The 62877-nt window shown below is 40.8% G+C and overlaps 1 protein-coding gene across 2 annotated transcripts; it reads left to right on the top strand.

The window, feature by feature from the left end:
- The first annotated feature begins 10051 nt into the window (after positions 1–10051).
- On the top strand, positions 10052–42367 carry PDCD6IP (programmed cell death 6 interacting protein). Of its 2 annotated transcripts, none has more exons than XM_073003836.2 (18): positions 10052–10385; positions 12479–12533; positions 13059–13128; positions 16938–17065; positions 18866–19019; positions 20146–20246; positions 22337–22453; positions 23346–23568; positions 24964–25087; positions 26035–26212; positions 26795–26906; positions 32303–32472; positions 34151–34399; positions 35861–35995; positions 37110–37204; positions 39830–39965; positions 40266–40444; positions 41377–42367. In XM_073003836.2, the coding sequence occupies exons 1-18, from the start codon at positions 10171–10173 to the stop codon at positions 41546–41548; spliced, it is 2613 nt and encodes an 870-aa protein (XP_072859937.2). In that variant the 5' UTR covers positions 10052–10170; the 3' UTR covers positions 41549–42367. The 2 variants fall into 2 exon arrangements, with proteins under 2 accessions (XP_072859937.2, XP_072859936.2); XM_073003835.2 differs by having other exon boundaries at positions 22322–22453.
- The last annotated feature ends 20510 nt before the right edge of the window (positions 42368–62877 follow it).

The following is a 62877-nucleotide window of genomic DNA, read 5'->3' as shown; positions in this document are numbered from 1 at the left end:
CTGGATGATATCTCCTCATTCTCTGACTTCTTATATGCTTTGCTGTTGCAAGCAATAGTAAAACTGCAAAACCTTGTGGTTACTGCATTCACTTGCCAAATGAAGGCGAGCCTGTACATTATCTTCATGACATCATTCTGGTTCTTTAAAAAGTCCTGTACTTTGAATACATTAATCATCTAAATCGTCTCAGCAATGTAGAGCTGGAAGGGACCCTATGGATCATCAAGTCCAACCCCTGATGAACGGTAATAAATTAAGAGGCATAATTCTTTAGGAAAGAAAATGCTCCCAAGTACCCGGGCCAAGGATATATAATTCGAAATGCTCAACAGTTGTTAATTCTACTATACCTATTGGACATATACTATATGATGACTGAAAGCCATTACTGTATGTCCCTTGTTGCTTCACAGGATCTGTTATGTCACTCATGGAGACAAAGATGTGCTGTGCAGGGAGCAAGGGAAGACAATAGCAACTGCAGTGACTTGCAGGGGACCTGCCATTGCTTGTTATCTTTATATAATGGCACACTACTACTACTACTAATGAGATCGCAAAGTCTCCGTTTCTGAATTTAGGGAATGCCCCCCCCCAAAAAAACCAGACAACTCCATTAATGGACCAACATGATCAGGCTAAAGAACTTGATGAGAAGAAAATAACCACCAACAACATCTGGAGAACACACACATATTTTGCCTTGACTTTCATTTGGTGTCATCTAGCACTTTGCCAAGGTTAGAAACCTTGTACTGTAACTTTAAGAATATATGCCTGAGTTTCCTTATTTTTGTTTCCCCTCATCATTACTCTCATAATTTCCTGTTTTTTTCCCATCTTTTTTTTTAAAAAAAGATTGTAATCCTGAAGGCAGGATCTTTATCCTCTTTTTTAAAAATATTAAAATTTGGGATTTTGGGAATGAGATGTGGCATAGTATTGTCTTAATAAATAAATAAATAAATAAATAAATAAATAAAGAAAGAAAGAAAGAAAGAAAGAATGAATGAATGAATGAATGAATAAATAAATAAATAAATAAATAAATAAATAAATAAATAAATAAATAAATAAATAAATAAATAAATAAATAAATATTGCTCTATAAACCCCTTTGATAGACCTTCCAGTTGAAGCTTGGAAGATTGGAGTTGCAGGGGTGGCGTTGGGAATAGGGTAAGAAAGGCCTCTGTGTTACACAAAGTCAGAAACATTCAGGTCAGTATCATTTCTATAATGAATGTTCCTTCTTTCTAGGACTTCAGATAGGTTTCTTTCACATCCCTACCTGGGCATTTTGCTTGCAAAGCACAGGATCTACCTCTAAGCTCCATGACATACATCTCAGTAGGTCCAATATTCTCACACCTCCCATCAGCCAGTACTTCCATTCAAGGGACGTGAGGCAATTCTGTCTCCTCCTCAAGTTGATTTCCTCAACTTCCATTGAGATTCTTCACAATAACCCTGGTGATCATTTTGTCACAGTATGTTCAGGAAGGTGACAGTACAATTCCCTATACTGAACAATATGATCATAAGACCAGAATGGCAGAGTGGCGAGAGGAGAGGGTTGAAAGAATTATACGTGATTTCTTGTGAAAGTAGCAGGGAGAAGTGGAAGGTGAATGCAGTGGGCAAAAGAAAAATGAAACTAGCCCGGTTACAAGGAGTTAAAGAAGTACTTTTTTATTACATAATCCATCCTGATATGTAAAGTGAATGATACTGTAAAGACATTTTCTATACCAGTGGTTCGCAACTTTTAGATCCCCAGATGTTGTTAGATTATAATTCCTAGAATCCTCCATCATTGGCAGTTCTGGCTGGGTCTTCTGGGGGTTGCAATTCAGCACATTCCGAAGAGTCCAGGTTGAAGTACAAGCAGGTTATAGATATTTCATACACCTTTGTGCCCAATTGGCTGAACCAAGCCAAATAGCAGTAAGTGCCCATCTCTAATAGGCTGTAACACTATACTGAAATATCTGGGAGTAATCCCAATACAATTTCACAGGACTTGATTCTGAATAGAAATGTCTAGTATTGCACTATGACCCAGAATCCAGATCAGTGATTTTTTTTATTCATACACTCTGTGCATAGAAGCACTACAGGGCCTGAAACTACCCACTAACATGATGAAGTGTTTCAAGTGTTGAATGAGGACTGGAGAGACTGCAATTCAGATCCCCGTTTGGCCATGAAGGACACTAGGTGGCTTGGGTTGGTCCCCTTAAATGTAACCTACCACACAGAATTGTTCTGAAGACTAAAATGGGGAGGTGGGCCATGCACACTGTGGGTTCCTGGAAGAAAAAGGGAACAGACAAGCAACAATGATAAAGAATAAAAAGTAAGCATCCTTTGAACAGGACTCCTGTATGAAACAGTGCTACATATTACTGAGCAAAAACCCGTGACACTAAACTACTGTTAGCCTTTTGCTTAAGTAGTAAATATCTGAATGGGATGTATAAAATGCTTCATTAGAAGAAATTATTAGGTAATAAGCATAAGCATGTATACAATTAGAATGGAAAAGATGGCTCACATTCATGAGGTAATGTTATTTGTGTAGGTCATGATTTATTTGCACAGATGGTAAACAAAGAGCACTAAATACAGAAAACTGAGCAACACAGCTTTTTTATTTTAAGGAAGCAATATAGCTATTTTAATAGAATAAGCACTTTTTCAGTTGACTCCCTGCTGTAGATTGTTTCATTATTACTAATCAACATGCTGATAATATCATAACAAATGGACAAGACAGCCAAGAAGGATCCAACTTGGAACAGGAAAATGAATTGCTTCATTATGATGAGTCATGAGCACCCTGATGCCAAAACACACCCTGTTGCTATGAGAAAAAATATGCTCTGGAAGGGTGTGTGCCTCTGAAGAAAACAATGAAAGGTTGTCTGGATTTACTGTACTGCATCGTACTACCAAGACTGTTGAAAATAATATTGCCCTGTAAACCAGCCATTCTTAACAGGGGCCATATGGTCCCCTGGGAATCCCTGGCATGTTTGAAGGGGGTCCCAGATTCATCTGTTCATGTTGTATTCTTGTTTTCACACAAAGGCTTTCTTTGACAGGGAGCCCTGGAACCTGAGATCTCCTAAAAGGGCCCTGGCCAAAAAAGAGGAGAGAATGGCTACTCTAAATTCCCCTTCTGAAAGTAAAACTTTGTCTCTTTTCCCGCCTATTTTACATGTGACTCAATTGCCACCTTATGTGACACCTTCATTTCTTCTTCTACTATGTTAGCAGCCTCAAAGAATTCTGGCATACATGTAATTTAGCAACATTAGGAAAGTATGAGGTAGAATGATAATCAAAGCTTGCATCAAAAAGTTAAGAAACTAAACAACTGATATGCAGTCTTTTGATCCTGCCATGCTATAGTGTTGCCATATAAATCAATTTACTTCTTTTAAACATTTACGTTCAATACAAATATTGAGCCTAATTCATTGGGATCCCTCCATTTTCCTCTTTACCTATTCTTCTGATTTAAGTGCTTGCAGGTATTCTCTTGTCTCTCAGTCATGGCTCACCTCAGCTGTTTTGATACTGAGCTTCATGCCATGGGGAAGTGTTATCTCCCCCTTCAATCCAGTGAGCAATCTGCTGAGGCAGGTCTGGTTGCCTTGGAAAGCATTAGAATCATAGAATCATCGTAGGATTAGAACAGAACTTGGAGGTTGTTGCGAGCGCGCTGAAGCCTCTATTATCTCAGGCCTTCAGGAGGTGCTCACTCTTCTTCTTTAGTTGCTGCCACCAATACAAATTCAGTACCAATTATTTACTGAGACATGTGTTGCTTTGAAACTTAAACTTGTTTATTTGATCAGTAATATATAATAGGTAAATCACAAGTTGCTAATCAATTTCTCTCACTCACTGAACTCACTGACACACAGAACCCTACTCTCACTGACTTTCTGGCTCACTCTCTCACAGACTCACAGATCTCTCAAAAACTCCCTCTCACACTCAGTATACTCCCCTTTATATCCCAGCCCCTCCCCCTTTAGCACCACCTTTCGTTCACTCATTGGCTCCTTTTCCACTGCTCAGCTGTGACAGACAGGTGAGGGCAGGGCTGAACGCTACAGAGGTCTTCTGCTCCAACCCCCTGCCTAAGGCAGGAAACCTCATGCCATCCCAGACCTCATACCATCCTGCTGCAAAGGAAAATACTGCAAAGGAACCTGGATTCATGGATTGCTGCCTTGTCGTGGCGAAGGGGCTTGAGTAACTCAGAGAAACTATGGGCTATGCCGTGCAGGGACACCCAAGACGGACAGGACATAGTGGAGAGTTCCGACTAAACGCAATCCACCTGGAGTAGGAAATGGCAAGCCACTCCAGTATCTTTGCCAAGAACGCCCCATGATCAGAAACAAAAGGCTAAAAGATATGACGCTGGAAGATGGGCCCCTCAGGTCGGAAGGCGTCCAACATGCTACTGAGGAAGAGCGGAGGACAAGTACAAGTAGCTCCAGAGCTAATGAAGTGGTTGGGCCAAAGCCGAAAGGACGCTCAGCTGTGGACGTGCCTGGAAGTGAAAGGAAAATCCAATGCTGCAAAGAAAAATACTGCATAGGAACCTGGAATGTAAGATCTATGAACATTGGGAAGCTGGAGGTGGTCAAACAGGAGATGGCAAGAATAAACATCGACATCCTGGGCATCAGTGAACTAAAATGGACAGGAATGGGCGAATTCAGCTCAGATGATTATCATATCTACTATTGTGGACAAGAATCCCGTAGAAGGAATGGAGTAGCCGTCATAGTCAACAAAAGAGTGGGAAAAGCTGTAATGGGATACAATCTCAAAAATGATAGAATGATGTCAATACGAATCCAAGGCAGACCATTCAACATCACATTAATCCAAGTTTATGCACCAACCAGCATTGCTGAGGAGACTGAAATTGAACAATTCTATGAAGATTTACAACACCTTCTAGAACTGACACCAAAGAAAGATGTTCTTCTCATTCTAGGGGACTGGAATGCTAAAGTAGGGAGCCAAGAGAGAAAAGGAACAACAGGGAAGTTTGGCCTTGGAGTTCAGAACGAAGCAGGACAAAGGCTAATAGAGTTTTGTCAAGAGAATAAGCTGGTCATCACAAACACTCTTTTCCAACAACACAAGAGGCGACTCTATACATGGAAATCACCAGATGGGCAATATCGAAATCAGATTGATTATATTCTCTGCAGCCAAAGATGGAGAAGCTCTATACAGTCAGCAAAAACAAGACCTGGAGCTGACTGCGGTTCTGATCATCAGCTTCTCATAGCAAAATTCAAGCTTAGACTGAAGAGATTAGGAAAAACCACTGGGCCACTCAGGTATAATCTAAACCAAATCCCTTATGAATACACAGTGGAAGTAAAGAACAGATTTAAGGAACTAGATTTGGTGGACAGAGTGCCTGAAGAACTTTGGATAGAGGCTCGTAACATTGTCCAGGAGGCAGCAACGAAAACCATCCCAAAGAAAAGGAAATGCAAGAAAGCAAAGTGGCTGTCCAATGAGGCCTTAGAAATAGCAGAGAGGAGAAGGGAAGCAAAATGCAAGGGAGATAGGGAAAGTTACAGAAACTTGAATTCAGACTTCCAAAGAATAGCAAGGAGAGACAAGAGGGCCTTCTTAAATGAACAATGCAAAGAAATAGAGGAAGATAACAGAAAAGGAAAGACCAGAGATCTGTTCAGGAAAATTGGACATATTAGAGGAACATTTTGCGCAAAGATGAACATGATAAAAGACAAAAATGGGAGGGACCTAACAGAAGCAGAAGACGTCAAGAAGAGGTGGCAAGAATACACGGAGGAATTATATCAGAAAGATGTGGATATCCCGGACAACCCAGACAATGTAGTTGCTGACCTTGAGCCAGACATCCTGGAGAGCGAAGTCAAGTGGGCCTTAGAAAGCCTGGCTAACAACAAGGCCAGTGGAGGTGATGGCATTCCAGTTGAACTATTTAAAATCTTGAAAGATGATGCTGTTAAGGTGCTACATTCAATATGCCAGCAAGTTTGGAAAACTCAACAGTGGCCAGAGGATTGGAAAAGATCAGTCTACATCCCAATCCCAAAGAAAGGCAGTGCCAAAGAATGCTCCAACTACCGTACAATTGCACTCATTTCACACGCTAGCAAGGTTATGCTCAAAATCCTACAAGGTAGGCTTCAGCAGTATGTGGACCGAGAACTCCCAGAAGTACAAGCTGGATTCCAAAGAGGCAGAGGAACTAGAGACCAAATTGCTAACTTGCGCTGGATTATGGAGAAAGCCAGAGAGTTCCAGAAAAATATCTACTTCTGCTTCATTGACTATGCGAAAGCCTTTGACTGTGTGGACCACAGCAAACTATGGCAAGTTCTTAAAGAAATGGGAGTGCCTGACCACTTTATCTGTCTCCTGAGAAACCTATATGTGGGACAGGAAGCAACAGTTAGAACTGGTCATGGAACAACTGAGTGGTTCAAAATTGGGAAAGGAGTACGACAAGGCTGTATATTGTCCCCCAGCTTATTTAACTTATATGCAGAATACATCATGCGGACGGCTGGACTGGAAGAAACCCAAGCCGGAATTAAGATTGCCGGAAGAAATATCAACAACCTCCGATATGCAGATGATACCACTCTGATGGCAGAAAGTGAGGAGGAATTAAAGAACCTTGTAATGAGAGTGAAAGAGGAGAGTGCAAAAAACGGTCTGAAACTCAACATCAAAAAAACTAAGATCATGGCCACTGGTCCCATCACCTCCTGGGAAATAGAAGGGGAAGATATGGAGGCAGTGTCAAATTTTATCTTCCTGGGCTCCATGATTACTGCAGATGGAGACAGCAGCCCTGAAATTAAAAGGCGCCTTCTTCTTGGGAGGAAAGCGATGACTAATCTGGACAGCATCTTGAAAAGCAGAGACATCACCTTGCCAACAAAAGTCCGAATAGTCAAAGCTATGGTTTTTCCTGTCGTGATGTATGGAAGTGAGAGCTGGACCATAAAGAAAGCAGACCGCCGAAGAATTGATGCCTTTGAATTGTGGTGCTGGAGGAGGCTCTTGAGAATCCCCTGGACTGCAAGGAGAACAAACCTATCAGTTCTAAAGGAAATCAACCCTGAGTGCTCACTGGAAGGACAGATCCTGAAGCTGAGGCTCCAGTACTTTGGCCATCTAATGAGAAGAAAAGACTCCCTGGAAAAGACCCTGATGTTGGGAAAGTGTGATGGCAAGAGGAGAAGGGGACGACCGAGGATGAGATGGCTGGACAGTGTCTGCGAAGCAACCAACATGAACCTGACACAACTCCGGGAGGCAGTAGAAGACAGGAGGGCCTGGCGTGCTCTGGTCCATGGGGTCACGAAGAGTCGGACACGACTAAACGACTAAACACACAGTCAGGTATAATCTAAACCAAATCCCTCATGAATACACAGTGGAAGTGAAGAACAGATTTAAGGAGCTAGATTTGGTGGACTGAGTGCCTGAAGAACTTTGGATAGAGACTCGTAACATTGTACAGGAGGCAGCAACAAAACCCATCCAAAAGAAAAGGAAATGCAAGAAAGCAAATTGGCTGTCCATCGGGGGGCTTACAAATAGCAGAGAAGAGAAGGGAAACAAAAGCAAGGGAGATAGGGAGAGTTACAGAAAACTGAACACAGACTTCCAAAGAATAGCAAGGAGAGACAAGAGGGCATTCTTAAATGAACAGTGCAAAGAAATCGAGGAAAAGAATAGAAAGGGAAAAACCAGAGATCTGTTCAAGAAAATTGGAGATATTAAAGGAATGTTTTGTGCAAAGATGGACATGATAAAGGAAAAAAATGGTAGGGACCTAACAGAAGCAGAAGACATCAAGAAGAGATGGCAAGAATACACAGGGGAATTATGCCAGAAAGATTTGGCTATCCCGGACAACCCAGATAGTGTGGTTGCTGACCTTGAGCCAGACATCCTGAAGAGTGAAGTCAAATGGGCCTTGGAAACAACAAAGCAAGTGGAGGTTTCCATGCCCTGGCCCATGACTTGTGTTTTCTTCAGGCTGATTGTTAATCCAAAATCTTGAAGAGGAAGTACTCTCAATTAATAATGTATAGTGTAAATACTAGTCTTTAGGGGAGCTTTCGTGAGCTCATCAGGATCCCAAAGGAGATATGCCTTAGAACTGGTGCCTTAATCTTTTAGACTTCTAAAAATAAACTTGATTTTGCACAAATGGGACTACTGCTGTGGATTTCAGTCTACTCTTTGGCAGATAGCTTACTATTTTTCTTGACATATCCTTGTCAAATTCTGGTACCAGGTGTTAGCAGACTCCATAGCCTGGCATGCTGCCTAATTACAGTACTTCTGTGCTACTATTTGTTAGTCAAATTTTCCATTCACTGTGGAGTTCAAAACATACCATAAGTATGGCTTTGGAATTCAAACAAAAACATTTATTCCTTCTACATCAGTTGCACACAACTATTTAGTAGATGTTTTTCTGGAACTCTCTGGCTCTCTCCATAATCTAGTGCATGTTAGCAATTTGGTCTCTAGTTTCTCTGCCCCTTCGAAATCCAGCTTGTACTTCTGGGAGTTCTTGGTCCACATACTGAAGCCTACCTTGTAGGATTTTGAGCATAACCTTGCTAGTGTAGGAAATCAGCGCAATTGTATGGTAGTTGGAGCATTCTTTGCCACTGCCCTTCTTTTGGGATTGGGATGTAGACTGATCTGTTCCAATCCTGTTCCAACAGCATCATCTTTTAAGATTTTAAATAGTTCCACTCGAATGCCATCACCTCCACTGGCCTTGTTGTTAGCCATGCTTTCTAAGGCCCACTTGACTTCACTTTCCAGGATGTCTGACTCAAGGTCAGCAGCCACACTAACTGGGTTGTCTGGGTGCTGCATGTGTTGCTCTCAAACTAAGAGCATATGGGCCATGGTTTGACAAATTATCGGCATGCATACAACATAAAAAAATCACGTTGTGCAAAAGCATGCCAAGTTGAGTATCCCTTATCAAAAATACATGCATATAATTATTTTAAAACTTTGTATAAATTTCCTTGCTTGTATTACTTTAATATTTCTTTCCATTTACTAGAATTAGTGACTATTTTTCAATAAAAAGTGTTTGTATAATTGAAAGTTCGTTATGTTTTGAAAACAAAAGGTGATGATTCAGACAACTGTATCACTTGTTTTTTCTAAACTAAAACATAAGTATTCAGATTTAATTGCAGTGTTCGCACTTTGAAAGAAATAATTTGGTTTTGTGTTGCCATTTGGGCACTCGGGCTCAAAAAGTTTGGCCATCACTGCCATAGTCTCTAGAGACTAAAGGATGCCTAATCTGACTGTTCCATTACAAGCATGAAGCCATATTTACTGTACTCTAAAAACATGCTCCTTTAGAAACAGGACTACAGTAGTTTGGACACACATCCAGTGAATGCATATACTTAGCAGTTAAGTGTTACTGATTCCAAACAAGGCTTACTTCCAGGTAAGTGTGCATGGGACTACAGCACAGTAGGTTTACTATAGGGGCTACTGTAAAGCTTTGATAGTGACCACGCTATGGGAGGCATACATTGGATCAAATGAGCATTATTCCTTCTTGAAAGCCTGTGGCTTGCGTGCCTATTCAGAAGTAATTATCTCTAAGTTCAGTGGGGTTAGCAAAGACAGCAACACCTTCCCTCCCCAGAGGAAAGTTTACGAATGGGCCTTCCCCCGCCCTTCAGCAAAATTGCCCCTTATGCCACGCCTCCTTGCACTTATACGGGGAATGACGGAGTACGGAAGTAGGCTCAAAATGCGAGCTGCGGACTAAGGGGCGGAGCCACGGAAATAATCAAAAGGCGATGGGGCGGAGCGAAGCGGAGAGGCGCCGGCAAGGAGGGCGGGGGCGGGTTCCTAAGGCGTCAGGCGCGTGATCATGACGCCGCTGGTTTGAGGAAACCGGAGAGACCCAGAACTTTTACGTAGATCCCGGAAGTGAGTTGGGGGAGCGGTTGGACGTCGCCTGGCGCTGCGTCGAGGCGCCGAGTCGGAGGAAAATAGTTGGGGGCTGGGTGGGAGGGAAAGGCGAACGAGCCGGGAGTTGCCGAGCAGGCGGAGAAGATGGCGTCGTCGTCGTCGTTCATTACGGTGCAGCTGAAGAAGGCCTCGGAGGTGGACTTGGCCAAGCCCCTGTGCAAGTTCATCCAGCAGACGTACCCGGGCGGCGAGTCTCAGGCCGAGCACTGCCGCGCCGCTGAGGAGCTCAACAAGCTGCGCAAGAGCGCGCTCGGGCGCTCCTTGGACAAGCACGAGAGTTCGCTCGAGACCCTCCTGAGGTGCGGAGCCGAGCGGGCGGGGGTGGGGAGGGGGGAGAGGGAGAGGGAGAGAGGAAGGGAAAGGTGAGCAGAATAGGGCGAGGCTGTGCTCGGGCCGCACCTCTGCCCGGTGATGGTGGTGGTGATGGACGGACGACGGCACGGGAGTCGTTGAGCTTCGGCTCTGGGCGGCCCCCTCGTGGCGGAGACCGACAAAAGTTCTCCGCGAGGGATTGCGACCCGGTCGCCTCGTCCTTTTTTTTCGTCTCTTTTCGTTGGGTTTAGAGAGTCGTCCAAGACACACACACACAGAGACACACACACGCTCTGCCATCGTCGATCCTTAGGTTTTTAAAATGCCAGTGATCCCCCGAGATTAATCCGGAGCAGACCCTGTTCTTCGAACCTGCGCTGGGAATCACTACAATTGCCTTGAATGACTGGGGACAGACCAGTTCCTGCATCTTTCTCTAATTTTAATCTTAACAATTTTAGAACTGCATAGCTGGAAGGGATCTTACAGATCACTTGAGTCCAGGCCCCTGTCATGGAGGCACTGTGGGGAATTGAACTCCCAATCTCTGGCTCAGCAGCCAGATGCATAAACCATTTGCCCCCCCTCTCAAGAGTGATCAGATAGCTAAGTGTTGCGGAGCGTTTTTCTTCCACTGGCACGCGGAAGTCCGGTACTACTAAAAATGTCTGAGGACATACCTTGTAAGCGAAGAAAACTCGTGTTAATATAAACTTAAAAGACCCCAAAGCCTCCCCCACTATTGTTACATGGAAACCAACTAACATAGGTAACAAGTGTAAATAATTTATATTTTCTTTAATATGTCAAGTGTTCTAACACAAAACCCTATATGGCTGTAGTTTCTAATTAGTAGTAATTAGAAGGTGAGAGAAACAAGATGGTGGGAAGGAACACTGAATATGATGGGAAGGAGGGTCCAGAATCTGTATAGAAGCTTGTTGTGGTGAAATTGGTCAGGAAGGGTCATGGATCAGCCAGTCTGTGTCTGCTTTCCCGACTTCTTGATGTAGAGTGACTCAGCTTGTCCTGTGAAACACTTAAAACTCCTTAGTTGTTTCATAACCTTGCCGTGTTTGAAAATACTTCTATAAAGCTATAGTTACATATTTCCTGATCTTTCTGTACCTGAAAGGCAACATGACTTAATAGTGCCAGTGGTCATTTCTGGTAATTGCATTGTGGAAATATATATTTCTGCATATTCCCATGTAATATTTATTTATTTATTTTATATCCCGCCTATCTAGTCGGTTAAGACCACTCTAGGCGGCTTACAAGAAACATACAGCAATATATATAAAAACAATACTACATAAAGAAAAAACTTTCAACAAGATAGGACAAAGAGTAGAGAGAGGAGAGGGAGGGGAGGTCAGGAATTGATTGAGGGGAAGGCCTGCCGGAACATCAATGTTTTTAGTTGCTTTTTAAAAATACCCAGCGAGGGAGCCGCACAGATATCAGGAGGTAGATTATTCCAGAGGCGAGGAGCCACCGCCGAGAAGGCCCGATTTCTTGTCTTTTCCTTCCGGGCCTCCCTCGGCGTTAGGCTCCTCAGCCTCACCGCGAGTGACATGGGTAGATCTTGGTGGGAGTAGGCGTTCTGCCAAGTATCGAGGCCCTAAACCGTTTAGGGCTTTATACGTAAGCATCAAGACTTTGAAGTCAATGCGGAAGCGTATGGGCAGCCAATGCAATGTGGCCAGAGTGGGTGAGATGTGTTGGTATTTTCTCACACCACTGAGAAGTCTGGCCGCTGCATTCTGCACCACCTGGAGTTTCTGCAGCAGCCTCAAAGGCAGCCCCACGTAGAGCGCATTGCAGTGGTCTAATCTAGAGATTACGAGCGCATGCACCAAGGTAGTGAGCGCCCCCACATCGAGATAGGGCCGCAGCTGGGCTATCTGCCTAAGATGGTAAAAGGCGGTTCGGACCACCGACGCCACCTGGGTTTCCATAGTATTCCATAATATTTTCAGATGGTGGATAAGTGAAACTGGATACTGATCCCACAGGTACAGGGGTTCTATTGTATAGCATAGACACTTATGCTGTTCTTTTTGTTTATTAATTTCAGATACTATGACCAGCTGTGCTCCATAGAGCCAAAGTTTCCATTTTCTGAAAATCAGGTAATATATTTTACCTCTTAAAAGTTGCTTTGCTATGTGTTAAGTCTTTGAATACAAATCTGGTCCTCTTTGGATGTCAGTTTGGATCATTCATTTAATTATATAGATTGGAGTTGTAAGCCATTATAGCTTGATTTCTTGAACAGCACTAATGATTTATAGCTACAAAAACTTACACTTGAAAAGAATGAGTATAACTCAGCCAAGGCTCTTGAACTCATTAGTCTTACTGATGGTTGTAACTATATTCTTAAATACTCTCCACTAAAATCTGGGATGACAGACGCCTTAACTTTGCTTAAACAACCCTGTTATTATTAGCTTGTTGTGAAATCTGTACACTAAAATGTCTTGTGCTGACAGGATCAATTGATGTTCTCTTGTTAGTATTCATAGTGTTCTCTTACCTAACTGGCTTTTCATGTATAGGTAAGATGGAGATGTTTGTTTATACTTGATATTGCATGTTTCTTTTTAGAAAAACTTTACAGAACATACATTAATGTATTTTTCCTATACTTTCAGATTTGTGTAACTTTTACATGGAAAGATGCTTTTGACAAAGGGTCACTCTTTGGAGGATCTGTTAAACTTGGTAAGAGGGTGACCATGGGAACAGAAACAGAACAGGCTTTTGCTCTGTTCAGTATCTAGCTTATTCAGTGTACTTAAAGGGGAGCACCTAGCCACTTGTGCACTTCTGCTTTCTTTTTGGGATAACTGACAAGTCCAGTAATAAATGCCTGCTTGTGTGTAGACTCTCTTCAAACATGAGGAAGCCACAGTGGAGGTGGCAGGGCTAGGCAGTCCTTTCCTTGCATAAACCAAATATTTTAATAGTTTTTTATAGAGCTGCGAAATGGAAAACTAGGGTAAATCAAAGTAATATTTGAATTATATCATCAGCAATAATTTTGAAAGTTGCATTTGAAAATCATCGTCTGCTTTTATTGATTGCTCAGATTATTTGAGTACCAGAAAGAGGACTGGTTCTTTGCTTTTTAGAAGGCAGAAAATGTGGCCTAAAAAAGAGAGGTCCAAATTGGTGTTCTCTATTGTGAAAGTTTGCAACATTACCTGAAGGAGTAAAGTTTGAAAAAAATGAGGTGTAGTTGGAAGGAAAATTTGTTTTAGGATAGATAAAGATCAATGATGCTTTTAAAAATCAGATTTATTTAAATTATGATTTAAATTGTCAAAAAAATCCTAATTTTTTTTTATTTAAAGCAGTTCGATTTAAATCAAATCCAACCTGATTTGTTCCATGTTAGACATTGCTTTGTTCCATCCTATTTAACCAGGAAACATTAATGTTGCTATATGAGAACTGTTTGCTACCTGTGATAGTTTTGTTGATAAAATAGAATTACAGTTAATATGAATACTGTTTAGTTATTGTTTTCCCCTTAAACTCAAATAGGCTAAACATTTTTAAAGGAGTTCCGTGTGTCTTCTGACACCTTCCTAATGATTGTGCTGAATAAAAAGAGTGCACACCAACAGCCACCAGTGCCTAGGTATTAGGAAATGACTGTAGTGGGCATACTGTTGAGCCTTGAACTGTGGCAATGCCAGCAGCATTGGGGAAGAAGAAAACAGGTTGCAGTAGGCAAATATGCTAGGCAGCACTGGCAGACAGATTGGAGCAGCAGCTAGCCTATGGTGAGCAGGAATTTTGCCAGCAACATGAAGCACATCACAGTTGAGTGAGTGAGCATAATTTTGGAGTAGCAGTTGAAAGAATAAAAGGGGCAGAAGGATGGGTCAGCAGACTGAGCAGAGAGTGCCATTCTCTCTCACTTAAAGGGGACTTCAGGTAGGTCAACCTTAAGGAAAGCAAGTTTTTCTATAGATGAAGGTTCTAGGCCTGAGTGCTGTGGACCGACAATGTCCCTTGCCTGAGAGAACACACTCTCTGAGCACACTAATTGGTGGTCAAGACAATAGTTCCACTGCCACTCTGTGGCTAAGAATAATTCAGGATGGCAGTTGGTAATAGAGTGCCAGTTCTACCACAAACCTATGGAAACTAGTGTCCTCCATCAGAGATAGTGGTTGGTCATCTAGGTCTATAATCTCCCCTAGGTGATGCACCCCTCCAAGGTCCTCCAGAATAGCCTGGAACTTATACATGTGATATGGGTTTGGCATTTGCTGCCTCCCACCTCATGCTACTTGCCTCTCCACTTCCCTGGGTTGGTGGCTCAACCCCTGCCCTTCGATGATTCTTACCATTTACAGTAAGAAAGCCACTTGTCCCCATAGCACCCACTTTATTTGTTAGCTGTAATGCCCTGTGCTTGAGTCATCAGCTAGCTGGGCATGCTACTATTGGTGAAGAGGTGCAAATCTTGCCTATGCTTGAGCACATTCCTGCAGTGCAACTTGAAATGTTGGCCATGGGAGCATCTGTTATGCACTGTTGAAAATGCTTCCATATTATTGACTTCTTGGGAGCTGAACAATGCTCCCAACACTGATTGCTAACATCATCATTACTAGTTCCAGCAGCATGTGGGGCAAGTGCAGCTGGAGGGGCTGGGGTGATTTCAGTGTCACATTCTTCTGAAATAGTGCCCACCTTGTCCCTCACCTCAGATGTGTTTTTACTTGAAGTGGAGGCTATGCGGGGTGGGAGGGAGATCTGTCTCCACTGCGCAAGCCATGGACCGGGGGTTGGGGACCCCTGCTATAAAGCATCATTGCTACAGCTGGCCCAACTGATAGTGTCAGTATGCGTGCTGATGCCATCCTTGTCTTCACTGGCACATCAGGTGTCAGAGAAAAGTGCTTTGTCACCATCTTTTTTGTCCCCTGCTATGGCTGGATTGCACAGTGACATCATTGGAACATGTCTGAGATTCATTCACATCTTTCATGCTTTGAACGAGAGGCCTCTCTGCCACTTTCTTGGTAGAGAGGCATCACCCCCTGTTACTGCTGCCTGTTGCAACTTCATAGTGTTACTACTGAACAAGGTGGCTGGGTGACTGATTCTGTTTGGGGGGCTCATAATAGCAGCTGTATGCTGTCCTTTGCCTTTTCCCTCTCCTCCTCCTCTCGGTAGAATCTGCTTCAGTAGGTGCAAACAGTATTCTTGCAGTTTTCCCTAGGTATCAACTTTTTTCCACATATCATATTGCCTGCAAACTATCCAAATAAGAACAGTATCTGTTTCTGCCACAGCAGAACGCAACCCCTTCCAGTGAAAATCAGGAACACAATAATTAGGCTCCTTTGAAGTATATTGGGCAGAGGAATGTGGTTAGAATGTTTTGGTCACTTATACTGGTAGCGTAGATTGCAGCAACCAGCTGTTGCTGGTTAATAAATTTTCACTTGAAACATTTGTAGTGTGCCAGTCATACGAGAATTAGTGTGCAGTGAGAGATATATGGAACAGTAAAATCATTAACATTGGAAATTCAACTACTTAAGGGAGTTTGGGGGCCATTCAGGGGAAAGTTTTATCATGCATGCCTAGCAAGAAGGCTGCTGCAACTTGCTATTCATAAAAGGAACTTCTTAGGGGCCTGAACATCCTGCCAGCTGTACAATGAGACAGATGCTACTTTCAGTATACAGTCCCCAGCCCCATGGTACTCAGTGCTTTGAGGCTTAATGCTGTACCTTGTTTGGGCCCAGTAAACAATTTGCATCAACTGAAGACTGCAGATCCTCTTGAAATGTTGACCAACCTATGGTACATTCCTGTAGATAAGGCATGACGTATCTAAGACATGGATTACTTTTAGCAAGTTTAGTTGATTCATGAAAGCTTTTAGTTGATGAACTAAGCTGAGTTGTTCAAAACCATTCCTTGTCATGGTTCCCACCTGAGAATACAGGACCATGCGAATCAGGCAGTTGTTGTTGTAATGTCATGTCCGACTCTTTGTGAGCCCATGGACCAGAGCACACCAGGCCCTCCTGTCTTCCACTGTCTCCTAGAGTTGGATCAAATTCATGTTGGTAGCTTCGATGACACGGTCCAACCATCTCATCCTCTGTTGTCCCCTTCTCCTCTTGCCTTCACATTTTTCCAACATCAGGGTCTTTTCCAGGGAGTCTTCTCTTCTCATGAGATGGCCAAAGTATTGGAGCCTCAGCTTCAGGATCTGTCCTTCCAGTGAGCACTCAGGGTTGATTTCCTTCAGAACGGATAGGTTTGATCTCCTTGCAGTCCAGGGAACTCTCAAGAATCTCCTCCAGTGCCACAATTAAAAAGCATCAATTCTTCGTCGGTCAGCCTTCTTTATGGTCCAGCTCTCACTTCCATACATCACTACTGGATGTATCAGGCAGTACTGCCATACTAACATCTAAGATTTTCAAAATTCTAATAGATAAATCACGACTGTTTGATTTGTGGTTATGAAAGCTATTGTATGTACCTTCTTCCAGCACTGGCAAGTTTGGGCTATGAGAAGACCTGTGTATTGTTCAATTGTGCAGCATTGGCTAGCCAGATAGCTTCAGAACAGAATCTTGACAGTGATGAAGGATTAAAAGCTGCTGCTAAGCATTACCAGGTATGATATTTTTCTATGTTTAATACAGAATTGAAATTATAGCTGTGTATCGTAAGATTGTTCCTGCTCCCAGAATTTTAGATTGTTTGGGAAGTAATTTGGGATGAACATTTATATTAGTCAGGTTAGTGATTATTATGTCAGCCTACATATCAAATTTTTCTAATTTTAAAATGAAGTAACCTTATAAAGAGACTGTCATGTACACATTTTCAAGCATCTGAGCTAAGGAACACACAGATTGTTCAGGTACATCTTATATTTTTAAAGTGTCTTATGGAATAGTAAGACATTGTACTGATTTGGTATAATACTAAATAGTTTCTTTAATCATTCACACAGACATCACGGCAATATTAAATATATACTAAACAGCAAAAAGTATTATTTTAGTTGAAGACCGGTATGAAATGAAATGAAGTGCAGAAATGAAAATCAGGTTAGAATCTTCTGTTAAGGACCACTGTTTTCTTGACCCTTTGGAGAAGTTCTTGGGTTCTATGTGTAGTGACCAAATGCAGTTACATAGATGGACTGATTTTTAAAAAAAGTTTTGAAAATATTAGAGTAGACCTTTGGTCTAGATGAGCGGGATAGAAATCCAATAAATAAATACCAATTGCTTATTTCCTTAGCATATGATTATTTTCTCCATAATAGTGTAACTCAAAGCACAGTGTTACCAAGTTCTCATCACAGTGTCAGGCAGTGAAGTCTGTTCTGTCTGAAAAATTTGGTAGCAATCTTGCAGAAGCTGAGAAATCTATTTCTCTGTAGATTTGTGTTTATTTACAGTGGTGCCCCGCATGACGATGATAATCCGTTCTGTCAAATTCGCTGTACAGCAAAATCGTTGTCATGTGAAAAAAACACATTGGAATGCATTGAAAACCGGTTAATGCATTCCAGTGGGGAAATACCTCATCGTCCAGCGAAGATCGCCCATAGAGAACTGCCGATCAGCTGTGTAAAATCGCTGTCTTCAGAAGCAGGGGTCCGGAAAACAGCCGTTTTGCAAAGGGAAGCCATTTTGCGGAGCCGGAAAAAACATTGTTTTGCGAACAAGCGTTTTCTCGAAGCAGGGACCTAATCAACATAAAGTGAAAAAACCTCACAGGAACCATTGTTTTGCGATTGCAATAGTGATCGCAAAAAAGTCATCGTCAAGCGATTTTGTCATAATGCGGGGTCGTCGTAATGCAGGGCACCACTGTGATTTGTTAATTTGTTTATTTAAAATATTTTTATCCCACTTTTCTCATTAAAAAGGACCCATGTATGCCATGGTTTCTCTTAAGATACAACATTTTTGTTGGAAAATCGTATGTAATTCTAAGGAATTGGATAGTTCTAAGGCTGCCATCCACTTGGAACATTGATGACTTAAATGGCATTGGTATAAATATAATGATCTTCTAGTAACACATTTGGAACTTGCCCTGATCCCTTTTGTGCTTCCGAGAAACTAGCTCTGGGGGTTTCTGAGCCCCTGCCCCTGAAAACCAGATTTGGAATCACAGAGGAACTGGAGTGGGAAATCACCCACCTACCAGTTCTTTTAAATTCCTGAGCCCCATCAATAGAAGTCCATTAGCGGACCCTGCCCATGAAATTAGATTGTATAAAGAGGGTTAATATATAAAATCAGAGCTTTGTTTGCTTCACACTATTTAGCATTGCTCATATTTTTCTCTTTTGCTAAATGAAATATTAGGAGAGCCTTAAACATGCTACATAGGTGCTGATGCTGTGTTTGATGGTGGTGTAGTATATTCATCTATAATATATTTTTCTATCAAGTTTGCTAGTGGTGCCTTCCAGCACATTAAAGATACAGTCCTCTCCTCGCTAAACCGAGAACCTACAGTGGACATCGCTCCAGATACAGTTGGCACTCTCAGCCTTATCATGCTGGCTCAAGCTCAAGAAGTCTTTTTCCTAAAAGCTACCAGAGGTGTGTCATATAGTACCTGGATTTTGGAGATTTAAAAACTTTTTGTTAGCTGTGGAATTATCTGTTACGTTCTTTGTTTCTAATGTTAATGATTTGTATAGATCATTGATTGTACAGAAGAAACAGAGCTTGTGAAAAGCAATGTGCACATTTTTTCATAAGCAGAGCTACAAATCTAGTACAGCCCCAAGATGTTTTTAGAGGTAGAGTTAGTAGAGCTATCCTATGGTTTTTATTTAAAATAGGGTAAAATTGCCCCTACACAGAAATGGTCGGAACAGCTACTTTTAAAGAATATTTAAAATATTAAACATGTGCCCATGAAATAATAGAAACAACATAGATGGGATTTATATTTTACAAATACATTTTCAGAAATGTTTTTACAGAATATTGGTGATTAGTAAACATGAAAAGCAATAACATATGAAGCATACATTTGTGTAGGTAGAAAGGAAGGAAGAACACTGATCGGCATTAGCCTTACACACTGATGTCTCTTGGGATATTTGCCATACAGTCTTCAGACTTCTGTACTGTAGTGCAGCGTTAACAGCTTAATGAACACGTTAATTTAAGCTTGTGTTTCAAAACTGACACAATTAGAACTTGCAGATCCTTTTATATTCACTATCTGCATGCAAGGCAATCACTGCTAACTAGATTCTCATGTCAGAGTGTGTTACATGAAGGAGACAGTGGCCAAAGTCCTATTTTGTAAGCTATACCTGCAGAAGGCAGATGGGGTAACTTGTACTGACTTCTTGCTGGCAATTAATAGGTCCCCTCATTAATTGTCAGAGGGAAGCCTATGTGAGTAAAGCTATTTGCTTTCCACAGGAATGACTGTAACAGGGTTTGGCCGTTAAAATAAAATTACGTTTTATGCATTTTCTTGAAATCTGGTTCTCTAGGACTTGAGATTTGAATGTGCTACTCTAAGATATGTTACATAAATTTAGAAAACCTAATATTGTGGTTGTTTTAGTATATGGAAAAATATTGAGAAGTTTACATTCTCAGGATATTGGGGTCTGAATTGTATTTCTGGTTATTTTGTTTGCTTGTTTATGATTTTTCTCCCGAAACTGACACCAGTTCAATAGATGTTCATATTTTGTTTTAGATAAAATGAAAGATGCCATTATAGCTAAACTGGCAAATCAAGCTGCTGATTATTATGGTGATGCATTCAAACAGTGTCAATACAAAGATACCTTGCCCAAGGTTAGTAGCTTCACAGTAAAGACTGGGTCAAAGTGGTTGTAATTTGCTTTGAGTTGAGAGGAATATGTATTTGAAGCTGTCAGTTATATTCTCAAATACATGGTCATCCTTGCTAGATGGTTAGAAGATGCGGTGGGGTGAGGTGATATATTTAGATCTCAAGTGACAACACATTAATTTGAATTAGGAAGTGCTTCCTAATTTTTTTAAAAATAAAAAACTAGGAATGCATGGATTCATTCCAGTCTTGTTGCTTTGATATTTAAATTATATTATTCAATAGAGTATCTGATTTTATTCAGTTCTAACATAGGATGTGTCTGCCTGTCTGTTCAGGGATGTGGACTTACTGATTCTTTTACTAAAATGATTTGAAATTAACATGCTTCCTGATGGATTACGTTTGTCTTTACTAAACCACTCTCTAACCTAACCAAAGAAACATATTTCAGTTAGGTTTGATGATAGTATGGATGTGCTGCTCTTTAACTTCAGGGAATGAAATCGGAACTACAGATAAACCATATTTAAAATTAAAAATGGTTGTATTTACATTGTGGATGATTATTTAAGTAAAATTCTAACTCTATAGTCCATATAAAAGTGGAAATGTTAGGATGTGTGAATATTCTAATTCCTAAACATTGATGCTCTGTGGTTTTGGTTGGTTGGTGCAGATTCCTTTGGTGGAGAAGTATATACTTTTGTGATGCTTTGGTTAGCATTTGCTGCTAAGATATTAGTACGTAATTTCAGAAGGGTTCTGTTTATCTTTTCCCAGCATGGTTGTTGCTTCAGTTCACTTGAACAGAACTTTACATTCTTAACTTAATAAAACAATAAGATACTGATTTTTCTTTAAATTTGCATGTGTATTTTTTAGTGGAGGGAAATGAGTATAGAGGAGTTGGGTATGCTGGATCTGGGAAGGTGACGCTTGGAGGCTTACCTGCCCCTGTTTAAATTGTCTGATTACTCATAACACGTTTGCTTGGAAGTTCTTCTAAGATTATTGCTCAGAATCATGCCTGTTATTTACACCAGCATAAGGATTGTGACATAAATTACAGCAGTTTGTATTCCTCATTGTGCACTAAGTTGTGTGCATAGTGAGCAGCTAGGAATAGAAGAGTCAGCTTGTCACCTATTTGTAATTTTAGTTTACTCCATTGCACTTATCACAATGTAACTGATTGCTGGCATTATTTTATGGATTTCGTTGAATATTTTCTCAACTATGAGTGATAGTGTATGGGACTTGTTTTTTAGGTAGGTCTTAAGCATAAACTGGTTTTCTGAATTTAACATAAGCATACCTTATTCTCATGTGCAGCAAAATTATCCAGAGCAGCCTTGTGACTTCAGTTTGCAGGTGGGCGTTGCTGTGTTGAAGATTTGAAAGAGGGATAACTGGCAGATTTGAGAAAGGTTCTAGAATGACTGACTCTCTGCTGTTCTGCCTTTCCATTTGCAGCTATTCGTATAGGTGGGGAAGTGAGTGGAAAGTGTCATCTTTTACCGTCGTGTTTCTCCTTATGTGGACTAGATTTAGTATTAAATGTGCATTTTTGTTTTTTCTGTACCACACAGAGCACACATTAGCTTTTTCTGTTCAGTTACATGCTTGAACATTTTTGGTAATCGGCATGTAAAGGAAGAAGGGTGTATAGATACATGGGTGAACTGGCCCTAAAGTGATGACTGACAAGCCCTGGCTTTCCCATAATTCAGATTTCTTTGTGTGATTGATTATGTCATGGTTGGTGCACCCACTGACTTTGATGTAGCTAAGCCTTGTTAAAGTAAAAATTCTTTGACTAGAAAATGACTTACAATAGGTCAATCAAAAATCTTAAAACAATTATAAATGTCCTATTTTCAAATATGCAGAGCAGTACTCATACTTCCACCAAGCTTAATCCATAGAAAGGCCATCTGGGTGTACTCCACTTTGCATGTCTTAACTTACCTAAATCATTAATTGGGTGATGCTAATATCTGTTCTTCTTCCTCTTTCTTCCTGCATCCCATGTTGTCTGTGATGGTTTATGTGGTTGGACTTTTCCCCTGGTCAGTATTTTTATTTCCAGGAGGTGTTTCCTCTTCTGGCTGCAAAACATTGCATAATGCAGGCAAATGCTGAATATCATCAATCTATACTGGCAAAGCAACAGAAGAAATTTGGTGAGGAAATTGCAAGATTGCAAGTGAGTAACTTCATTTTCTTTGCTTAAAAGCCAGATTTAACAAGAATTTCCATTTCTGATCTGACATTATAGTGTGGTATCAGACCAGTATATTCCTTTTTTCAAGTAATAATCTTTTATAACATTTTAAATACACGTAAGTAAAAAATACTGAGCATGTCAAAGGTTTATACTGTATAGAACATTTGGGGACCTCCAGCATATTCTGGGCCACTATTCTGAGAGCAGTGTAGTAGAAAAAGGAAGGCATACATCACTGATGCCTTGTCATCCTTTTCTACAGACATCATACTTCAAGGTGTTGATGACCTACACCCCATTGGCTTTTATTTTGATGAAGAAAATGTGAATAAATGTGTAGTTATATACCTGTTTCTCTGTGCATAATACCAAACTTTGTCTCTTCATGCTGTCTGTTCCTCTTTTTCTCCCAGAAAAACATGTTTCTGCAGTGAATACATTGTTTTAAAAATGATAAATGACTCTGCAACATAATGAGTATCTCATACTCTGGAGGTAGTGTGCATGTTTGGAGGTTATTGTTGAGTATTCTTATTAGAGAATTTGACTTTGAAACAGAAATTGATCTTCCCTTTGGGAAGCATCTGTAGGGCATAAAGCAGTAGGTGTTCAATATGTAAAAAAATGAGCATTATACTAGAAGACGTTGGAGTAAAAGTTTAAGACGAAAATTTTGCATAGTGGTATGTACCATTGTGTGATGTATGTCCCTTCTATAACTGTATGTTTCTAGCAAAAATAATTATAATTACATAATATTCAACAGAAACATTACTTCATGCAGAAGTTGTAATCATGGTTGTGCCTTTCAGTTATAGCAGAGGTATTAGAAAGTGGCTATTAATTTCATCTTTTTTTATTTTTAATTTAGCATGCAACTGATCTCGTAAAAACAGTGGCATCTCGATACGATGAATATATAAACGTAAAAGACTTGTCTGACAAAATCAGTCGTGCACTTACAGCTGCTAAGAAGGACAATGACTTCATCTATCATGATAGAATTCCAGACCTCAAAGATTTAGAACCCATTGGGAAAGCCAGTCTTGTAAAAGCTACTCCAGTTGTTGTGCCTCTGAGTCAGAAATTTACTGGTGAGAGAAAATATTATTGTAATCTAACACTACCATATGATTTCAATAATTGAATTAATGTTTTGACCATTTAAAAATATTTAATAGCTATTTTTTCTTGAATGTAAGGTAAGGGTTCCTAAGCATCACAAGCAGTAATAAACTGTGCAACATAATAAATGTCATGTATTAATCATTGTGTGCCATCAAATCAATTCTGACTTAACAGCGATCCTCTTCAGGGTTTCTCAGGTAGGGAATTGAACTCCTAACCTCTGGCTACACAACTGTTGTGCTAGCCAGCTGACTAGAAACTGTCCTTGAAAGATTGGTCTGTTTGATTTATGATCTTTTCATTTCTTGAAAGTTTTGTTAGTCCTTTATTGAAAAAAAGAAAAAGTCAAAAACTACTAGGTACTGACAGGCAGTGAATAAAATCAAGTAGGCACAACTGCACCAGATCATCTTGTTCCTTTAATTCTTATTCTAATGACATTGAAAACTTTCTGTGTCCCCCTCTTCAGTTTCTCAGGGTTCGCTAGAGATCGATTTGGCCCTAGGAAACCTTTAGGAGCCTTAGAATGCCTTTAAAATCAGAAAATCGCCACTGAATTGTGACTGTTGCCAGCAGTTTTCTGGTGTTAAACGCTCCCCACTCATCCAAAGGCTTCCCCAGGGCAAAATGGATTTGTGGGGAACTTCATAATCTGAATGGATAAGTATTCTTAATTTTAATTACAATAAATATTAAAAACTCTGGCTGATGATATCATCATCCTTTATGTGATGAAGCTGCTCCAACTAGATATATTCATGCTAGTGAATAGCATGAATATATCATATAGTCTGCTAATCAGAGCAATGTCTAAATCCTAAGAAGTACCTGTAAACAATCTTAATAGCTGCATGTCTGCCTTGGAGTATGTGGAATGTCAGGGTGCCATTGCCTCCATGCTGTGCAACTGTCTGCTTCCGCTCTGTAGGGCTGTTATTATCCACAGCCTTTGCAACAGTATCATGCTATTCCAGGAAGCTTGACCATATTCAAAATAATTTATTACTCAATTTGGTTTGTATATCATGGGCTCAGAACAAGATCAGACTAGCTATGAAGAATCTTACTGTATCTACCTTTACTGGTAACAGCAGGTAGGAATGTGAGCTCAGTTTTCCACCATCAATGAAGACCTATTTTTGCATGTACACTCATGTAATCCTACTGCTGTATGTAATTCTAAAGTGAAATTTAGGATTAGTGGTAAGTTTAACCATTGAAAGTCTTTCTGTGTGAAACTTGATGTTTTGGAATGGAAGCTTTCCTGTTAGAAAACTCTGTTAGAGCTTTTCCAGATAAAAGCTGAGAAGATCAGGTAGAAGTATAATTATTATCCTTAACAATGTTATTTGCTTGTATAGATTTGTTTGAAAAAATGGTTCCGCTGGCAGTGCAGCAAGCTCTTACACTGTACAACCAAAGAAAAGCAGACCTGGTTAATAGATCAATCGCTCAGATGAGAGAGGCCACCAATCTGGCAAATGGGTAAGCTGATAATTCTCATGTCTGCCTTCTATGAAAATGAGTGGTTTGAGAGATACACGTACAAACAGAAGAGGACTTGACCAGGGTAGCCTCATCAAATTTCTCCAATTCCCCTGCTCCTTTTTTAAATTATTATTCCCTATGGCTGGTCCCATCCTGTTTCAAAATATCTGTTGGCCCTCATGAGTGGTTTTGGGTAAGGAGCAGTGGGTTGTGGAGAGAGGAGCCAAGTAAACTTCATTGTACAAGTGGACTTCTGCTTGTTCTTTCCTGATGTGATATAGTGGCTTACATTTAGCTTAAGTTCTACTTAATGCCTATTTAAATCAGTTGCTTGATTATAACTACTTAGACTGAATTAATTAATACTAACATGCAGCTAACTAGGCCTGTGTTTTCTCTTAGCATGCCATGCTGAAGGGGGAAAATGAAGTTCAGTTTGTTTAAATACGTTTTGGTGGCTTTTTAATTTATATGTGGCTACGATATTCTGAGAGTTCAAGAACAGTCATCTGAAGTAATCTTCTGTTAGCAGTGACACTGCCAAGTAAATTTGCAAGTAGCTGAAAGTACAGTTAATAAGCGTACTTCTCACTGAATCAGTAAATTGGCTTTTACGTGAAAAGATACTTAGGTAAGTATCCTGTTGATGAGCCTTGCTAAGCAGAAACTCCTGCCAGTGTAGCAAGACAAGAATCATGTTGTATGCACAAAGCATTGGTCATGTAGAAACAGAAGGTAGGCTTTCTTCATGGAGCTACTAACATAATCCCACATTACTACACTGGTGGGACTTCAGTGCAGTCTCAGTAGGATTCTGGCTGTGATAGAGTGGGGTGGCAGGGACAGAGGACTTACAAAGAATCATTTTTAAATCATTTGTTAAACTGGAATATTAGCTGTCCATTTGCATGATAGAAAATAAAATATTAACGATTTTTTGCCAGAGTGCTGGCTTCCCTCAATCTTCCTGCTGCTATTGAGGATGTCTCCGGGGATAGTATTCCTCAGTCCATTCTGCAAAAGTCTAAGTCTGTGATTGAACAGGGAGGTGTCCAAACAATTGATCAATTGATGAAAGATCTTCCTGAACTACTGCAGAGAAACAGAGAGATTCTGGATGAGGTAAATTTGCAGTACTGTTACTCTTTTAAGCAAAAACAGAGCACAATATGTTGTCAACAATCTCACATTCCATTTAGAAGATACTGTATCAGTTTCTTTCAGCTTGGTGGCTTTCAGATGTTTTGGATCAAAGCTCTCAGTTTTCCTCCTTATTTGCTATTTTCGCTGGGTCTTATGGAAATTCCATTTGATCTATGAAACATTTGGAAGGTGTCAAATTTGCATAGGCTGTACATGACCGATTTTCTGTTTGGAAGATTATAAGAGTCCAGTGCGTGTCAAGGAAACACATGCATAAATACATGCCCACTCACTTTAGCATGGCTGCTGAATAGATTTCTGCTGCTTTTGTGCTCACTGAGATAGGCTTGTAAAGAATCATTTGATCCATTTCAGTTTAAACACACTGGATTGACTAGCTTTAAGGAACTGGGATCTCTGTAAAATCATTTAGATTTCCAGCTGTAAATTAATGTTAATTTAGTGGGAGCCAAGTTCATCTCATTTAGTCTGAATTCCGACTTCTCTTTTCTATGACTTGAAAATGTTTTTATTAGAAATATTTTCTTATAACAACTTTAGTCTCTAAGGATGTTGGATGAAGAAGAAGCAACAGACAATGAGCTGAAAAACAAGTTCAAGGAACGTTGGCAAAGGACACCATCAAATGACCTTTACAAGCCTTTGAGAGCAGGTAATGTTCATGTAGCTATTCACTGATACTTATACTTGGTTATCTGATATGGATAAGTTAACATGTAATAAGACTGTTTTGGAAACAGCCTGATGAGGAAACTTACAAGAGGAAGTATTATAAGAGCAGCTATATTATGTGCTTGTTGAGCATTTTTCCGGGTCGGTTACATTAATTATGCACAATTTTGACAAAAAGTGGCTGCTGTATATAATAGGCATATTTTTTATTTAGAAGGTATGTTCAATAAATATATTTTTCTTTATCATTTAGGCAAAGGCATAGAATTTAGGTAGGAAGGCAACTTAATATTACACTTTAGAATTCTGTAAGGATTAATAAGGTTACAGGACTCTGCTATATTGCTAAAAGACAGCTCAACTTTTGCATTGTTTATCTTCACAAGTCTAGAGATCCTTTTGTCCTTACTTAATGTACTTACTTGCTTCCTTACTTATTTACTGTCTTCCTAAGAATAGCTGATAATTAAAAGTACTAAGTCAATAAGACACTGACTTAAAGGAAAATGTCATCATAAGTTACCTTGATTAATGAGTGTTATTTTCATTGTGTTGTGAATGTTGGTTCTCTGTTCAGTCCACACTACTACTCAAGAAGTTTAATGCTGAGGCACTACTTTTACTGCATCTCCAAACATGCCAGATATGGTCTATGTTTGTTCAACCTGTATGTAGAATATATCATATGAAATGTTGAGTTAGATTCAGAAGAAGTAGTAAAAATGGTGGAAGAAACATCAGTAAGAAATACAGATGGCACTATATTAACTGGCAGAATACAACGTTGATTTGAAACAATACTGGTGAAGGTCAACAAAGAAAGTGCAAAAGCAGGATTACAGTTATACTCTAAGAAGGCAAAAATAATGGCTGTAGAAGAATAACATAATTTAATGATAGTGAAGAAAATGGAAATTTTATTTTTTTTCCTATACATTTGCTCTATAATCATTCTAAATGGAGATTGCAGGCAAGAAATCAGAAAGATTGGAAAGGTAGCTGTGAAGTATCTTGAGGCATAAGGGTGTATTGCTGTAGACCACATCCAAGGTCATCCATACTGTGGTAGTTTCATTTACTTCGTATGAATGTGAGAACTATACAGAAAAACAGCTGACAGGAAAAAAATTGTCCATTTGGATGTGATTTTGAGGGATTCTTTTATGGGTGCTGTGTACTGAAGCAGGGAACCGATCATTGTGAATCAAATTTTTCCTATTAGAAAAATTCCTATTTCCTAATTTGCGATCGCAAAAACCTCATCGTCAAGCGGCTTCGTCGTTTAATGAGGTAATAATTAAGTGAGGCACAACTGTAAAATCTGTCACTGCCTCCATATCTTCCCCTTCTGTTTGCCAAGAGCTGATGGGACCAGTGGCCATAATCTTAGTTTTTTGATGTTGAGAATCAGTCCATTTTTTGCACTCTCTCACCCTCATTAAGAGGTTCTTTAATTCCTCCTCGCTTTCTGCCATCAGAATGGTATCATCTGCATATCAGAGGCTGTTGATAATTTCTTCCGGCAATCTTAATTCTGGTTTGGGATTCCTCCAGGCCAGCCTTTCGCATCATGTACAGTGGTGCCTCGCATTACAATATTAATTCGTTCCAGTGAAATCACTGTAGAACGAAAACATCATAAGCGAAATTAAAAAGCCCATAGAAACACATTAAAACCCGATTAATGCGTTCCTGTGGGCTTGAAACTCACCATCCAGCGAAGATCCTCCATAGCGCGGCCATTTTCGCTGTCCGTGCAGCAAGGAATCCGTTCCAGAAAACAGCGGGCGGCCATTTTGAAACCGCCAATCAGCTGTAGGAAAATCGTTTTGTGAGAATCGGTTCCCGAAGCAGGGAACTGATCATCGCAAAGTGAAATTCCCCTGATCGCAAAAACTTCGTCGTTATGTGATTTCGTTGTAAAACGGAGCGCTTGTGTTGTGAGGCACCACTGTATTCTGCATATAAGTTAAATAAGCCAGGGGACAATATACAGCCTTGTTATACTTCTTTCCCAATTTTGAATCAGTCAGTTGTTCCATATCCAGTTCTAACTGTTGCTTCCTGTCCCACATATAGATTTCTCAGGAGACAAATAAGGTGGTCAGGCATTCCCATTTCTTTAAGGACTTGCCATAGTTTACTGTGGTCCACACAGTTAAAGGCTTTTGCATAGTCAATGAAGCAGAAATAGATGTTTTTCTGGAACTCTCTGACTTTCTCCATAATACAGTAAATGTTAGCAATTTGGTCTCTAGTTCCTCTTCTCCGTCGAAATCCAGCTTGTACTTTTGGGAATTCTCGGTCCACATATTGCTAAAGCCCGTCTTGGAGGAGTTTGAGCATAACTTTGCTAGCATGTGAAGTGAGTGCAATTGTACGGTAGTTGGAGCATTCTTTGGCACTGCCCTTCTTTACGATTGGGATATAGACCGATCTGTTCCAATCCTCTGTCCACTGCTGAGTTTTCCAAACTTGCTTGCATATTGAGTGTAGCACCTTAACAGCGTCATCTTTTAGGATTTTAAATAGTTCAACTGGAATGCCATCACCTCCACTGGCCTTGTTGTTAGTCATGCTTTCTAAGGACCACTTGACTTCACTCTCCAGGATATCTGGCACAAGGTTAGCAACCACGCTATCTGTGTTGTCTGGAATAGCCAAATCTTTCTGGTATAATTCCTCTGTGTATTCTTGCCGCCTCTTCTTGATGTCTTCTGCTTCTGTTAGGTCCCTACTATTTTTGTCCTTTATCATGTTCATCTCTGCACAAAATGTTCCGCTAATATCTCCAATTTTCTTGAACAGATCTCTGGTTTTTCCCTTTCTGTTTTCCTGTATATCTTTACACTTTTCATTTAAGAAGGCCCTCTTGTCTCTCCTTGCTATTCTTTGGAAGTCCGCATTCAGTTTTCTGTAACTTTTCCTATCTTCCTTGCATTTTGTTTCCCTTCCCTTCTCTGCTATTTGTAAGGCCTTGTTGGACAGCCACTTTGCTTTCTTGCACTACTTATTCTTTGGGATGGTTTTTGTTGCTGTCTTCTGTACAATGTTACAAGCCTCCATCCATAGTTCTTCAGGCACTCTGTCCACCAAATCTAGTTTGTTAAATCTGTTCTTCACTTCCACTGTGTATTCATAAGGGATTTGATTATACCTGACTAGCCGAGTGGTTTTCCTACTTTCTTCAGCTTAAGTTTGAATTTTGCTATAAGAAGCTGATAAATAGAGCTACAATCAGCTCCAGGTCTTGTTTTTGCTGACTGTAGAGCTTCTCCATCTTTGCCTGCAGAGAACATAATCAATCAATCATTATTGCCCATCTGGTGATGTCGATGTGTAGAGTCACTGTGACGTCCACCCTCGTGCCCCTTTTCTTGACCTTCAAGCCCCCAGAGCACACGAAGGCAGACACTCTCTTCTTTAACACTTGCTGCCACCAGGCGATCTCTAAATCACCATTTACTTCTGAAAGACTCAGGTCCACACTTCAAATCCTTTTAAATAAAACTTTGTTTTATTGAATACATAGATTAATTCATGTATAACTTCGGTATTTAATCATTCCTCAGAATTTCCCAAACTCCACACCGTGACTTGAACTCTTAATCTCACACTCTGACTCTGACTTAATCTACTCATACTCTCTGACTCTGACTGACTCTCTGGCACACTGCCTCGCACAATCTTCCAATCCCCCCCCGTTCACACTCCATACACCCCCCTTTATATCCCAGCCCCTCCCCCTTTAGCACCACCTTCCGTTCCCTCATTGGCTCCTTTCCCACTGCTCAGCTGTGACGGACAGGTGAGGGCAGGGCTGAACGCTACAGTCACCTCTTGTGTTGTTGGATGTTTGTGATGACCAGCTTGTTCTCTTGGCAAAACTCTATTAGCCTTTGCCCTGCTTCGTTTTGAACTCCAAGGCCAAACTTCCCTGTTGTTCCTTTTATCTCTTGACTCCCTACTTTGGCATTCCAGTCCCCTAGAATGAGAAGAACATCTTTCTTTGGTGCCAGTTCTAGAAGGTGTTGTAAATCTTCATAAAATTGTTCAATTTCAGTCTCCTCAGCAATGGAGGTTGGTGCATAAACTTGGATTATTGTGATGTTGAAAGGTCTGCCTTGGATTCGTATTGACATCATTCTATCATTTTTGAGATTGTATCCCATTACAGCTTTACCCACTCTTTTGTTGACTATGAGGGCTACTCCATTCTTTCTAGGGGATTCTTGCCCACAGTAGTAGACATGATAATCATCTGAGTTGAAATCACCCATTCCTGTCCATTTGTTCACTGACGCCCAGGATGTCAATGTTTATTCTTGCCATCTCCTGTTTGACCACCTCCAGCTTCCCAAGGTTCATAGATCTTACATTCCAGGTTCCTATGCAATATTTTTCTTTGCAGCATCGGACTTTCCTTTCACTTCCAGGCACGTCCACAGCTGAGCGTCCTTTCGGCTTTGGCCCAACTACTTCATTAGCACTGGAGCTACTTGTACTTGTCCTCCGCTCTTCCTCAGTAGCATGTTGGACGCCTTCCGACCTGAGGGTCCCATCTTCCAGCGTCATATCTTTTAGCCTTTTGTTTCTGATCATGGGGTTTTCTTGGCAAAGATATTTGAGTGGAATTGCCGGTTCCTACTCCAGGTGGATTAGCAGTACCCTGGATAGCAGTACTAATAACATTTCATCTTTTCAGGTCAAGACCTAAGTCCTTCTCATGGTCATTGAGTCCAGTTTTATTATGCAGAAAAGAAGTCATAGAAAAATTGAAAAAGACAATTGTGAACTACATCAAAGAGACCGTCTAGAGTGGTCGTTTGACTAGATAGCTGGGGTATAAATGCAATAAATAAATATAAATAAATAAACAATGCACGAGAAGTACATTAACTGCAGTACTGCACTTTAATCCCTATGCCATGAGGCTCTTCACCATGAGAAGGCAGCAATCTGTGAAGGTGGTAGGAAAAAGAACAACAATGGGAGAAGGATTGACTTAATCAAGAAAGGTGTAGTGTTCACCTTGGAAAACCTGACCTGGGCCCATGATAGGACCTTTTGGAGGCATTAATTTAGAGGATCATAAGCCAGAAGTGACTTGACAGCACATCACAACAACCGTTCCAGTCAGTGTTTCACAACAAGGGGCTAGAACTGAGCTATATAAAAACTTGCCCTTATTTAATGGTGTCACAGAGTATTATTGCACTAGATCAGCTTAATATGTTTTGTGTCACATAACTAGCGAACTAACACAGACTTGGTATATTGGTAACGTCTTCAGTTGACAGAGTACAATATTTCATTTATGTTTTGGATTAAAGCAATATCTTTGAACACCAGGTGTCTGTCTCTGTTGTTTTGCAGAGGGAGCCAATTACCGGAGTATCCTGGATAAAGCTGTGCAAGCTGACAAGCAGGTTAAGGAACGATATCAGAGTCATCGTGATACGATTTCTTTGTTATGTAAGCCAGAAGCAGAATTGAATGCAGCAATTCCTTCAGCAAATCCAGCAAAAACTATGCAGGGGAGTGAGGTAAGATCCAAATCAATCAGTCAATCTCACATTAATTAAAGTAGCTACACAGTATCTGTGGGGGATGGGTTCCAAGCTTCCCCCCACAGGTGCTGAAAAACAGAAGTATAAAATGCTATAAATTGCATGGTCTCTGGCTCTCTCTAGTGGCCAGTTGTGGTAAATACATTCTGGAAAAACTGTAGCTTTCTTATTTAGTACAGTGGTGCCTTGACTTATGAACTTAATCCGTATTGGAACGGTGGCCGTAAGTCAAAACGTTCGTAAGTCAAAGCACCATTTCCCATAGGAATGCATTGAAAACCGATTAATCCGTTCTGGCTGAAGGAAAAAAAATACCCCCCCCCAAAATAATAATTAAAAATAAAACACTGCAAGTCCCACATGGGACTGCAAAAAAAAAACCCACCAAAAAACAAAACAACACAGAAACATACCCCCCAAACCCACCCAGAACAACTTTTTAAAAAGGAAAAAGTAGCACCTTACCACTCTGAAGCATCTGCGGAGGCTTCCCGGGCTTCCAAAGCACCGGCACCCGACCACTTATCCTTCCTCCTGTGCTTACTCGTGAGTTAACCCGCGCCACCCTGCGCCCCAGGAGTAAAAATGTCCTCTAACCGCCTCCTCTAACCATTGGGACAAAAGAGCTACAAAGAAGCGGCCTCTTTGCCACCAACGGTTTGAATTTCCCACCTTTTTTCCCCCTGCCTTTTTTTCTGTTCGTAAATCAAAGCTCCATTCATAACTCAAAGCAATATTTAGCATCTGGAGCTGTTCATAACTCAAAACGTTCGTAGGTCAGGGCATTCGTAAGTCAAGGCACCACTGTATTGTAAGGCAGTAGATAAGTGAATCTGATCCCGCAGATAATGGGGCTCTGTTGTACTTTGAACAAGGTATTCAGATTTTAACATAGCCAAGAAACCAGGTTGACGACTCTAGTTTATATTGATTTGGTCTACCTGAAATTTAAAACAGAGAATTCCAAAGTTTGATTTGCTAATCTAAAAATCCTTTTGAATGCCACTTGTTCATCTTGTAATGCTGCTGTAATATTCACAAGCCGTCCTCTGGATAGGACTGCTTGGATCCTGTGTGATCTGATCATTGCTCCTGGATGTATTTTATTGGTTCCACCCATATGACAGTGGATCTTCAGGCATTAAGGCAACATTGTGTGCTGAACTATGCAAAAGCGTTTTATAGATACTAAAGGGCACTGAATACATATTTCCAAAAGCTAACTAGAACCATTTTGTCTGGCTATAGCAAAGGGAAAGATGGGGTAGCAGGGCCACCAGTCTACCTGTAAAAGAACAGAACCTGCTTTTGTTTCTGTTTCCATTTGAGTTGGTTAGTATAAAAGTGGTGTAAGTTTTATCACTGGTGTTTGAATTTGATTGTTTCCCTCTTCTCTCCCCATCCCATTTGTGTTGTACTTTTAAGCTTACAGACAGCCACTGTTTTGTTTCAGCATATAAAATTTCAAGCAGTGTAGAACTGTAATTCTTGTATCAGGTTACGTAGTCTTTATGCTGTAGTGGGGAAAACAAATATTAAATACAAATGTTTCCTTTTTTTTTGTTCTGCAGTTTTTGTGATGTGTAGGAAAAAATGATAATTGTGGAACTGCTTAAAATGCCAAATATGATTGATTACATGTTTTGTTTACTAGGTGGTTAATGTCCTAAAATCTTTGCTGGCTAGCCTGGATGAAGTCAAGAAGCAGAGAGAACAACTTGAAAATGATCTTAAATCAGTAAACTTTGACATGACAACTAAATTCCTAACTGCACTTGCACAAGATGGTGATCTGAATGAAGAAGCCATTTCTGTTACTGAGTTGGATCGTCTTTATGGTAGTTTTACCCATAAAGTACAGGAGACTTTGAAAAAACAAGAGGAGCTGCTCAACAGCATTCAGGTATTGTTTTCTTCAGAAGCGTATTTTAAGAGCTACAGTGGATGCCTGGTGATATACTACTTCAGAGCTGGACAATTAGACTCTGAGACATAAAACTATGTTTATATGCTAAAATTTTAGTATGCTAAAATCTATATTTGGGACAGGAAGCAACAGTTAGAACCGGATATGGAACAACTGATTGGTTCAAAATGGGGAAAGGAGTACGACAAGGCTGTATATTGTCTCCCTGCTTATTTAACTTATATGCAGAATACATCATGCAAAAGGCTGGACTGGATGAATCCCAAGCCGGAATCAAGATTGCTGGAAGAAATATCAACAACCTCAGATATGCAGATGATACCACTCTGATGGCAGAAAGTGAGGAGGATTTAGAGAAACTCATAATGAAGGTGAAAGAGAAGAGCACAAAAAATGGTCTGAAGCTCAAAATCAAAAAAACGAAGATCATGGCTACTGGTCCCATCACCTCCTGGCAAATAGAAGGGGAAGATATGGAGGCAGTGACAGATTTTACTTTCCTGGGCTCCATGATCACTGCAGATGGTGACAGCAGCCACAAAATTAAAATACACCTGCTTCTTAGGAGGAAATGAGAAACCTAGATAGCATCTTAAAAAGCAGAGACATCACCTTGCAGACAAAGGTCCACATAGTCCAAGCTATGGTTTTTCCAGTAGTGATATATGGAAGTGAGAGTTGCACCATAAAGAAGGCTGACCACCGAAGTATTGATGCTTTTGAATTGTGGTGCTGGAGGAGACTCTTGAGAGTCCCCTGGACTGCAAGGAGAACAAACCTATCCATTCTGAAGGAAATCAACCCCAAATGCTCACTGGAAGGACAGATCCTGAAGCTGAGGCTCCAATACTTTGGCCATCTCATGAGAAGAGAAGACTCCCTGGAAAAGACCCTGATGTTGGGAAAGTGTGAAGGCAGGAGGAAAAGGGGACGACAGAGGATGAGATGGTGGACAGTGTCATCGAAGCTACCAACATGAATTTGACCCAACTCCGGGAGGCAGTGGAAGACAGGAGGGCCTGGCACGCTCTGGTCCATGGGGTCACAAAGAGTCAGATGACTAAACAGCAACAAAAATAGAAACGGTTGCTGGCTGGATAGCTCAGTGATTTGGAGTACCTGGCTGTGAGTCCAAAGATGCAGAATTCATTTTGCTATCATGCCTCTAGGGAGAGGAGACAACTTGTGTACCCGTAGGCAAATTGTACAGTTCTGGAACACTCCCAGAATAAGAGACTAGTAAATCACTTGTGAGCACTTTAGACTTAGGAAATCTTAGCAAAGGTTGTCATAAGTCAGAATTGACTTGATGACACAAGGTTATTACTGTTATTATTAGATATTGCTGTGTTTGAACACAAAGAAACATGAGAGTTTAAATCTATGAGGTCTTATGTCCCTGTTGAAACCCTTTCATGTTTTTTCCCATCATGATAGAATTCACATCAGGAATTTTCTAAGATGAAGCAATCAAATAATGAGTCCAATTTAAGAGAAGAAGTTCTAAAGAACTTGGCTGTAGCCAATGACAACTTTGTTGAACTTGTGGCTAACCTGAAAGAAGGCACAAAGGTATAGTAATACCATATACTGCATAGTAGCATAATAGGGTAACTGATTTATCCATTCCCTTACATGCTTACATTAAAAGATGTGTTCCCGCTAATAATACTAATGTCTAGCCAAAGGCATTGCAAAGCCATTTGAATGATTGTGTGGCCAGTATTTAAAGAATTCAGATATATAAGCACATTGCATATAGAATAGGATTGAAATGTTACGTTTTGTAGCATCACCAAGATTTTTGTTGTCTGCGATGGCAATTCTTAAAAGGAGATAAAATATTAATACAGTAGGACCAGAAAGGTTGAAGCTTTGAAAGGGAGACCTCATTGCCCAGTATCTTGCTTATGCCGGTTACATTGGCACAAATGTACTGGGCGTTATGCCCACCAAAAAGGATTGCACCATCCAATTGCACAATCAGCCACACAACCCCAGAATGACCAATTAATTGTATGATTCACTGGCAGAAGAGCTTTGGGGATTGCACTTCCACCTTGGCCATTGTCCAGCTACCGTGGACAGAACTTTGAACTGCGCGCATGTAGTTGCAAGGCAGGATTATGGACATTGGATGATAAATGATGGAGAAGTCAAAGAATGCTTAATGTGTAACTCTCCATCTATTTTAAAAAAAGAAATAGAAAAACAACGCACAAGATGGAAAATAAAATAGGCATGGATGGGGTGGGTGTGTTATTGGCACAGGAATCAACAGCAGTTGTTTCTGTTGCTATATATTGTTGAAAGCAACCTACTACCTAATTCTCCTGATTGGAGATGTCAGTAATTGAGTTCTGAATTTCTGTGTGCAAAGCACGTACTTTCCCCTGACCTAGAGTCCTTCCTTTCCATGTATGTGGTACTTCACTAAGTTAGAGGACAATTCTTGTCTCCAAGGGGATTAAAATCTACAGAATGGTACAAGAAAGCCCCAGAGGAAAAGGAAAGAAATGGAGTCCATGGTAAGCAGAAGAATATGTGATAGTTTCACTTAGCTTTGTAGGGTAAAGGATCTAGAAATATTTACAGAAAGTTTCATAGAACAGTGGATGTTGTGAATTTTCTCTCACTGTGTTTATAAAATATTTCTTGTAAATGAATGTTTGTTACTTCCTCCTAGTTTTATAATGAGTTGACGGAAATCCTTTTGAAGTTCCAAAACAAGTGCAGCGACATTGTGTTTGCGCGCAAAACAGAAAGAGATGAACTTCTGAAGTAAGCTTGTTATATCTTCAATGTTAGAGAAATATTTGGTTAACTAAGTATGAGGGGGAGGTTTTTAGTCAGAGGCTAAAACAGGCAAGGACTCTTCAGATTATAAATGAATGCATAATATAAATGGACAACAGTAACCTGTTTGAAAAACTAACAGGAAGGCCTCTGTCGTGTTGTAATATCTTTGATGTATTAAGACATTCTATGTTGAAGGCTGAACATTTATGCTTTCATGTACAGTGGTGCCCCGCACAGCGACATTAATCCATTCCGGATTAATCGTCGCTATACGGAAACATCACAATGCGGGAGTGAAAACTCTGTTTAATACGTTTCTATGGGGTGAAAACTCACCGCTATGCGAGGCTTCCTCCATAGGGCCGCCATTTTCACCGCCTCGGTAAGTGAGGACAGTGCGGGCGGCCATTTTGGAACCACCGATCAGCTGTGTGAAAATGGGGCCTTTGGGAGGAAAAGCCCCCATTTTCAAACAGCTGGCCGGCCGGGGCGCTTCGGAACGACGGCGGGGGAACCCTTCCCCTGCGGCCGCTCCAAAGGGCCCGACGAGAAAATGCCAGTCGGCGCTTCGGAGCGGCCGCGGGGAAGGCTCCCCCGCCGCCATTCTGAAGCGCCCGCCGGCCGGACGCTTCGGAACGATGGCGGGGGAACCCTTCCCCTGCGGCCGCTCCAAAGGGCCTGCCGGCCAGCGGTTCCAAACACTGGTGGCGGTGGTAGGATGTGTGTGTGGGGGTCTGGATGCCTTCCAGTGCTTTGCCTGGAAGGCATTTGGACACCCCCCCCACCTTGCCTCTGCCACCGGCAGCCACCCCGCGCCCGCCTATCCCAGCCATGCTCGGACTCCCAGGAGTCCAAGCATGGCTGGGAAACCGGGCGCGAGGCGGCTCCAAGCAGCAGCAGCAGCGGCGGGGGGGGTCCGGACAGCTTCCAGTGCTTTGCCTGGAAGCCTTCCGGACCCCCCTACCCTGCCCCCGCCACTGGGATCCGCCCCGCGCCGCCTATCCCAGCCATGCTTGGACTCCTGGGAGTCCGAGCATGGCTGGGATAGGCGGCGCGGGGCGGCTTCAAGAGGGGGCAGCAGCGGCAGGGTGTGTGTGGGGGGTCCGGACGGCTTCCAGTGCTTTGCCTGGAAGCCTTCCGGCCCCCCTACCCTGTCCCCGCCGCTGGGAGCCACCTCGCGCCGCCTATCCCAGGGAGTCCAAGCATGGCTGGGATAGGTGGCGCGGGGCGGCTTCAAGCGGCGGCGGCGGGGTGGTGGTGGGGTCCGGAAGGCTTCCAGTGCTTTGCCTGGAAGCCATCCGGATCCACCTTACCCTGCCCCGCCGCCGCTGAGAGCCTTCCGAGCTCTCAAAGGGCTTTCTCCAATGTCGGAGGGGGGACCTTTGAGAGCTTGGAAGGCAAATGTCGGCGGTGGCTTCAGGGTCCTTCCGAGGCCGCCACCCACCGCCAACATTTTCCCCCAGCTGGGCGGCGGGGCTCCTGCTGAGCTGGGGGAAAATGGCCCTTCCGAAGGGGAATGCAGGCGGTGGCTTCGGAAGGGTCCTTCCGAGGCCACCACCGGCATTTCCCCCAGCTGAGCGATGGGGCTTCGAAGTGATCGCAAAATCTGCATCGGTATGTGGATTCGTCGTTAAACGGGGCGCTTGTTAAGCGAGGCACCACTGTATAGAAATGCAGCATGGTTTCCGAATTGGCTGAGACAATGAGTGCTTTTGGTTGTTGTGCGTTTTCCGACCTCTTTGGCTGTGTTCTGAAGGTTGTTCTTCCTAACGTTTCGCCAGTCCCTGTGGCCGGTGTCTTCAGAGGACAGCACTCTGTGAGTGCTTTGTTCATCTTGAAAAACAGGATATACAGAAGAAACTAACTTACACATAATTGAGTTTCTTTAGGTCGATGAAAGGACATGCATGCTTTTGTTTCATAGCTCTTGTCCCTCAAGAATATTTCTGTGAAATCCATGTTTTTCATACTTGCTGTGCAGATCAGCTGAGAAGCTACACAAGATCAACCTTGCCACCGTAGCAATTAGGACAGAAATCTGTGCTGTATAGGAGTTCCTCAGCTTGCTCACAGCTGGTCCTGGGAAAACCCTGCTTCCTGGTGTGAGGAGGCTCCCTTAGTGCTTCCAAAGTAGGAGGATGAGAAATACACAATGAATTTTTTTATATTTGTTATCACTGATTGGGCATATCTAGTGTTTCTTTTAGCTATGCTTTGAGGTTTGGCCATTCTCTCCAGTAAAGGAAAATGTGGTGGAGGAAGTGCTATCATCACCAAGGTGCTCTCTGTGGGAGCATTTCTCCAGCCAGTAATTCTATTTTGGGTCTTAGCTTTGCTGTGTATGGGCAGCAAAGCCAACTCCCTGGATAAAATAGGAAGCAGCCGATCAGTTAGGGGTGTGTGATATATCTGTCACCAAACAGCCCACAGTGCTTTTTAAAATAATCTAATTACAGGCCAAGCTTGGTTATAACTGATTTTAGCTTTCCCTGTGAGAAGCTGGTGATCTCAGTCTAAAAATAAGTCAACCATTGATTTTACATCCAGCAGAAGGATTTTGTAAAAATCCTTGCTGTGCTTCACATTTGTTCAATACTTCCTTTTCAGAGATCTGCAACAAAGTATTGCTAGAGAACCAAGCGCTCCTTCTTTTCCTTCTGTGCCTGCATATCAAACAGGTCCTCCTGGAGGAAACAAGCCTCCAACTTCATCTGTCCCAACTCCAGCCCCCAGAACCAGTGTGGTAAGTAAAGTAACAATTCTATACCATCTCTGGTAGTAGTTATATTTATCTCAGAAGCATTTGCTTCAGAATGTTGAAGAAACCAGCCTCATTTACTGATGTGTGTCAGGAGAGCTAATAAGTTAAATGATAGAGAAGCTGATCTGTGGCTAGGACTGCAGTCGTAGTTTTGCATCTCCTTGTCATCTAGTAATTTTACACATCTGTGTGAATGCTATGAATCTAAAATTCCTTAATCTATAATGCATACAGTGTATAGAAAATAGAATCATCCTTGCTTATATCTACTTTCTTATTTAGTCTAACAAACCGCAGCCGCCAGCACGCCCTCCCCCACCAATGATTTCTTCAGCAAATACACTCAGTAACCCAGTATCAGCAACTGCTGGGACAACGGCTCCTCCAGCTGGCTCTGCCACCAACACGGCGCCTTCGCAGGCACAGGGGCCACCTTATCCAACATATCCAGGTTACCCTGGGTAAGTTCAGAAATATGAGCTAACAATCACTTGGAGTGTTGGTAAGAAATCTCTTTTACTTGCTCCGGCTGTTCTTCAACAATTAAGGATTCATTAGAGAAAGGAATGTGGAGCTTCTGTATCTGAAATTTCTCTTGTGATCTCTACTTAGTGTTTATGAGGTTCAGTATCCTATGAAACACATGGAATCTGTGATAAAATCTAGCTTTACTTCTTAACAGCTCTACTCTGGATTTCCACTCAGACATTTCTTCTCATAAGGCAAGGGGCAGCAGCTTTTCAGGATTGGGGACCATACTGGCTCCCCAGCACCCACCTATTGTGCTGCTTACAAACCTAGAATTCCTTTCGAAAACAAGGGACTACTGGGCTTGTCAATGCACTGAAGTAACTATCTGTCCTTTACCATGCTAAAAACTATGGTTTAAACTCTAAACCAAAGTTAAATAAATTCAAAAATGTAAAGTTTTCTGTCTCTGTTCCTTGCAGCCTTCTGTACTCACAAAGAAGCTGTGACATAGGGAGGACTTCCTAAACAGTGTTGAGATATGAAAGGGGAAGATTGCTGATTTGGCTTCCATATGCTTCCTTAATCTAGAATTCATTGTAGGCAAATCTCCTCTCTAGCAGCCACTTGTATGCTAGAGATGTTTGGGAAGAGGATCCCTAACTCTCCAGAGACTTCAGGTTGCTGCAGGGGAAGGAGTGAGAAGGAAACATTCCTAACTTTCTTAAATTAGGATCCACGCCTGTATTTTTGTACTGTAGATATTTAGTTACCTATGTGTGTGCTTGGAAGCCAGTATATTGAAGAACTGATACTTGCATGTTGTACTATGGATATTTTAAAATATATTTATAATTTCAAAAAAAGACATTTTCATATGTTTTTTAATTTCAAGCTTTTAATGTATGGCCTTTTGTTTTCACAGATACTGCCAGATGCCTTTGCCGATGGGGTACAATCCATACATGTACGGCCAGTACAATCTGCCATACGCACCTTCACCTATGTACCAAAATCCTGGACAAGCACCATATCCAGGAGGACCTCAGCAGCCTAGTTATCCTTTCCCACAACAGCCCTATTATCCACAGCAATAGCACATTTGTGAAGACATACTGCTTGTTATAACTAAGAGAATCTTGCAATAAGCCTATTAAATCTTTAGTTCCAGTTAGTGTACCTCACTGTATTGAAACAAGTTTGTAACTTCTTTCTCTGGTTAATTACTCCCAAAGGTTCTCTGCACCCAGTTGAATACAGGCTGCATTAGACCTCTTATGTTGAGAGTGTGGCAGGCTGCTAAAATGTTATACAGATAGAACTGGATTACAGCAAAATTTTATGCTAAATTAGTTAAACTAGACCAGAACATTTATTGGAAAGTGATTTCCTAAATACTTTAAATGAGACAATTGAAATAAAAAGCAAAATCATGCCAGTACTGGCTGTGATGTAGTCTACAAGACTAAATAGGATTTTCTTCTGTATTACATTGATTTGTATTTTGAATTTGAGTTTTGCTACGAGTACGTTTGGTTTAATAATCAAGGCTTTGTAAATTGTAAGTGTGGACTAAAAGTGCATAGGACAGTTTAAAAAAAAACAGTAGATATTTTTATTACCCTATAACCAGGTTTTTGAAATTTGGACATGTTCTTTGGCACTGGACTTTGAAACTGAGGTTTCGATTAAATAGTCACAGTTGATTGTATTTAATTTCCTGTAACATAGAAACAATTCCTTAAATCAAGAAGTTGTTATTCCAGAGTGAGAAAGAGAAAATAAATCAACTTATTTTTATCAAATCTTTCAAAAGAATAGCTCTTAGGTTTTGAGGAGTTTATCAGGGATGCATTGCAGCATAAGTTAAGTTCATGATATATGACTTGGCTGGCAAATAAAATACCTTATTTTGATATTTTGTTCCTGGTTATCTAATGATGTCAGTCTGTTTGAATTGCTGAGAATCCAATCTACAACATCTCCATCCTACCTCATTATGTGTGCCTGTACTGTGTATACGAGGATAATCCCTTGCACCCTGCCTTCTGGGTTCTCTGCAAGAAGCTTCAGCTAAAATACTATAAATAATAAAACTTAAACAAATTTATTTCACTAATTAAACTTTTTTTTGTTAAAGATGTAGTGGAATTTTTAAGGTTTGGAGTAGTTTGAGTGCTTGGTACTATTTAAAAGTAAAAATGTAATATACCGTTTGTATGGCATCTCTGTCCTATGCACTCATGTTCAGTGTAGATGATTTGTTGGTGGCAGGAATATTTGACAAGTGACAAGTAGGGATATGCTGTACAGCAGGCATCCCCAACTCCTAGTCCACGGCCCGGTGCCAGGCCATGGCAAGACCGGGCCGTGGAGACAGATCTCCTGCCCCCCCCCGCATGCACACCACCCGTGCACACCACCCACATGCACAGGTGTCCCGCTCCTCTGTGCATGCACATGAGCACATCCCTCCATGAATGTGGGGGGGGTGCCCCCCCAGCCAGTCTGCAGTTCAGAAAAGGTTGGGATGACTGCTGTACAGGGTTTTGGTTTTTTTTGGACCCCAACTCTCAGAATTCTCCAAGAACTTCCCAGGCAGAATTCTGTGAGTTCCAGCCCAAAGTCCCACACTTATATTTTGGAGTCTGGATGGCATTCTGAGGCCCTCATTTCCTATTAGTAATATAAAGAAGCCACTGCAATGCTTCCTGGGAATATTTATTTATTTATTTATTTATTTATTTATTTATTTATTTGATTTTTACCCCGCCCCTCTAGACCATGTCTACTCGGGGCGGCTTACAAAATAGTACTCTGGGAAGTGCCCTAAGGATACCATGACTATAATTCCCAGAAAGTACCATTGCAACCTTGTTTTTGTACTTTACAAAGAAAGTGAAAGTTTCAGGATGCCATGCAGTCTCTAAAATAGGCCCTGTCTGGGTAAGTAAAACATAGGTGTCTGTAGATATGGGTCTGTAGGTTGAAATGACCAGAATTCTGTGTAGAGAATTCTTTGTGAATTTTAGGAATTGGAATCCACAAAAAAGAGAGAAAAGATAGCAAGTGTGGTTGGGTTAAACAAGTGTTTGCGCCCCAGTCTCAATTTTAAACTTAACTTGAAAATCAAAACACCATCACCTTAAACTGCATTTAGGTCATACCAAGATGAACTACTTGGGATTCTTACCTGTATGCTGTACAAATTTAAATACTATGGCTGGGATTCAAATAAGCACTTGTAAAATCTGTTAGCATCAAAAGGTAGCCATTTTTTTCCTTTCACCTGCATTCCTTCAAGTCATTTTTAGTGTTGATAAAGGCTTTTTGATGTTCAAGATGGGATCGATCGCAGTGTGGTTGGGTACATGTAGAGAGTTTCAACATGAAAAATCGCTGAAAACCTTGGGAGTCCTTGGGATTCTGGCATTTAGATACTGCTTTTTCCAAGTAGTGAGAAACACTTCACATTATCTTTATAATCCATTATTATTTTTTGCTCCAACACTTATCTTTGCTATTAAGTTAAGGAGAATAAAACTTGAAGCTTAGAGATTGAAAGTAGTATTTACTGTCAAAAAGCAGGATGCAAACAAATCTGAAGTTCAGTCTTCAAGCACTACCCATGCAAGTTGTTGGCACCACTTTTCATATGTGAGGAGAAACCTGTGTCTGTATTGTGCATACATAGTAGAATGCTGTCACATTTACCTGTGAACCATATGCAACAGGAACTTAGTTATCTGTTTATTTAAAGTATTTTTACCCACCTTTCTCCTTAAAAAGTACCAAAGCCAGCTTCCATCATTAAAAAAGCAATATTTAAAAGCTAAAAACAGTAGGTATGCGAATATTAAAAAAGCATGCATTGATCATGCCCATATATTGTCTACCTATATAGATGAAGAGAGACAACGAGGTATAGTAGATGAGAGTATCAAACCTGGACTTGGAGAGCTAGATTTAAGTCTTTGCTGCACTATGGCAACTCACTATAGAGTGGCATTGATAAAATGCTTCTAAAACATCTTACCTTAAACTCTTATTAGGGATAATATAAATGAAGTAATTTGTAGGATGTAACATACACATAACACGAAGTGGTTACAGGTACATTTCTAGCCAACAGAAAAGTCATTTAGCGCTGTTTAAACAGAAAGAGCCTAATGAGCCACCTCTGCATGATATTCAGATTTTTTTTTAAAGAACATGGGGAACATATCCTAAAATAAAAGACCTTTTGCCTATATGAAGATACTCTGTGCCTTGGGTTGTAGGTTGATTGGCTAGCAAATGTCTTCCTATATGTGGAGGTCTTCAATAAATTTTACAAACCCAGAAATGGGCAGGAGCAAGAATTCCCAATTCCTAATAAATTCAATCAAACTCAATGAAGTAAAAACTCCTTAGGGGGGAAAATAATTTTTTGTGACATGGAGCTTGAAGTAGAAAGGGAAATCTTTAAGTTAATGGAAATGAGGCTTGAGACACATAAAGAGACTTAATTTAGAGAGTGGATTGTGAAATGCTAATAACTCCTTATTTGGTAGAAGCTAAAAAAAGGTAAGCAAGGCATTCTACAATCAAGCAGTTATCCTAACTGAAATGTATCAAGTGTTTCATTGTCAATAGAAATGTTACTCCTTGTTTTATAACATACCTCCACTTGTGAAAAACCTAGGCAGATCTTCTAAAATGGGGATTCTGTGTTAAGAGGCATCATGCTTCACTGAAATTTAATGATACCCTAATGTAAGGTAAAGGTTAAGGTTCCCCTTGACATTTAGTCTAGTCGTGTCCTACTCTAGGGCGTGGTGCTCATCCCCGTTTCCGAGCCATACAGCCAGTGTTTGCCCGAAGACAGTTTCCGTGGTCACGTGGCCAGCGCGACTAGACATGGAATGCCGTTGCCTTCCCACTGAGGTGGTACCTATTTATCTACTCACATTTTTACATGCTTTTAAACTGCTAGGTTGGCAGGAGCTGGGACAAGTGGTGGGAGCTCACTCTGTTGCGTGGATTTGATCTTACGACTGCTGGTCTTCTGACCTTGCAGCACAGGCTTCTGCAGTTTAACCCGCAGCACCTCCACTTCCCCATAATGTAGATAGTAGATACTGTATTTGAAAAGTAAATTCTCCAGCAGAGGGCAGTCTGAAATCATTCAATAGAAAAAGGTCTACATTATTTAGAAAGTTACATAACCTACTTCTTACCTTACATAAATAACTAAAATTAGATTAAATCACTCAACTTTACAGAATGATTTCCAGCATTAAAAAATAAAAAGACTGTCATTTGATAATGAAAAATTTGAGTCGGCAGTAGCTAAGCTCTGCCAGCAAGCAAGCAGGTTCAAATATGATGCCACCTTCACTGTCACACCATATCACTGCTTGTCATCTGCCTTTTCTCCCAGCAGGGGGGCAGGACTGGAGAAAGGGTTCTGAGGGTAGTTATAAATATTTGAGGAGGTTCTTTCACTTCTGTTCAAAGAGACTAAGATGCACTGTAGCTGTGTTTTAAAAATAGTGAATTTTTATTTTCACAGTCAACACCAATCAGCAGACTAGCTGCTATACTCTGAGCCAGCTACAGTTGTTGAGTGGCCTTCTAAAGGCAGGCAGCCATTTATGTCGATGCACTGCAACAGTCCAGTTTAAATGTTTCCAGGAAAAGAATGATTGTGGCCAGCCCACTGCCTGAAGTGATGAAAGATATGTTGCAAGCCCTTGAATCTTCAATGACAAGAATATGGTTGAAGATTTTAACTTGAAACAAGATACACTTTAATGGGCACCTGCTTGCTTTAGACAGTAAAAAAATTCTGCAAATTTTGCCTTACGGCCCAGAGTATTAATTTAGTAAACCGAGAAGGTGGGGGACGAAGCCTCGTGGTCCTTGGATGAAATCTAAAAATGGATGGGTAATACCTGTATTAGACTACTAAAACACCAAAAACGGGTGAGCTTTTGAGCCATGCAGTATCTAATCAAGATATTTATGTAACCTTGTACGTATTTGAATTTACCAAATACTGCAGACAATTTTAGATTTTCCCACTGAAGGTCCAGCAACGTCTTCTGCAGTTGGAAGACCAATATGTAAAATTAGATGATGAAGCTATCAAAATTAGGTAGATAAACTTTTAGATACTAATACATAAGGAGAACTGAATGGCATGGATTAGGAATGGGGATATTTGTATTTGGATAAGTATATGGGGATATATGGCCCTAATGAGGGTCCAGCCCCAGGGACCAAACAGTCCATTCATGCATCCTGCCATGATGACAGTCCTGCTCGTCCTGTCAATGACACCCAGAGCTCTGCTGTCTTCTTGCTTTGCTGGCCACTCCAGGTGGGGGTGGGAGGATGAGCTTCCCCGCATGGCCGCTGAGTGGCTAGCTGAGCAGGAATACAACGGAGCTCCGGGTGACACTGGCAAAACGAGTGGGAACATTGCCGCAGCGAGACATGTCAGTGTATGGTCTGGTCCCAGAGGCTGGACCTTCCTTAGGGTCAGCTGGGATGGGGATATTTGTATCCAAATACAAATATCCCCATCTCTAGTATGGACCATAGGTTCTTAGCCTGTGGTCCAGGGGCCACAGTGACTTCATAGGGGCCCCGCGAAGGCTTGAAGAAGTGTTACGATCTTTTGCAGATAAAACAGAATGAAAGCAAGCAAGAAAAAGAAACATAGAACAGAATCTTAATTTCCCTTGCTTGTTTGTCTAAAACCTGGCTTTTCTAACCCACCACCTCCATTAAAAACAAACAAAAATAAAGATCAGTTATAAAAATAACTGATAGCAAATAACTGTTTGATATTTCTACACACGGTGAGAACATGCAAGTGAATTATGTTGAGTGGCTGAGAGACAGCATGTGACATTTCTTGCTACTGTGCAGACAATCAGAAGCCATGGGAAGAGACAGTCTGAGTCAGTTGGTGTGAGTGAGTGTTTGGACAACTTTGTGATTGTCTTTCTTCTTTGATTTCGGCTAATAAAACTTTCGTTATTGTTGGGACTTTTCAATATTATCACAGTGAATTTCATAATACATGCTGGCTGAGCCTCAGAACGGAACACTGGCTGAATCTGAAATGTAAAAGAACTGATGCTGCTGCTGAGGGTGCATCCTGTTCAAAGCAAAATGAATTTCCCCCCGGTCATCTTAAAAAGTGTCACTGTTATAGCAAGGAATATCTGCTGAGATCCTTTAAATAAGAAAGCTTAAATAAATATTTGATGCACTTTATGGTTTTAAATCTCGAGTTAAGTCTTGGTCCATGGCAACAAAAAGTGTTTAAAGGGGTCTGTGGTAAAGAAAAGGTTAAGAACTGCTGGTACGGACAACAATTTCCTCATTCTACAATGCTCCTCTCACTCTGGAAGTCTGATATTGAATAGTACAGGAAGTATTTCTGCAAATATAGATTATGGATAAATTGTAGGGATCATAGGATTATGAAACTGATTTAATCCACTTCCTTGAACTGAATTAATCTAAATTCTGTCTAGAATTATATGTATAAGGTTGTACACATTTCCCAAGAGTGTATGTGTGAAAACTATTTTCTGCTTTTGACTTCATTTATACTAGCTGGTAGATTTTGTTATGCTATGTTGTTGCATAACATCCTAAAAAACATGGTGCCAAAAGCTAAAGTGCTATCAGCATCTTTTTAAAATCGGCAATTAAGTCTTCTATATTAGTAAGCAGAACATCAGTATTGTTTTCTGGTTAGCTGTCTGTTTCTTTCCTATCTCTGCACCTCAGGTTTTATTCTTTCTAAAGCGTGTTTAATATACATATTGAGCAAACCCATATATATCCTAGGCTAGCCTTTTGCAGTTAAGTCCATTGGCAATCGGGAGTAGGGGGAGAGGACCAGTTTCAGAAGAGTGCCCTAGAGTTCTGTCATGTACTGTCAGGTGATGTGCATAGTACAGGTTTCTCATGGAGAAGGGCTATGTTCAATAAAATACAGCTTGAATGGTTCAAATGGCATATTATTCTACAAGCTACAGAATGTCCTTTTGAAACCTAGTAAATGGGCATTCAGTTTCCTGAGATGTTACCAACTGATGCACTTATTCTGTACCAAGATAATGTGAAGTTAAAACATTTCCACTTTTCCTTGAGAGATTTTCACCAAAATCCAAACATTAATGACCGTTCGTCCCATGACAATGAAGGCCAAAATTACAGATTCAACAAAAATACCTAGTGAAACGCCAGTAAATCTTTGAACTGGTACTGATTTGTTCATTCTGCTGAAACTGAACAGAGTGACTGTATAAAAAATTTTTTGTATTTCATTTTCAACAGGCTTTTACCAAACCCATTGCAGCGAAAGTGTTGAGAAAGTGTTTCCCAAATTTTTTTCCATTGCAGCTCCCCTTTTGATTCAGAGAAATCTTTAGGCCTCCTCAAATCTCCTTTATCATCAGGTAGCTTCCTTTTAACAAAACAAACAAACAAATCAGATCATAATTTAAAATTATGAGGTATAATAGAAATCTGTTAAATTCAAAGTATGCACAAATAACTTTTCTTAAGAAATTCTAAATGCAAGTAATAGTGATGTCCATTTCATCACTCTGTGTAGAACTTGGCCCTGAGTACCTTTGGAGCAACTAAAAAGTCAGGCTTGGTTAATTTGTCAGCTGCTAATTGCTGCAGATGTAGCTGCTGGTTCAAAACTCAACAATGCCAGCCAGAAAGTGTGCCTTGGCAGGCTTTAGCCATGTCCTTTTTCTAAGCCATCATCATCCTTTTTTTAAAAAAAAAAAGATCAGTAGAAATTTGTTTAATGTATGAAAAATTAAAACTGTACATTAGAATAAGAGCACTGGCTTTGAATGCAAAAGGTGGGATTCAGTCCCCAGCATTTTCAGTGAAAAGGATTTTATGCAACAGATATTGGAAAATACTTTTGTTGGGGATTTTGGAGAGTTGCTGCCAATTCTGATTGCATGAACCACCACTCGAGCTTAGTATAAGACAGCTTTCTATTGAGAGAGAGAGAGAAGGAAGTAGAAGACTGATAGAAGATCACTTCACAATGAAAAAAAGATTCCCCCCCCCCCAGTTTCAAATGTGTCTGTATTGCTAATATCAATCACTTTCCCATGGGAAAAGGTTATTATCCTGGTATTTACCTTTTGTTGACAGGGAGAGATAAATTCTTCAGGAGATAAGGGTTACCATTTCAGTCTCCAAATAGGTCAGAAGAACTTGGCTAGAACTTCGGAGAGCCGTTGTTTTCTGAAAACTGACTATTTTGAGTCCAATGGACCAAGGCTGCAATGCAGTAGAGAAGCAAATTCCTATACTCATAAGCACAGCTCTTCAAACTTCGCCACATGAATGAGGTAAGATGCTGATAACAACATTACTTAAAGAGCCCATGATGCTTAGTTAAACGTTCTTTGAGTATGTGATTTGACTTGAACTATAGAGAATGGTAACTAGAGATTGACATGAACTGGAAAACCAGTGGTTTGTGGCAAAACAATATCCCCAAACCAAACCATGTACTAGCCTAGTTTGTGGGGTTTTTTTGGGTTTGTGGTTCAGTTCATGCCCATCACTAGCGGTAACCACCATTTTCGCTGCCTGAATGGAAGGAGAGTTGTACTCATCAAAAGACCACACCTGTGAATCCAACTCTTCTTGCATGAACAGACTCGTCATTTTCCATTCAGGGTGAAAATTCCTCATGGCATTGAAAAAGACCGAACAGATTTATTGTGATGTCAGCGTTCATGAATTTGAAAGCCTGGAACCTTTAATGTTATTTATTTATTTATTTATTCGTTTATTTATTTGGACAACTGGTCCTTGAATCTGTTGACTTGTACTCTGATAAGGAAGTCTTGGAGTCTCTAACAGGAGATTCACCTTGTTATATGCATCTAGTGATGAACCTTATGTTGTTATGCTGTGACAAGACTGTAGCCTTGCACATTACTGTGGACTAGGCCCTATGAATAACAATGAACATTAAGAGTACAATTGGATCAGTCTAAATGCCTATTTAGGCTATTATCTTGTTTTCCCACAATGGATAGTCAGATACCTCTAGTATGCCTAAATGGAGGTTGTTAGCATACACGCTCAATAGGCCAGGTTTTACTTTCTAGCATTGCATTGCAATTGTGCTCTACTTTAAGGTACCAGAAGCGTATTTTTGTTATAACAACTGGGGCATCCTGGGAGGGCCAGACTTGAGACAATGGTTGAATCCCATATGATGAAAATGTGGCTCATTCATTAGTTCATTTATATTAATTCACACACTGTTGCTTGCAGCTTGAACACACAATCGGCTGATTTATTTATTTTTCAGTGTGAAGGGAACATTTTTGGGCTTGATTTCTCTCTTTCTTTTCTTATTGCAAAAGGGATTATGGTGTTGTCCTGTTAGCAGCTGACAAACACTAGGTGTCAGCAGAAGGAAACAAATAAGCTTTTTCTCTGAAAACTCTGCCAGACATGTTGTGTTGCTGTTGAATCCTCTGTATCCCAAAGGCATTGTCAGCTTATGTGAAAAATCATGGAAGGCATCGGTGAGGGTCAAAATGAAATAATACGGGCTTGCCAAACAAAATACAGAGAAGCTATAAAAGGAGAGGATTGGAAAGATATTGAAGAAAGCTTGGTATTATCTGTAAATATGTGCAAGATACTTGCAAGAGAGAGGCAAGATTTGACATTTGCCTCCCTTCCAGCTGTGTTAAATACAAGGGAGTAGATTCATTGAAATGAATGGGAAAATGCAGGGCTTCTCAGGGTCATTTGCAGGATTCCAAGTCAAAATAATACTGCAGATAGCTTAAAGTACAGTTCTTTGCACCCACACAGCTGTTATCTTTTTTTCCCTGCAAGGGCTCTTATTCTTTCAGTGACGTATAAGAGGCAAAACCCAGAGGTTTCGACTTCACCATAATTACATCTGGGTGGTAGAAAAAGGTGTACATTCAACATTTTTGCTCGCCTTGTTCATCATATTCATATCTTGCCTGCTCTTTAAGAAGTTCATGGGAGAGTAAAGAGTACTCATTTTACCGTATCACTTGTGAGTGATGCCAGCATCTGAGATGTGGGCTCAGGTCTGGGTGGTCCAAGTCCATACTGTCCTAGTCCAACTGCAATGCCATGGTGTATGCCTGCTATTTCAAACATTGTAGTCCTGCAAGGAAAATGGATGGAAATCCTAATCCTGGTCCCAGCACATAGCGAGAGACAGAAACAACATAAGGTATCTGTCAGTTTGTTACATCTAAGTATGTGGACTATCAGCAGCACCTAGCTTATTCAATTATATAATTTGCCATGTTTTAATCTGACAAGTTATCTCATGATCCTCTCTTGTATAGCTGACTCCGGTAGCAGAGGCAGTTCTTCAAGATGTTTCACTTAACTAATTAATAATTATGTGCTGTCATTTTGATTGTGATTTGTGATGACCTTCACATGATTTTCTAGATACAAAGTGGTTTACCACTCCCTCCTCCTGGTGGCATTCTGGAGTGAGCAACTTGTCCAAAGACACACAGGTACTGTAGTAGGACTAGTAACCCCATCAGCCTCACACACTCTGGGTGATCTCAGCTGGCTCTTCTCCTGGGAAGCACAGCAGAGATTTTCCTGGCCCAAGCCATTCCAACCCACCAACCCATACCAGCTTATTACTCTACTGTTAATTAATTAAGTACCGGCAACTACTATCCAGTTTCTTTGGTGGGTGAATCTGAATTCTGCAACTTGCCTAAATGCGTCCTGCATTTTTTTTTCTTTGCTGGGAAGAACAAGGAACTAGGTGATGCCCACATGACCAAAAACTACAGAAAATACTAGAGGTTTGGGGTGTGTTAATACACTGGTTCTTAACCTTGGGTTACTCAGGAGTTTTGGACTGCAACTCCCAGAAGCCTTCACCACCAACTGTGCTGGCTGGGGTTTCTGGGAGTTGCAGTTCAAAAACATCAGAGTAACAAAGGTTAAGAACCACTGTGTTAATAAACCTTTTTTCATTGATCAGATGACACAGCAGGGGACGTGAATCAGCCCAGAGCCCCCTGTCCTAATCTATAGATTTTCTTGTCCACCACAGAACCTTCTACTTTTAAAAACTTTGAAGCCTTTCAGGACGATTCAAGCATGTGATCCCTTGAATTGATGCAGAAAGGGAGGAAAAGGCATGAATGAGCACAAACTCAAAGCACCTTCTCACATTCCCTTGTCTCTTTACCTCGCTAAGGTGCAAACATACAAATACACATGGAGCAGCGCCAACACACACTCTTCTCAGCAAAGCCTCTCTCCTAAGACTCTTGTTATTTTTTAAACTTCTCCTCCTGGATGACACCCCTTTTATTTTATTTTATACAGCTGAACAAGGCAAAGGCCCTTTTAAAACCTAACAGTTGAAATAGGAAAAAGCCTGTCTCACTGCGTACAAATCTTTGAACAGCACCACCTGCAGGGCTGTAAGTAGAACTGCAAGCATTTCAATTTAAGTGTACAGAAGTCACAGTAAATGGAACACCACCAAACTCCCTGGTGTAACTTCACAGCAGAGATGATGGCAAGTCTTTGGTTCTAGGTACTGAGTCCCAAGCCTCAAGTCTGAGTCTCTATTAAAAACAAGTTTTCCCTCCAGAAAAAAAGGGAGGCCTTGGTTGGGTTCCAAGTCATGAGTTGAGGTTGCGTCATTAAAAACAACAAAACCAAGTTGAAGCATCAGTGCAACTTGAGTCCAACTTGACAGCGAGTCCTACAACTTGAGTTCCCATCCTTGCTTCACAGTTCCCTTGTTGCCATAGAAAATATCAGAAGCCAGAATGCTAAACTAAACATGATTAGCACCCAGTCTCCATACAATGTACTGTATACACTCAAGAGTATCCTCCCAGCTACCAGGACTAGGATTCTGAGGGGAAAGAAGACAGCAGAGATAAGCCAGTGAGCTGATTTCTGCAGCTTAATACCATGTTGTACTTTATGCTTTCATGAGATTTCATGGAGGCATCTCCCCTTCGTTTCTATAGCATGTAAAATTTCACCCTCATTTTGACATGCAAAGATGATGCTAGAAACACAGGAACAGAGCCAGTTTTTTTTAGGATTTTATTTTTGGGGGGCTGTGTGTGCTTGAAGCTGGCAAACCTCTGCTTCCAGAAATCTATTAGTATCTCTAACGTAAGTTTTATAGCATTTTAGCCCACTCCTCAGCCAGTAATGGTCTCTGAACAGCTTATACATAATCTGCTTAAAAAAGAGCTGTATTCATAGCCATCTGAAAACACATGGCTCAAAAGCAAAAGCTTCTGTTAACAGGATAAAGTACTTGTCATTGGCATTAATCAGTATTAGCCAGTATCTGAGGTCTCATGGAAGAAGCAGGCCAACAACAGCAGGAAGGCCGTGGATTTCCTATCTTGGCATTATGGGTTCCCTTTTGCCTTAAGAAACAGTCTTCCCTTTCATTTACTTTCCTTGCATTCATCTGCAGCAAGGAAATTACAGCTGAAAAAATGCTTTGCTTGTTTTCTTCATTCTAAAGCTGTTTTTAAGAGGCATTATAAAAAAGATGTAGAAAACAGCAGAATTAAACCTGCCAACCCCACTAAAAGCAAAATGCAAGCAGAGTACAGTAAGTGAAATTGAAAGTACCTGTGGTGATTCCTGGGAATGGCGATGGCTCACAAGAACCTCAAGGGCTCATGGGACGGTTAGTTCTTTGAGAGGCTCCCTCTGTAGAGACCAACAGGCCAAGAAGGCTACCTATCCCACCATCTCTTGAGGTTCCCATGAACCTGTGCCACTGCCAGGCACTACTGGAAGCACTTTCCTTCTTGAAAGGGCAGTGTAATAGCACTAGAGGCCCACATGGAAGTGAGAAGAGGCACTCTTTAAATTACGGGGGGGGGGGGTTTGGGGCTATGTTTCCTAGGATTCTGCCTGGGGGAAATTTCTGGTGCATTCTATGCCTTGCAGTCCAAAAAGAATAAAGTCCCATTCCTTCTCTCCACACATTGTGCATTCTTTAGGGTTCAGCATTCTGTGGATCTCTGGAAGACAAATCTCTTGAAAGAAGGGCAGTGCTGGACCTTCAGAGATGGAGTTGCCAGGTCTCAAAGCAGTGGCTGAAGTTGGAGGGAACCACTATGCTTCCCCAGATCTCCTGAAGGCAAACGATGTATAAGGAGCAAAAGGTTTGAGTTCACTATGTTTGGTGCCTGGGTGCCTATCTTCTCTCCTCTCCCAACCAGAACCACAGTTCATTGCCTCAGTGCAATGGGGTTTGTGTGTGTTTTGCACATACTGTATAATATTAGTTCAGAAAGTATTACCAGAACTCCAGGCTACTTGTCCTTCTCACTCGCAGGCATGCATACTGGCAAACAAACACATTATTTGGCCAAGTACACAGGGGGTTGCCCTCTCTGACACCATAATTTTCTGGTCGGACATTTTTGTTGGCTCCAACCTTTCTGGGAATGGAAAGCTGTCAGCTTGACAATCCTAATGAAGGTTCCATCCTGATGGTGGTGTAGGTAATGTGCGATGTCAGGGCAGTGTTTGGGCCTCCGTGACTATTAATTCTTCTAAAGGTTAAAAATAGAGTTGTTACAGCTAGTTTATTATCGCATCTCAGTTCACACACCTGTACTGTGCACACAGTTGCAGGCTAAATGAATATAGCAGGTGGAAATGAGCCTTTGGCAATGGTAATAGGCTTTGGCTGCGATCTTTGGACTGAGAAAAAAGGTGTCACCCATTTGCAAATGTGCCCTGGTTTTCAGCTGCAAAATGTTGGAGAGGAGAAGAAAATCAGCCATCATCCAAAAAGGAGCTTTCAGAAGCAACAAAAAGTGTACTTTCAATTTGCATATAATCAGGATTCGGCACTTTGGAAAAATCTTACATTTTATTTCATAAACATAGGCATCTGCTGCTAATTAAAGCTGCAGCATATAATTACACCCTTTCTTATTAGTAGATATGGAGTCTGACAGTTGCTTAGATACAAAATAAGCAACTACAGATTGTCTCCTGCACTTTAACAAGCACAGGGAGTTTGAACAACAGGATTTTAAAGTTCTGTATTATCTTCAGTAAATGCGGTGGGGGGAAAGGGAGAGAGGAAAAGAATGTTAATCTCATTGGTAGCATGTAATTTTAGAAGTAATGGCATTTGGTTGCCGCCTCCTCTGTCTAACCTCCAAAATTGAGATAAGTGAGCCTTTTCCTCCAGAGAAGCACTAAATGAGGAAGAGCTGAGCACAATGCTATTGGTGTTGCGGTCTTGCAAAGAGGAGAGCTCCTGGAATATTATAGGTACTGAATGTTAACTTCTTTTACTTTGTCTTTGAAAACAGACTCATCCCTGCTTGTACCAGGGCAAAGAGTCCATGGAACCTTGGATACTGATACCAGAATAATATGCAGTCCAGGTTTCCAGTTAAACGAAAAAAATTAAATAGGATGCAGTATATAAATCCTGATTTCCGTGGGAGTTCAGTATGTTTTAGCTTTTGCTAGGCCATACCACTTCACCACAGTTTAGTGAGGGACAGCCACTTGTGGAAGCCTTTTTAGAAGAGATAGCCATGTTAGAGCCTGTCTACATTTCTCAAAAAAAAAAAAAAAAAAAAAAAAGGTAACATTTTAATTTGAGCCAACTCAAGTCATGTGGTTTTTGAGTCGTTTCCTGCATTCCTACTGAGTAATTAAAAAGCTCCCTTTTAAAACTGGGTGTAATGGCTTAAGTCAGTTAGGAAAACGGTGTGCTAATATAAACAGCCCTCTGATGGCTGTTTATCTTAACTTGCTTCCTAAGAAAACAGTGCACTCAGAAGAAAATAAATATCCACTTTGGAATTCATTGTGTGAATGTGCAACTTGGTATGGTTTTTAACACAGGTCAAATCCTGTGTTTTTTTGGATGTGTGACCAGGCCCTTAGTCTGTGCTAGCAGATCAGGCAAAAACAAAAGAAATATAATAAAAAATTAAGAAGACCTTAAAGGCTGCTACATTTTAATATGAGCTTTTGCGGACAAGTCTGAGGTCTGAAGAAGTGGACTTGTCCACAAACGCTCACATTAATATGTAGCAGTTAGTCTTTAAGGCGCCACGACATTTTTTAATTTTCTTTTTTTATGGAAGCCTTTATTTCATTATTAATGTGTAGCTGCACAAGCACTGCTGTTAGCATCATAATGTTCATTTGTAGCTGCCAGTGAACTATCAGGAGAAGTCTTTTGCTACTTTTGGAGATGCACATTCCCATCTGGAATGGACAGAAATGGTGGGGAAAAAAAAAATCTGAACCTGCATGTAAAATTGAGTAAGGAAAGTGTCAAATGGATGTGAATGGAGACAAGACTTCAGAATCAAGTGGGGAACAGAGATCACCTGGGAAGTTCTTGCAGGCTGACCTGAGCTCAATGACAGAAGAAAGTCATTATGCTATGCCCAACCGCATTGCGAGTTCTCCCCAACTACAACTGGTTTGGCCAGCTGCTCTGCTGGTAAGAAGGACTAACATAGGGGAGATGGGAAGGAAGAACCTGGTTCATTTCAGCCATTTAATTCATTCCAGTTCTGAACTACCTGCAAAGCCAGTGTCTTCTAAAGATGAAAAATAGCTGCATCTTCACAGCACAGCAGCTGTTCATGCATGCCGTTTCTGATGTGCATTGCATATGATTAATGAAGGTGCCACTTTTGCCCAACACAAGCCAGATCCGTCACATCCAGCTAATGATGAACTTTCCCCTTCTCCCCTTCAGCTAATAAGCTTTTGTTTTCCTTGCTCACAGGAGCCTGAAATTCTGCTGATACACCTGGAAGCACAGGACCCTTGTTATTAAACTACAGGGGATGCAATCAGAATTGTTAATGTTGTGATAATCCTCCCCATCCGTTAGGTTATCTTCTGAAATCTTTTCAGAAAGATACTGCCGGTCTAAGGAGCATTGTGCACAGCAGTTATTCAAAACAACAAAAACCTTCAGAACTGAATGCTTAGGAATGGCTTTAGTGCCATTCGTTTCAAAATGTGTTATTGGGGCCATTCGCTTTCAGTGAGACAATCAGATAAGCAGAAAGGACTAATTTTGCCTACATGTTATCTTTTCTATGGACAGGAGAGTGTGAAGATAGCTGAAAATGCTAAGAAGGGAGTGTTCTCTGTGTGGCCAGTAGGGGGTGCTGTGTGAGCATTTTGCTGGACAAGCTTCCTTTGGCAAAGGAAGGAAATAATGTTATTTCCTCCTTAGGTTGGTGGAGTGAAGAAAAAGTCTCCTAACTTTCTTCCTCAGTCAAATCTCTCGGTTTAGGTGAAACTGAGGACAGTGGTTTAGGAAGAGTCTGAAGACAAGAATCACAGAGAGGAATTATTTCTTATGTCCCCTTCTCGGGTGGGTTTTAGGAAGCTGTTGTGGAATTTGTCTAACAGTCACATGTCAACTGATACACATAAGATGCTTAAATACAATTTTCCCTTTTTTTTCAAGGTATGAAAAGTTTTTAAGATTTGCTTAGTGGGGCTATTTACTAGAGTGAGGTGGCTCATGAATAAAAGTAGTGCTCATCTTCAGACTGTAGATTTTACTGTCTTTTCCATTTGACAAAACTGAGGGGGGGGGAGTGGAAAAATGGAAAATGTGGAATTACAGAACAAATCCTCAATAGCCACAATCTTAAAAGTGGACTTTAAGCAATTTATATTTTAAAGTATGCAGTAGTTTATGAGTCCCTAAGTCCAGCTTTGCTTGTCTAGTATGTTTTTAATTCACCCTTTCAACTCACAGTATAATTTTAAACTTCCCTTTATGTGAATGACCTGAAGAACATCCAGCCTCATCTTCTTAGGGGTCCCAGAGGGGTCGTTTCTTTCTGTCACTCATCATAAGAAAGGCCTGTGCAGCTGCTTGACACAACCTGAAAGGCTTCTGGCTGAAAGATGTCATTTCCCACTAGTACTGCCCAAAGCTGGGCTGTCCTCATACAAATATATAGAACATCTTCCCTTCGTATACACTAGGATGCCATCCTATTTGTGCAATCTCAGAAATCATGGAAGAGTCTTTCAATTTTAATGACATCACATTTTCAGTATTTTTGAAATTTAAACTAGGGAGCACGCTGCAGTTTTTTCACCCCCCAGACACCCATCTTTGCTCTTGCTGGTTTTGGCATTACACCCAACCTGAAAAAGAGTTCTATAAAGCTTCTGGATTATTTGTAATTTTCAAGGTAAACGAGATATTTAAGGAGTGGTATTACCAGCTCCACTCCCCAAGTGAGTTTCCATGGCCAGGTCAGAATTTGAACTCTGTTCTCCAGGGTCCTAAGGCCACCACTCTTTCATGGGTATGAGCATTTTCAGGTGAATTCTGATTAAAGTTTTATTTTTCTAAACCTTTTAATTGGAAAAGAATAAATTGTGTTCTCAAAGTTATTTTATATCTCAGCTTTATATTCAGTAGATTGTTCTTTAAATATCCACAAGGAAAGGAGGGAAGGACCTTAAAATAAAAATCTGATGTGTGAATTACTGGCACTCCCTAATCATACATGGGAGCCCTGATCTAGATAGAAACTGCACATCTGTACGGTATAGTAAAAACCTGAGTGATCTTAGGAATCACACTATGGGCTAAATACAATTGTTACCCCCAACTGGTATAGACCAGTCAAAAGGATGGGATTTGTTAAGTCAGTGAATGAACAGGACACTTAAATATTGACTTAACAACAGGTTGGGACTAACATTTACATTTAACCCGTATGTGTTTAAATTATGGGATCTAAATTCAAGTATCTTAGTTTGGACCCCCCTTATTAATGATTGATTCTCAAAGATGAGGGTTTCAAAGCCAGGATAAGGTGTGTGCTGAATAGTGTTTCATCTTAAACTATCTTCCATGGTTGAGAAATAACTAAAGATCAGAACTAGTTCTGGCTATGAATCTCTTTTAGCATACGACTTGCAACATCTGTCTATTCATTAATTTTCCCAGCAGCAGTAAAATCTAACTTTTGCTTTATTCAGAAAAAACTAGGCCTGAGAAATGTGCTAACTAACTTCTGCAGAAATCATCTACATAACTGTCATAACAGAGCTATGAATAAAGCCATTCAATCTCTAACTTTAAATCAAAGGAATTTAGACATTTAAAGTTGCAAACTTTTCTATCAACCTCAGTAGGCCTTATTTATTAAGGTACATACATATGAGTGGGCCGTAAGATTGTTTGATTTGGATAGCAGCTACATCTTTAACTTGGAAGACTAAAGTTATAATTGTTCCATATCTGTGGACTGGTTCATGCATATGTATACACAACTGCATCATGGCCTGACAGCTCACAAATGAAGGTGTCAGTTGATTCCACTGTAAGAACATTTGGTCTGAGTGACAGCTGATTCACATATAGCAATCTCTGCTTGATGCCCATAGCCACCAGACTTGAGATAAAATTCCACTGAAGCAGATTTCACTTGAATATGAGGAAAAACTTCCTAACTTTTGGAGCATTGTGACAATGCAACCAATTATCTCAGGATGTGGTGAGTTCTCCAACACTAGAGTAGAGGCACTCAAGAGAAAGTTAGACAGACACCGATCAGATTAATTTGGATTTCTGCATTGAGCAGGGGGTTGGAGTCAATGGCCTTCAAATTCCATTCACATACTTTTTTAAGCTCTGGCAACTACTCTGAATTTTGAAATATTTCACTGACTGCAGTGAGGAGCTAATGGAGCCGATTGGAAACACACAAAGAATTTAAGTACTATTGTAATTGGAGAGAGCCTACTTACAAATATTGCTAATATGTGAACAGTTCATCTAAAATAGACATGAGCAGTTTTCTTTTTCTTTTGAGGGTCACCTTCCTGGAGTGTGTGTGTGTCATCAGTTTGGGATTACATGTTGGTAGTGAGAGGAACCAGAACCTATAGAAACAAGTCTGCCCCCTCCTCTCCCTGTCACTGCATTCGTTCTTATGCTCTTCCCCTCTACTTAGCAGGTTGCTGAAGATGCAACATATGGCTCTTGAGCATTTCAAGTCATTTCAAATTATCCTGAGCGGAATATGAGATCAGGATACAGGTGGCCTACCTTCTCCCCAAATGTTTGAGCATGTTCAGAAAAGAATCTTAATCTGCCTGCAATTTCCCATCACCCATCTGGCCCTACTGACTGTGCTGGCTAGGAGTAGTCAAAGTTGTAGTCCACCAAGTTCTTATAATTCCTAGGGGGCTCTGGGATGTTGTGAAGCTTTGCTAGTAGGCTGTGTGGATTGACCTGCAAAGACAAACATCCTCCTACATACATAGTTAACTTTCCAATCTGCAGAAGCAGAGGCTAGTGAAGTTAGGGCAGCTATTCCCATTGCTGCCCTTCAAATATGTTGGCCATGCTGGCAGAGGATGCATAGTCCCACACATCAGGAAGGCACCAGACTGACAAAACCTGATACAGTACTTAGAACATTAATCTAGGTATTTCCAAGGTGGAAGGAGAGGGTTGTGTTAATCTGTTGCAGCAAAAACAATAAAAAGTCTTGTTTTGAAACTATTTTATTTGACATAGGCGTTTGTGGGCTCTAGCCCATTTGTTATCTGGGCAGCAATCCATGAAAGCTAATGGTAAATAAAATGTGTTGTTAAATCCTGAAGGAAGATCTTCTGAATCTTTTTGAAGGTTGGTCATAACAACGAATTAAGCAGCAGGTATGTGCATATGGGTTGCTTGAAATGACGGTCAGGGCTGTAAAAGAGAGCTGATCCCTCATCCAGGCCATGGGGATCATTAACAGTGAAAAAAATCTGTCCTAGATTTGCATTTAGCATCCTTCTCTCCAGAGGGAAGGAAAAGCAATCTACTCCCTACTGTTTAGCTGTATTTATTTTCTACTACAGTATGTGTCTTTTTGCCTGCAGTCCCACTAATATCCCCAGAACAGCAGAGGTCATTCACTCCTTATCTGCTCCTAGCTGAAAGATGGAGTGATGTACATGCACCCTGCAATGGCTTTGCTCCAAATTTTTTAATGAGAGTTGAAGTGCATGTGTGTGTGTGTTGCAGACAAGCAAGGAAAATAAATAGAGCTGGGAGCTTTGGGCATTAAATCCACAGCTGCGGGGCTGGCCTCCCAAGTTTCTGCATATGTCTTGAGCTTACAACAAGAGTTTTGCTGATCTATCCGTATCTGGTTAGAGAAACACACACTCACATGACAGTTGTCCTATTGTTGTTTGCACAGTGCTCAGTGGAATTCTGTTCCATAAATACCTCTAGAAAACAATAGCATTGGCAGAGGTCACTGATGCCTTCTAAAATAAATTAGGTGTGGATATAACATACCTTTCTTCTTCATCAACCATTCAGCCATCAGTTTAGAAGAAATTTGGAAGAGTGTCTGGGCAGGATAGGTGAGAAAGGAAGCAGGCTGGAGAGGAAGAGAAAACACATGTCACTTCCATTATAGGAATTGTAAGGAACTGTCCTGGTCTGTTCACCCTCCAGTCTCTTGGGAGTCTTATCTTTTATGAGCAGAACAAATGTATCAGCCAGAGATAATGGAGAAAGCACTGCTTTTCGTCACTTGCACTTAAGGGTTTGGGAGGAAATTCAGCATGCTACAGATGCTGCCAGTTGTTCCCAAAGAATGATGGATTTGGGGTGTCTAAAACATCACTTGACTTGGCAGGAAAGAGACCTCTTTCTTCTCCTTGGTGATAAATGGCCTTTGAATCAAGATGGGTTATTTGTTTCCATGAGTGACTGCTTTACAAGTACCTGATCATCCTTCTTTAGATTAGATCATATCATTTGGGTTGGTTTTCCCCCTCCTTTCTTTCATCAGTTCGATCATTTTCAATAGCCTTATCTGTGCCAGTATGTTTCCTTGCCACTGCTCTGACACAGACAGTGTACAAAATTAGGTAAGGAAACTTGCTGGTAGGTTTTGTGGAAAAATAAGCTGTGGCCAAGTAGATTACATATCTCTAACTGATGGGCTCAGAAACTAATGCATGAGGTAAAATAGCAATGCAAAATTGTTGCTAGTTTTGAGCTTTCTATAGGGAAGCTTATTTATTTTTATGGGCCAAAATGGTCTGATTATCTTGACATTTTAATTTGTCTTTAATTTTACCTATATTTTCTATACACCCATAATTTAAAATTGTGCAATGCTCTGATCTGAATAAAGAATAGGCTGGTGAACTGTAATCTGCTGTGAGGGCGAGAGCTCCTTAGCCCACCTCCTTATTCTCCAGTCTCAAAAGCTAGTGAAAGCCCAGTGGGATTGTGAGATTTCTATTTGAATGTGTAACTCATTGTACAGTACTTGATTTCCCATTAATCAGCCAGAGAAGATGG

Source organism: Pogona vitticeps, chromosome 6 (assembly GCF_051106095.1).
Source record: "Pogona vitticeps strain Pit_001003342236 chromosome 6, PviZW2.1, whole genome shotgun sequence".
Taxonomy (NCBI): domain Eukaryota; kingdom Metazoa; phylum Chordata; class Lepidosauria; order Squamata; family Agamidae; genus Pogona; species Pogona vitticeps.
The sequence above is the reverse complement of the archived record's forward strand: the minus strand, read 5'-3'. Positions and strand labels throughout refer to the sequence as shown.

What these genes read in the sequence shown, in the direction of transcription:
- PDCD6IP (XM_073003835.2), top strand. Translation starts at nt 10,171, where the DNA reads ATGGCGTCGTCGTCGTCGTTCATTACGGTGCAGCTGAAGAAGGCCTCG. An exon ending in TGGAGGATCTGTTAAACTTG is followed by an intron (nt 13,129 to 16,937) that starts GTAAGAGGGTGA and finishes ACCTTCTTCCAG; the next exon opens with CACTGGCAAGTTTGGGCTAT. An exon ending in TCTGAGTCAGAAATTTACTG is followed by an intron (nt 23,569 to 24,963) that starts GTGAGAGAAAAT and finishes TTGCTTGTATAG; the next exon opens with ATTTGTTTGAAAAAATGGTT.